This window comes from Berghia stephanieae, chromosome 12 (assembly GCF_034508935.2).
Source record: "Berghia stephanieae isolate SIO BIC M18660-M18661 chromosome 12, UCSD_Bste_1.3, whole genome shotgun sequence".
NCBI lineage: Eukaryota > Metazoa > Mollusca > Gastropoda > Nudibranchia > Aeolidiidae > Berghia > Berghia stephanieae.
The window spans coordinates 16,896,969-16,969,057 of NC_088371.1; the positions used below are offsets into that span (position 1 = coordinate 16,896,969).

A 72,089-nucleotide genomic window follows, 5' to 3' on the forward strand; every position below is an offset into this window, starting at 1 on the left:
AAGAGAGGTAACTCAATAATTGAGAAAACCAAGGAGCAACACACGACTTGTTTTCCTTCGTCCCGTATGTTGACAAGGGGAGAAATAAAAATCGTTGCTTAATTACATATTAATTAGACAAAACTCCTTGTGAGGCAATGTTCAGTTCCTTTATTCATTTTAATTTTTGTTTATTTATGTATTTATTTATCTCTTCATCTATATATCTTCTCCTCCACTGAAATGACTAAAGATAATCAAAACCTTCATAAAGTAATGATAGAACAAAATAAATAAAAATAGATAAATAAATAAAATAACTGAACATCGTGACCGTTATCATCATCGCTACTTTATGATGATGATGACGACGACGACAATGATGATGATAATAACGAATTATTTCCCTTAGTCCTGAATCATTTGTTTATGGGACAGGACTCCTCATATTTTAATACTGATGAGAAATACATATAGAAAACAAGAGAGATGCCAAATGAAAAACAGGCAGTTAAAAATAAGATGTCCGGCAGTCTCTCTCTCTCTCTCTCTCTCTCTCTCTCTCTCTCTCTCTCTCTCTCTCTCTCTATCTATCTATCTGTCACACACACACACACACACACACACACACACACATACACATACACACACGCGCCCGCACGCCTTCTGTCAAGTTCAGAAAGAGAGAGGGGATGGCAAGCAATGCACTAGCGTTGAGCTATTTGACCAAAGCACAATTAGAAACGAACATGGTGTGTGTCATTCTAAAATGAGATTCAAAGCTAAATGGGTACTACACATTAATGATACAGTTGAGTAGAAGAGATAGCAAGTGTGGCTATGTGGTCTAGTGGTATGACACTCGCTTTCGGACTGGAAGGTCCTGGGTTCGAGCCTCGCGCTCGGCGCATAGTTGAGTCCTTGGAAAAGCTCTTTTTTCACATTCTCTCATGAGAAATGAGTACCTGGCCATTAACAGCGTCCGAAAAATTGTAATATCGCCTAACAGGCGTCATGTCCCGTCCTACATGTTAAATGTTGCTGTTGACCAGGGACCCCTTGTAAAGCGCTTTGAGCACATTTAGTGGATATTGCGTAATATATAAAGCTCAATTATAGCAAGAGTGTTTTTAAGGGTCTTATGGTGCTTGCAACACATTTAGGCCACATCAGCGCCAGTGCAAATGAAAAAAGAATGGGATAGTCAAATTTTTTTTTTTTTTTAATTGCCATAATTTGCCCAAAAAACCCCCAAATTTGCCGAGAAATTTGCCAAAAAGACCAAAATTTGCCCAAAAATTTGCCGAGGAGAACTAAGCGTTTCAGTAAAAGTTAACACGCGATACAGAAAAAAATATATATAAAAGACAATTTATTACATTTAAGGAGGCTACATTTATTAATTTACACGATGTAAAGCGATTTATGCGCCCAAACTTTCAGACAATCACACACACACACACACACACACACACACACACACACACACACACACACACAAACGTACACTTTCAGTCAGACTCATTAAAGGCCTAGTTTTCTTTTACTACTCAAAAAAAGAGGCATCGATAAACTTATTGTAGTAAAGGAAAACTAGTCCTTTGGTGTTGTTTTCTGTGAGTCTACGCCTTCTGGAAGACAAGACAAGATTGTAATTAAAGAGAAAAACTTCGCTCAGCATCAGCTGAAGAGCATGGTGAGAAGGCATACCGGGACGCCAATGCAGCGAGAGCTGGAACATAATCTGCCACAGACTTCCAAAATAGGGTCAGATCTATAATTATAATTCTATCAGACTCTCTCACAGCACTGGGCCCCAGTTTCTCAATATACCTCGTGAACTCATGCTGAGGAATATCACAAAAATTGGGAATTGCAGTGTATGCAGATAATAGACCTTGATGAACTCAATAAAGGTCTATTATGCAGATACACTGCGAGGCATGAGAGCAATATTCTTCGGACTGAAAATCCTAATGTGCTTCAAAAACTCCAAGCAAAGCTGTAATATTTCTCAAGTTTCGCACTTTTTTTTTCGTTATTTTGTTTTCGCTTCTTTTTTTCCCCCAAAATTTGCCACGCAATTTGCCAATTTTCCCAAAATTTGCCACGATTTTGGTAAATTTGCCAAAATTTGCGGATGGCCCTAATATTTGCGGCCGCAAAAAATGCAGATGACTGTTTAAATAGCGAACAACAAATTCCAAAAGCAAACTATTATTAATCTACTTTGATCGAGATCACCTAAATGTCTCACACAGATAATATCATACTAATACCGTCACATGATCCCACTAAGAGGAACACACTCAAATCTTTACAAGATACGTTGAAAACAAAAATTAGTCTATCAATACATTACAGAGAGATGATTTACGATTTTACAATGAAAAAAAAAATAATTACCTCGTCTATAACTAACACTATACAAGTAGACATTTGACTGTTTTCCTCTCAGTCAAGATTATGATTATAATAATGATGATGTTGATGAAGGTGGCTAGAACTTCTCAGAATTAAAAAATGGTAGGCCTACTACAGGTCGAAAAGGCGAACATAAAAAAAAAAAACACCCAAAAATAGTTAAAAATCCTACGAAAAGGAAGAATGAAGCAATAAGGCAGTACAAAAGCCCGAAATGGTCAAAGGGATGTAATTCACTGATTAAAAGTAAACCACAAAAGCAAATCATGTGTTACTTCCCTTGGTTCGTGATCACTTCTGGAACAGGGACTAACCGTATCAATAATAAGAAGAAACAAAGGGAATAAAGAGGTCCTAGGAGCCAAACATTGTAATTTAGTTCAGATAAATAATCTTGACAACAGAGTATAAAGTTTAAAAAGACATAACAAAAACTTATCCTCATATTTGTGACCCATGGTCTCAAAACTGTGGGGGACCCTATGGCTCAGTTGGTAGAGCACTCACGTCACACGCAAAGGGACCAAAATCAACCCCGGGTGCAGAGGAGATTTTTTCTGACCCCATGTCCACCCAGAAGTAATTGGTAGCTAGGCATCTGCTTAGATCTAGCGGAAAGTACTTTCACAGCCCTTTACTGCATTTCAAACTTAGTTGACAGTAATTTGCCAGACCCTAGTTCATATTACAAATGCGATCACAGCCTGTGCCTAAGGAGCTGATCAACTTTGCCTTATCTATTATTTTTTCTTAAGTTTCCCAAGTAGCGTAGGAAGGATGCTATTATATGTTGAAATAAGATATTTTAGAGTCATAACTAGTGTCTCAACTCAAAAACTATAACAGCTAATTAAAAAATCCCCTTTTAAGGTGATAAATATACATCTATTAAACAGTGTTGCAAGATTACAACCAATTCTTGTAGTTACCTTTTGAGATCTTCTTAAAATAGTGAGACAAGTTAGTCAAAAATTACATTTTGAGAAAACAAAAAAATACATTTCATATACCTAAAAAGACTAGACACATATTTTGTGTATTAATCTACATATTTTACGTAACTTTAAAACAGTGCGAACCTTTTCAATAGATTGATATAAAGCTAACAGCAACTTGCCTAGGATGCAGTCACATATTTTAACCCACCCCCCTAAGAAAAATTTGCAAAATAGTGACTTCATTTTGAATCCCGTGCACCAATTGCATAAAAATGGCATGAATCTCTAGAAGTCTCTACTCCTCCCTTATAGATAGATAGAAACGGAAATAACGGTAACATTTAGTTTCAATTTAGGCGTTTCCAAAGATACCAAGCTTTGCTATTTTATAAGTTATAAGAGTGAAAAATATGGTTGCTAAGGGGTAAAGTTGGGGCACTTTATCAACTTTCAACATTCTATTCATATTTTACTTACCTTTACGATTTTCAAAGGTAATTTTAGGATTCCTTTTTGAGTTATGAAAGCTAAGAAATTGGATTCGACAGATATTTTTTCACAAGACACCCAAAACAAAACCAACCCCCCCCCCCCCCCCCACACACACACAAAAAAAAACCGATTTTCGTTTTTTGTTCTAAAACTAAAAATTTGAGCAGCACATTCCCTTAAAAGATCGTCATACAAGCGCTTAGAGCCTGATGTCTCAGAATTGCAGAGCCATATATAAGATTTCAGCATTATCATTATAAGCATTATTGACAAAGGTCTTTGCATGGCCATGGATGGCGATGAGATGATAAATTCAACTGGGGACAGTTTTGTTGTGGTTTTTTTAAATGGGTTTTTATTGCACATGTGATGTTTCTAGTTCAAATGAATAAAATCAAATCAAATTATGAAGAATTTAAAAAAAGGAGAGGAGAGAGAATGAAGAGAAAGGTGTGTGCACGTCGGTGTCCATCTTCAATTTACCGCCCCCCCCCCCCCCCCTCCCTCTCCCTCTCTTTCCTCCCCCTCCTAAATTGCTTTCATAAGAAAATGTTTGTAATCAATACTGAAAAAAGAAAAGTCTTCAATCATTCATGTAAAATTGCTTATCAAACAGAGTAAGATTTGGAGAAAAAGTGTACAATTTGAAAATGGAACCCTTCAGTCATCACAACCAGCCGTTGAAAATACTAATGAAAGAGTGAAAATGGAGAGGCTTCGTATGGGAACAAGACAATGGACGTTTTGGGTACAAATCCTTCGTCAGCACAACAATACAGAAAATAACATGGAAAACAGATAAAATAAAATGCAAAATAACTTGTATCGTCTGTACTCAATGAAGGGTTTGTACCCGAAACGTCCATTGTCTGTCTTGTTCCCATATGAAGCCTCTCCATTTTCACTCTTTCATTAGTATTTTCACAATCACAGGCTTCAGGCAGTCCCTACCATTTTCAAACAGCCGTTGAGTAACATTAGAAATATATAATTCTTGTATCAATTTTGTGTGGAAGAAAAATTTCAGAAACTTCAGGTAAACTAGAAAATAAATTTTGAACCAATGCAAACAAACGCCTTAAATCTATCAGACAACAATTAATTGTTAAAATACATATTTTGGGAAGCATGGGGAATGTCAAGAAACCTAATGAGAAACGGGGTTAAAACAACTACATAATAAAATGTTAAGATTTGAGTCTCATTAAAAAAAAACCCCAAAAAAAACGTACAATCTGAGAGAAAAGCATACAATAACAATGTTATAAAGGTGGAAAAAGCACACAAATAGGCTTTTTTTGGGCGTTCAGATGGCAGCCCTGCTTTATCTATTGTAGCCAATCAAACTCCTTTGAAAATACAGCAATGTCAATCAACCATTTCCGACATTATGACATTTTGATTCTCTTCAATGTTCTTTATGATGTTTTCAAGATTCCACTGTGACCTAACAAGAGTTCTGTCAACACCAAAATATCCGTAACGTAGACGCCGAACACCAGTGCAAACTGCTCGAGATTTTAATTGGACAGCCATATCATGAATCAATTTATTCAAAAAGTTACAGCGTTCATTGATGCTATGAATTTCCAATGTAAAATCTGGTGGTTGAAAATCAATACATTTAACCCCATAAACAATAGGGGGTGTACGTCTCTCCGCTGGTCGAATTATTCCAGCTGCAGCAAGTTCATATGCATCCTGACTATCGGGAGATATTCCACTGTATCTATACATCTCCCTACTGAATGCTGCTTGAGCCATGGCACAAATTTTATCAATTTTTGCTTGTGATACATGTCGAAAACTAGCTCTCTCTATGAACTTTCCTTTTGGAGAAAAATTTTGTGTACAATAGCCTAATCTGCCCTTCACATGATAAACCCTAAGAAGTTTTGATTCCCCAATCATTTCTAAACTTTGCCTGCCTAGGTTACCAATACTCAATAAAAGGACCCCAGATGAGTGTTTGGATAGATTATCAAGGTAAGATATTTTGAAATCCGAGGATAAATATCTTTGTCCATATATGAGCTTCAGTGCATTATCAGTTTGTTGCACGGTGTTCTCTGAATTTGAAACACCAGTTACTTGGCCGCGTGTCAACAACGGGGCATTCAAATTCAAAGGTGAAACTGAAAGCGACTGTTGTCCAGTGTTTAATGGCGGCGTGTGAGAAGTCAATCCTGATAAATTTGGAAGAGTAGTAGATTCAGTAGTTAGCGGTGTAGATTTTTTACGTAAACCAGTCACGTCGATAGACCCATTGATTGATAGACTTGATCCTAAGAACTTTTCATCGGCTCTGTCTCTGTCGAAATTGTAGCAAAGCATCGAGTTCAAATCACTGCTCAATTTACCTTGGAGTTTTTCAACAATTTTAAATGTGCATTCACCTTCGGGTTTAAAAACGCTGATAATTCCATTTAATAATCGATAATATGTCGGAGCTGGCTTGAACTTAATCATCTTTTTCTATTTATTATGTCGGGAAAAGAGAAAGATCTCTCTTTATACTGTGTGTTTTGATTTTTCAGCTCATCACTCACCACATCACTTGTTGTCTGTCTCTACTTTCGTTTTCCTTCGAAGTGTTTCAGTTCATAATTTTGTACATAAAAATATATAATATGTAAAGAACAAAAAAAAAAAAAAAAAAAAAAGAGAGAGAGAGAGAGGAGGAAAATAAGACATTTTATTTCATTAGAAATATAATCATGATGAACATCACATTCTTATAAACTTTAAGCATAGCTTGTTTTATAATTTATATATATTGAGCGTTTTCAGTCATTTTCTTACACAGGCAAGAAACTCATGGTAGAAACAACAAGATATGAAGTGAATAGAAAAGTGCCAGAAGACAATAGAGAATGAAAATTTTTCGCGTCGGTGGTGGGGTTTGAACCTGCGACCTTATTGGTACGACAACTCCGCCTGGCAGGTGAGAGCGTGGCTCTACCGTGTGAGCTATCAACGAACACAAAAATATTCGTTTCAAACTCAAAGTCATTACTAGATCCCTCTCTCACCCACTTCTTGAGACCGCCGATTCGTTCGTACACCACCATCGCGAATAATTTTGACCAGCAGTTAAGCTTTAATAGCCAATATTCTCAACACAAACATATAACATAGAAACGATTGAGACATTGAGTATGCTCCGGTGTATGGGGTGAATTTTTAATTCAGAAAAGTGAGTGGAGCAGGCACTTATGTTGGTAACAACAAGATATGAAGTGAATAGAAAAGTGCCAGAAGACAATAGAGAATGAAAATTTTTCGCGGCGGTGGTGGGGTTTGAACCTGCGACCTTATTGGTACGACAACTCCGCCTGGCAGGTGAGAGCGTGGCTCTACCGTGTGAGCTATCAACGAACACAAAAATATTCGTTTCAAACTCAAAGTCATTACTAGATCCCTCTCTCACCCACTTCTTGAGACCGCCGATTCGTTCGTACACCACCATCGCGAATAATTTTGACCAGCAGTTAAGCTTTAATAGCCAATATTCTCAACACAAACATATAACATAGAAACGATTGAGACATTGAGTATGCTCCGGTGTATGGGGTGAATTTTTAATTCAGAAAAGTGAGTGGAGCAGGCACTTATGTTGGTAACAACAAGATATGAAGTGAATAGAAAAGTGCCAGAAGACAATAGAGAATGAAAATTTTTCGCGGCGGTGGTGGGGTTTGAACCTGCGACCTTATTGGTACGACAACTCCGCCTGGCAGGTGAGAGCGTGGCTCTACCGTGTGAGCTATCAACGAACACAAAAATATTCGTTTCAAACTCAAAGTCATTACTAGATCCCTCTCTCACCCACTTCTTGAGACCGCCGATTCGTTCGTACACCACCATCGCGAATAATTTTGACCAGCAGTTAAGCTTTAATAGCCAATATTCTCAACACAAACTCATGGTAGAGAACTCTGCAATAACAAAACTTTGGTTAAATTATTCGAGTTGTTCTTCTTCCTATTTATTTGGCTACTTGACTACTTTGCTTATCGCTTACGAAAGGAGCAGTGACCGTGGTATTGGGGGTAAATAACCAGTATAAATAATTACTCCGTTCATTGATGCACTAGTGGCTCTTCAAACACACTGTAACAATACCGTGACTAATGTGATTTTAAATTCATGATTTGATGTGAGCTTGTTCAAGTTTACTTACTTGAATCAGGGACTGCTGCATCACTCTTCCTTCACTCATTAACTCCACCGCTACACTTACACTATCTGCTTTATTTTAATTTTTTTTTTTACTCTTGTACTATTTTTGGTTTTGAATATATCCAAGAAATCCGACGAAAAGCGGGATAGGTAAAGATTTCTCGATTTCTCAAACTGTAAGCAGCATAATTTGTCAACTTTGTGACTGAACGAACACTGCATTGTTATTCATTAGTATTGATTTACTTATATTATATAACTATAACTGAGGGAGGATTATCATCATAGTCTACGACTAAGAGTAAGTGACAAGACTATTGTTCTTTCCGAACCTACTAAATAGATAACTAAAAAAGAGATAATCAGAAAAGGACTTAACTCTCAGTTTTATTAACGGACACTACCAGAAATGTAGAGCTCAAATTCACCAAAGTAAAAAGGCCATTGAATTGGATTTTCAATTTTACCAAAATGAAAAGTACTTAGCCTAAATGATAGTGACAGCTTTATTTATTCACTCTCTTGCTTTATTATTATTATTTTTTATTTGTTTGTTTGTTTGTATCATTAGGTTCAATGCTTAAATGCTTAAGCTACACAAGTTCCAAAGAAGTCTAAATCTGAAATTATTGACAAGGCAGACTTACTTGGCTCTGGCTGGAAACCCAGACAACCACCGCTTTGATTCTGGATGCTTCTCCTTCCTGTGTGCTACAATGGCAGCAGCAAGTAGTTGCGTAGATCCCCCAGGAACAAACTGGGCTGACAAGCTCAAGTTCGATAATTTAGTTCTACGCTCTCTGCCTGTTGACAAAAGTTATGATAACTCCCAGAGACAGGTAAGAAATGAATCATTTAATTTAATTTAATTAGGGTAGTGACGTTTAATTTTGCTGGAGAGTAAATTCGTTGCAACCATCTACTCTTAAGAAATAAAGCCTGTAAAATATATATCTTTTCACATTTTGATTAGTCCATATCTGCAAAAAGACAAGACATTCATTACTTGCAGACAACCAATGAAATTCTCAATTAGTTATGAGTTGACAAAATAACATATCTTAATCCAGATGGTGTATGTATAAAATAGAATACAATATAAATCTGTGTTAATACTTCATAACCCCCCATGTGGTGTCTGGGGTCACTCAACAGAGAGGGTGCAAAACAGCTCAGTACCAAGTCAGCATGTCGTAAAAGGCAACTAATGGTGTGTGATTCCCCCATTTTGAGTCACCTGGTCCTCAAAGTGTTACAGATACACAGGCGGACAAATCAAATCTTTTTTTTTAGCTTGGGCGACTGAAGAGTTTCTGCAATGACAGAATTTATGGACAACAGACAAAGCCCAAAGGACTTTGCTGACCCGATGATGTCTTCGGCAAACAAGCAGCTTTGAATTATGTCATGGAATGTTCACACCATGTGTGAAGCAGGAAAAATCTCTCAAGTTGTGACAGAGATAAGAAGATACAGGCTGCCTATACTTTTGTGAAAGAAGTGGATATACAGAGAAGTGATAAGACATGGAACGAGATAAAATAGTTAGCTTAAGATAGAGTGGGTTTGAAACTGTCTGGGGCCTATACCCTGACCCAGGGTGAAAAAGGTAATGATGATGATGAACAACTGATTGTCATTAAATGTGTTGCCCAAATGGCAATTTGGCTGCTCACTGGACACCCATTTCTGAGGTCATGTTTGTTTTGCTGAATAATTTGGGATGATACTTGTCTACCGAGCTGAAGTTTATCCCAGTTTCTGTAGCATAAAAGGAACCATAGCAATTGCTTGCTATCCATTTGGGGTTGGAGAGGATACAAATCTATTGTGAAGGACCTGCTTTAAGATCTATCAGTCCCAGCTGCTGAATTACTTTTGGGTGGACAGTAGGTTCAGAGCAAATCTTTAACTTAAGCGGGTACCAACACTGGTCCCTTTGGTTTTTGGGACCCCCCCCCCCCCATCCAATTTTGGAATAATGGTTTTCTGAATGACCATGAACTCATAGTGCAGAAGTGTATCCTGTTCACTGGAATGGATTGTTGCCCGTGGCCTTTCGTGTATAGAAAGCAAGTTTATTGCTGTTTTCACTACCCAGCTAGCTAATCAGTAGCTGCTAGATGGTGAGCACCCGCCTCTCCTTGTTGTCAGGTAGGTGAATGAATGAGTACATTATTTATTGTCTGTAAAAATACTTATTATGCATACATCTTTTATACAAAACAATAACTAGATAATAAATAAGGTCTCTCTTGCTGTTTTATACATCCCTTTATACCTTTTGCCCTCTTCCATATGATTTTCTGTTGATATATTACTGTTAAACTCATTTATTTTTTTCTTTATGTATCTCTCTTGACCGGATCATGCACCTGTGTCGAGATCAGACTATGGCTAGTCTCATATCAGACACATGCTCTTTGAATGGACTTCTTTTTAGGGTGCCTAACTTTTAATCTATATTTATTTATCCATCGCATCATTTTTCCTATAACCTTACTTTAAAATGCTTCAGCAGGACAGCTAAAAGCAAAATTGCCATTGCTGACGAGAGAGTGGTGATAGATAAAAATATGATGTACAATAGAGCACATTTTAAAGCTTATTCGTCATTTGATCTAATGTATACATCGATTTTCTCTTTCTCTCTCTCCCTGTTTTATCAACCAGGTACCGGGTGCTTGTTTCTCTCTCGTCAAACCTACTCCAGTAGACAATCCGCAATTGGTGTGTGCAGCCCCAAATGCACTCCGCCTTCTTGGCATCACAGAGAAAGATGCAGACACAGCCGACTTTTTGGACTTCTTCAGTGGCAATAGAATTATGCCAGGATCAGAGACAGCGGCTCATTGCTACTGTGGTCACCAGTTTGGATATTTTTCTGGCCAGTTGGGAGATGGAGCTGCCATGTAAGAATGGAGGAAATCCCAGAAAATCATTAAAGCAAAAAAATTAAGAGAGCATGTTTTTTATGTGTAAATATTATTTTTAACGTAAAACAGTCAAATACTTACAATGGTTTTGTTGAACTGCATTGACCAAGTATAGTTTATCACTGGGTTTTGTAGTCTTTAGCTTCCCAATCCTATGCCTCATGGATTTGAAAAAAAAAAAAGTTGATATGGGTTTATTAAAGTTGTTTGCAAGTGCTACAAATAAAAGAAAGATAATTCAAATACAATTTCTCTATAATAGAACTGTGTGGATCTAATTTTATTTATTTTAGAGACGGGAGCAATGGCATATACAGAGTGTTTTTTAAAAATTATTATTGACACATTTCAGGTGTGAATAAGATCAAATGTTTTTCTGCCATAGGTGCAGAATTTATCCAAGTTTTGATTGATATAAGTTTGAACACTGTGCACCATTTGGTAGCTGAGCTATGACGTGATCAGAAGTAAAGGGTTTACACATGCTGTATGTAGGATTTTATTTTTCTTGTGGCTGGTTTCATAATTTTTCATTCTCTTTGAATGCTTTATTCTCAGCATAACCAAAAAATGTGTGCTTATTGTATGTTTATTTCAGTATTTTACTTGCTTTGAAGTATTTTAAATTATCAGGTGACCAGCACAAGTAGTTTGCAGAACCTTGCTTTTAAAGCCTGCCATTGATAAAGGCTTTTGAAATACTAATGATATTTGTCGAGTTTTACTAACCCCCCCCCCCCCCCCCCCCCCCATTAAAAAGAAAGAAGAAAGCAATGAAAAGCGCTTTTCAAAAACTCTATCCAAAATGTTCTTTATTTCAGTGTTCAGATTTATCGTCATAAAAACAGTACTAAAGAAACAGGAATATTAACAGCTTCCGAAAGAACAAAATACTAAACACAGAACGGTTCGGGGGTTCACAACCTTTCTTCAGTCAACAACAAAAAATACATTTCTTAAATATCAGATTGACCATGCTTTCATTAAAAAAATTTTTTTTTTTTTTGGTTTGCCAAAGAAGGGTTTTGAGCCCAAGATGTCCCATGTTTGGTATTTGTTCTATTTTATGCTGTAATATTCATTTTTGTTTATTGCTTTATACAGTCCACTACTTTTAGAAGGTTATTATCACCTGGATTTATCGATCATAATTTTTCAGATACCTAGGGGAAATCATCAACAAGGATGGGGAGAGGTGGGAGATCCAATTGAAAGGTGCTGGCAAGACACCATATTCTCGCAGTGCAGATGGCAGGAAGGTTCTTCGTAGCACCATCAGGGAGTTCCTCTGTAGTGAGGTATATATTAAATATATATATATAATATAATATATATATAATATATATAATATATAAACAATTAACTGCTCCAAACTGCATGATTTTGAAGTCAGTGGGGGTTTTTTATTCTCAAAATACCGATCATTTAAAATTGCCAACATTTGATTCATAATTAAACTAGGAACATATTTCCAGCACAGTTTAAAAGTGCTATTTTTCTCCTTTCTAAAAATATCATATTTGTTTGATTAGCGTTGCTGGAAATATAGGTTACATCGATTCGCTTCAGACACCTTTCATCTGGCTGTTGGTAGACCAAGTTTATATAATCATTCTTGCAATATCTATCCATCACTGCCTTACTTCTTATAAAAGGAAGTACACTCTTGCACAGTTTCCTCGAACTCATTCGAATGTTCCAATTTTTTTTTCCTTTTTATTCTTTGTCATCATTCCATTCCTTCCTCGAACTAATTCTTACCTTGAACACGGTTTCCTCGAACTAATTTCACTCAGCCAACGTAAAAAAAATAAATGAATAAATAAATACATAAAAATGATAATCAACCCTTTCTCTTCCAATCCAGGCTATCCACAATTTGGGCATTCCCACCACCCGTGCAGGATCATGTATTACATCCCAATCCACAGTTGTCAGGGACATTTTCTATGACGGTCACCCCATCTTGGAGAAGTGTACCATAGTGTTGAGAATCGCACCCACCTTTATCAGGTACTATTTTTGTTGTTGCTATTTTGTTATTATTATTATTATTATTATTATTATTATTATTATTATTATTATTATATTATTATTATTATTATTATTATTATTATTATTATTATTATTATTTTATTATTATTATTATTATGGTTTTTGTTGTTATTATTATTATTTTTATTATTGTTATTACAGAGGCTCCTACCCTTCCGCTTTTCGCAGAATCATTCCACTTAAATGGTCCACATTCCGCGATTCCACTTTCAAGGCAAAAATTCCTCTTTTCAATGAAGAAAAATAATTTTAAAATGTTAGCTATGGTTTATTTTGTCAATCAATAGACATTTTGTGTGTCTGACTATTCCCTTCATAGTCTGTGCAGTTGATGTCAGATAATATTATATTTTAGGGAGGGGGTGGGGGGAGTGAATGGCCGAAGTATTATTATTATTGTTGGCTCCACAATGAATGTAATGCCCAAAAGGCCAACTGTGTTTGTGAAGGGCTTGGAGCTTTTGATAGAAATAAACAAGTGCAATTTATTATTATTATTATTATCATTATTATTATTATTATTATTATTATTATTATTATTATTTATATATTTATTATTATTATTATTATTTATTATTATTATTATTATTATTATATTATTATTATATTTTTTATTATTATTATCATCATTATGATCATCGTTGTCATTATTTTATTATTGTTATTATTATTATTTATTATTATTATTATTATTATTATTATTATTATTATTATTATTATTATAGACGATATTGCCTAGTCCTCAGCTTCTTTTTATGGTCAAAATCAACATTTGAATCAAAGACCAAACTAAAATGACTTTTAGAATTGCTTGACCATTTTAATCATTCCCTGTCTAGATTTGGACCTCTCACATTTTTACCATCTAAGTAAACGATATAAACGGGTTCTCATTTTTTTTCTTTCTTTGATTAGAATCATTTGAATCAAAGACCAAATGGAAACGACGATTGGCTCTAGAGTTAATTAACTTACAATATATAGATAGTGTGCGCTTGCCTAAGAAGCTCACAACATTGCCATCCGGAAGTATAACGGACCAACACACAAAACTATGTGTAATATTGAACGTTGGTTAATACAGTTTAGTGAGAATAAGTCACTAACACGGATTGCAAAAAAACAATAACAAGGGCATTAGTGACGTCATCTTTGTTCTATCTATACATCTTTTCAACCAGATTTGGATCATTTGAGATCACCAAGTCAACAAACAGAGAGACGGGCAGGCAGGGCCCTAGTGTAGGAAACACAGAAATTCTCAAGACTTTGCTGGATTACACAATACAGACATTCTACCCAGAGGTTTGTCGCAGCTCCACTACCTTAAAAATAATTATAAATATCTGTCATCTGCATTTTTTGCGACCGCAAATGGCAATTTGTGGCTGCAAATATCAGGGCGTTCCGCAAATTTTGGCAAATTTCCCAAAATTGGCAAATCGTGGCAAATTTTGGGAAAATTGTCAAATCGCGTGGCAAGTTTTGGGAAAAAAAGAAACGAAAACAAAATAATGAAAAAAAAAAAGTGCGAAACTTGAGAAATGTTTCAGCTTTGCCTGGGCCCAAACCAAGGGAAGCTACTCTACGGATATGATCCAATAAAATCTTTGTACAACGCTATTGTGTAAATTAATAAATGTAGCCTCCTTAAATGTAATAAATTGTCTTTTATATATTTTTTTTCTGTATCGCGTGTTAATTTTTACTGAAACGCTTATTTCTCCTTGGCAAATTTTGGTCTTTTTGGCAAATTTCTTGACAAATTTGGGGTCTTTTTTTGGCAAATTTTAGGTCCCAATTTGGAAAAAATTGCAGATGACAGAAATATACTTGCACATTTATGTATTATTAGGCTAGCTTAACTTGCAATAGGACTTGTATTGATAACTAAATCATTCATTTCTTATGTTACCAAGTTTTCAATTTTTTAAAAAGCAACTAGATGATCTTAGGGGGGCGAAGTGGCCGAGTGGTTAAGGCATTGCACTGTGATCCGGAAGGTCCCAGGTTCGAGTCTCGCTTCAGGCACTTTCGTTTTTTTCTTTTTGCAAGATTATTAACCCCCAATTTGCTCACTTGGACAACATGGGTGATTCCTGTTCACATCAGACATCCTGTTTGATGGATTATCTTTATTGCTTCACAGAATGCCTAGACGATGGTATCTTATGATGCTGGGGCAGAAGGGTGTAATATATATATTTTTTTAATGATCTTAATATTCATAGCTTTGCCTGCGTGGCTTTCAAAGGTTGCACAAGTTTAGTCATTGGTAAAGGCTCTTTACTCACATTACAAGTAAAAGTGTTGCATGCTCTGAAATAACCTTTAAACAAACTGAGTTCAAACTATCTCCTTCTCTCTCTCTCTTTCTCTCTCTCTCTCTCTCTCTCTCTCTCTCTCTCTCTCTCCTCTCTCTCTCTCTCTCTCTCTCTCTCGTTCAACTTTCTCCTTCTCTTTCTCTCTCTCTCTCTCTCTCTCTCTCTCTCTCTCTCTCTCTCTCTCTCTCTCTCTCTCTCTCTGTCTCTCTCTCTCTTTCTCTCTCTGGGTGGGGTTCCTGACCTCCCATAGTGGGCAGGGAGGTACATATTGTGTCTTCTATCCCCCTATGTCTGTTTTCCAACATGCTTTCTGTCTTTTTCTTGCAATGAGATTACTTGGTTTTGTCCTGGCCCTGGCTGGATACCCTAGCTGGGAGGGAAACAGTCAAATGTATAGTTAGAGTTTTGGGAGATGATATTTTTTTCCTTGTAAATCATCTCCCTGTTATGCACTGTATTGTTTTGTTTAAATATTATATATGATTTTTAAACATTTGAGTGTATCCCTCTTCTTAGTTCGGACCTGGGCATGTGTGTGGATGAGACTTTTAGGTGATCTCAAACTAAGTACTTTGATAGTGTGCTCTTGGAATCTACATCTGTTTCCTATTTGAACAAATTCCCCTTTGTCTTACCTTTTCTTGGGTGCTTTAATTGTAATTCTAGAACTTTTGACTATCCCATTTTCTTCCTTTTTACTGGCGCTGATATGACCTTAATGTGTTGCAAGCGCCGTAAAACCCTTAAAAACAAAAACATCTCTCATCTCTCTCTCTCTCTCTCTCTCTCTCTCTCTCTCTCTCTCTCTCTCTCATTCAAACTATCTCTCTCTCTCTCTCTCTCTCTCTCTCTCTCTCTCTCTCTCTCTCTCTCTCTCTCTCTCTCTCTCTCTCTCTCTCGATTTATCAATACATCTCTCTTTCTGTCTTCAAAGACAAATCTCTTCACTATTTTGATTTGGGGTGGTGGCAAGTCAACTTCAGACTTCATTAACTTTAATTGAACAGTTAAGTTATTTTATTTGTGTCAGGCTAAATGTTAGTCTTCGAACTTCAGAATGTCACCGCATTAAGTGTTTCTTATTTGAGTTTTTGGAAAGGAGATGCCGTTGATACGAAATTTGAAAGAACAAAGGTAAAAACTTGAGGCATTTATGCCGCTGTCAAAGCAGCAGTCCAGGGCTGAGTTGTCTACTAGAAACTAAGGAATAATTCTTTGTTTTAGGCCTTGAATTTTAAAAAATTCGCCTCGAAAATTCATTGAATTTCACAATGGTACCCTGTTTATATGTAGATGTTTAATGTGTGTCCTTTTGCATGCAGGGTTAAAGATCACAAATTGTTCTTAATTTCAAGATAGTTGTGGTATAAAACCATGTCAATTAAAAAAACAAAACAAAAAAAAAAACTGTCTCTTTCTGTTCTTATTATTTCTGCGCTCTTACATGCACAATGTATTCATTAACCAAAAAGCACTGTTCAATAGAAAAATATTGTTTGATGCATGTCTTCCACTTTATATCTATGGACTTCTATAAAATATGTCTTTGAATCATTCCATTTTTCTAACATCTGTACAAGATAATTATGTTATATTGTTGATGCTCTTTCAGATATGGTCATCCCACCAAGAATATGTCTTTGAATAATTCCATTTTTTTAACACCTTTATTAGTTGAAAAATCTGAACTAAGCTTTATTTATATTTGAAATTCCGTGCTTCGAATTATTAGTGCATTTTACTGATGCTCTTTCAGATATGGTCATCCCACCAAGACGACAGAGAAACGATGTATGTTGAGTTTTACAAGGAGATTGTAAGAAGAACAGCACGCATGGTGGCACAGTGGCAATGTGTGGGATGGTGTCATGGGTATGTGGTGTGGATGCTGCAGTCACTTGATATCATATTGTTTGATATTTTTAAAAAATTTGTTCAAATTTGAGCTTTTATATAGTGCAATATCCACTAAATGTGCTCAAAAGCACATTTAACTTTTAGGACAAGACATGACGCCAGGTAGGCAATATTAAATTTATTTTTTTTCGACAGAGCATCTGTTAACGAGTCCATGTTAACATGATACTGAGAATGTGATAAAGGCCTTCAAGGATCAACTTAGCGAGCGAGGCTCGAACTCAGGACCTTCAATCAAAGCGAGTGTCATATCACAGACATAGCGAAATGTTATCTTAACTAATGGATAGATTTCGCATTGCGTCTGTTTGGAACGCTGACACAGAAATTAGAAACTTTGTACTTGTCTTTTTTAAACATTTGCTTAAAACTTATCTAGTGATAGAGAACAAGATACCTGTTGCATGTAGATGTGTGGTCTAGCCAAAGCAATTGTAATTTAAGGGCGGAGTCTGATGCCTCAGAGTTACAGTGCATTAATTTTCTCAACAAAATCCAGGCAAATAGGGTGTAACTAAGGTTAATACATACAAATATAACAAGTCAAACATTAAGGTGGATTTTTTTTTTCGAAAAGGGTCGGACTTCTGACTTGAGAGAATGTGAGTAAAGAGCCTTTTCCAAGGACTCAACTACTCAACTATGCACCGAGTGAGGCTCGAACCCAGGACCTTCCGATCCGAAAGCAAGTGTCATATCACAAGACCACATAGCCGCACAATGATTAATCTCAACTAAACTGGATAAAGATCTTTTCGCATTTTTAGCCGTCTGTTTGGAACGCTGACCACAGAGAATTAGTGAAAAAGCTTTGTCATCTTTGTCTATTTTTAAACATTTGCTTAAACTTATCTAGATGATATGAGAAACAAGATAGGCGTCTGGTTTGCATTGTATGTGTGTGTGTGGGTTCTAGCCAAAGCAATTTGTAATTTAAGGGCCTGGAGTCTGATGCTCAGAGTAACAGTGCTATGTAAGTTTTCTCAAAACAAAACTCACCCAGGCCAAAATAGGGTGTGAACTAAAGGTATAAATACATATACAAATATAACAAGTCAAAACAGTTTAAGATGGATTTTTTTTTTTTCTAGAAAAGGTGGGTTCGGAGCCTTTCTTGACTTGAGAGAATGTGAGTAAAGAGCCTTTTCCAAGGACTCAACTACTCAACTATGCACCGAGTGAGGCTCGAACCCGGACTTCCGATCCGAAAGCAAGTGTCATATCACAAGACCACATAGCCGCAACAATGATTAATCTCAACTAAACTGGATTAAGATCTTTTCGCATTTTTAGCCGTCTGTTTGGAACGCTGAACACAGAGAATTAGTGAAAAGCTTTGTCATCTTTGTCCTATTTTAAACATTTGCTTACACATTTATCTAGATGATATTGAGAAGCAAGATAGGCGTCTGGTTTGCATGTATGCGTGTGTGTGTGTTCTAGCCAAAGCAATTTGTAATTTAAGGGCCTGGAGTCTGATGTTCAGAGTAACAGTGCTATGTAAGTTTTCTCAAAACAAACTCACCCAGGCCAAAATAGGGTGTGAAACTAGAGGTAATAAGATGGATTTATTTTTCTGAAAAGGTGGGTTCGGAGCCTTTCTTTAAAGTCTCACTTACTTGACTGACAGAGGAAAATAGAAACGATGTATGTTGAATTTTACAAGGAGATTGTAAGAAGAACAGCACACATTGTAAGAAGAACAGCACACATGGTGGCACAGTGGCAATGTGTGGGATGGTGCCATGGGTATGTGGTGTGGATGCTGCAGTCACTTAATATATTGGTCAATGTTTTTAAAAAAATAAAAAATTTTAATTTGAGCTTTTATATAGCGCAATATCCACTGAACGTGCTCAACGCGCTTTACCAGGGGTCCCTGTCCAACAGCAACATTTGAAATTTAGGACAAGACATGACGCCAGTTAGGCAATATTATAATATTTTTTTCGGACAGAATCAATGCTGTTAACGGCTAGGTAATTATTTTACACCTGAGTACGGTGAGAGAATGTGAGTAAAGAGCCTTTTCCAAGGACTCAACTATGCACCGAGTGAGGCGCGAACTCAGGACCTTCCAATTCGAAAGCGAGTGTCATATCACAAGACCACATAGCCGCACAATGTTTAATCTTAATAAACTGGATAAAGATCTTTTCGCAATTTTGGCCGTCTGTTTGGAATGCTTGACCACAGAGAATTAGTGAAAAAGCTTTGTGATCTTTGTCTATTTTTAAACATTTGCTTAAAACTTATCTAGATGATATGAGAAACAAGATAGGCGTCTGGTTTGCATTGTATGCGTGTGTGTTTGTGTGTGTGTGTGTGTTCTAGCCAAAGCAATTTGTAATTTAAGGGCTTGGAGTCTGATGTCTCAGAGTTACAGTGCTATGTAAGTTTTCTCAAACAAAACTCACCCAGGCCAAAATAGGGTGTGAACTAAAGGTATAAGATGGATTTATTTTTTTCTTGAAAAGGTGGGTTCGGAGCCTTTCTTTAAAGTCTCACTTACTTGACTGACAGAGGAAAATAGAAACGATGTATGTTGAATTTTACAAGGAGATTGTAAGAAGAACAGCACACATGGTGGCACAGTGGCAATGTGTGGGATGGTGCCATGGGTATGTGGTGTGGATGCTGCAGTCACTTAATATATTGGTCAATGTTTTTAAAAAAATAAAAAATTTTAATTTGAGCTTTTATATAGCGCAATATCCACTGAACATGCTCAACGCGCTTTACAAGGGGTCCCTGTCCAACAGCAACATTTAAAATTTAGGACAAGACATGACGCCAGTTAGGCAATATTATAATATTTTTTTCGGACAGAGTCAATGCTGTTAACGGCTAGGTAATTATTTTACACCTGAGTACGGTGAGAGAATGTGAGTAAAGAGCCTTTTCCAAGGACTCAACTATGCACAGAGCGAGGCTCGAACCCAGGACCTTCCGATCTGAAAGCAAGTGTCATATCACAAGACCACATAGCCGCACAACAATGTTTAACTGGATTAAGATCTTTTCGCATTTTTAGCCGCCTGTTCGGAACGCTTGACCACAGAGAATTAGTGAAAAAGCTTTGTCATCTTTGTCTATTTTTTAACACGCTTAAAACTTATCTAGATGATATGTGAACCAAGATAGGCATCTGGTTTGCATTGTATGTGTGTTTGTGTGTGTGTGTTTAAGGTTGTGCATGTTCCAGCCAAAGCAATTTGTAATTTAAGGGCCTTGGAGTCTGATGTCTCAGAGTTACGGAGCTATATAAGTGTCACAGTAAAGGTTGTTCACAATTATCTTATTAAATTTTATTTTATTAAGAACTGAATTCATCTCACTCCAGTTATATTTCGGTAGGCTTAGATAAACTTTACCTTCTAATATTAGATCGTCTTTCCTTTTATAGCCTTCCCTCGAATTAATTTCTAATTAGTGAATACTTTTCGTTCTACATTCTGTCACGTAGCCACTTATTATAAAAGCTGATAGGTCTAACATTCGACACTCACTTTCTCTCCACAATCTATGCCGGACGGCCAGTCGCTCTATTCCTTCTATATACTGTAATATTTTTATCTTTTGGGACTTTGTAGATATTATATCTACACCATTAAGACGCCGGAGCTTTTAACTTTGATTGTATAATCTTCAAGGATCAAACCCGAGCCCGCTGTCAAAGGATTACATATTAACCCATTACCAATTGCCTGGAAGTGGAATTTTACGAGTCCGATCCTGTTATCAGAGGAATAGATCATCCAAGCCCATCAACTGTCTGGAAACGTAAACTTACGAACCTGACATATTATCATAGGTTACGTAAAATATTCATATCTCTATTTGTAACTGCCACGATCACTGTTTATCTCTTTTAATTAAATTTCATCATTATTTTTATTTCATTGTAAACAAATCGTTAATTGTTTTTCATTTATAGTAACTAGTAAATTCTGGGGCCTCATTCTACATATATCTTTATGCATAGTCGAGTAGCTCTTTGCTCACTGAGACCATGACAATATGTTTTCAGCATTATTATCATTTTTATGTGTTTATCCTAAGAGTTATAATACTTCATTCATCCATAGGGAAATTGGTTTTATTATGTGTGAATTCCAAGAATGAATTAGTAAACTTTTATAGAAAGATATAATTTTAAAAAATAAGTAAATAAAAGTAATAGTAAAAGTCTTTAATAGTAATATTAATACATAAAAATATATGATATATTTTGTATAATGCAAAATATATAATATAATATTTTTACATATATAACAAGAGAGAGAGAGAGTGTGTGTGTGTGTGTGTTTTGTATAAATATATATGTATATCTATCAACTATGTAAGGCGATATGATAATTTTAGAAAGAAAATGACAGTTATTGAAAAACCTCACATCACAGATTTGAATTAAAAACTCTGATGCCAATGGGAATAAAAAGACAACTGATGTCGCTCAAACTGTTTGCGAAGAGATAACATCCGGCAGCTTCTCTGAATTATTATTAAGTTTTAGATGTTTCATATTTCGATTTTATAAATAGTTTTTATAATGGTTAGATATGATGACAAAAATGACTCAATCTTTAAAACTACGATAATTCATTGAGTTCAGACGAGATGCTAAAACTTAAGTGAAAATTATGATTTGATTTAAGTCGATATCAGAGATACCAGGTGTACTGTAAATAAAGCAGAATTGTATGCTTTCTAGGATGTTTTTTACACTTGTACACAAACCAATGATATTTTACGTATTTCCATACGGGTTGAAATGGAAAATTAGCCTTAGTCTGGCATGGCAGTTTTTGCATCGCTTGCAGCCGCAAAAAGTTTCAAAATATCACTGATTTTTATTGCGGCGGCAAAATCTGCAATTTTTTTTTGCAAATTTTCAAGATTTTTGTAAAGAAAGAAAAACAATAATAATTTTTTAAAAAGGCGAATTTTTTTTCTTTTAATTTGATAGCTCGTGTAGAATATGAAAGATACTTAATCAAGAGTAGTTTCTTTTTTACTATCCTATTTTCTTTCTTTTTCCTGGTGCTGATATGACCTTACATTTGTTGCAAGAGCCGTGAAACCCTTAAAAACAAGCAAATACCTTTCTCTTTCATGAACTAATTGTGGGTTTTTAGGAAAATTAATCGCAAATTTTTGAAAATTTTGATGGTTTTAGCTTGCAAAATGTGTGATCTTTTTGGTTGCAAAAAACGACCATGTCAACTTAGTAAAAATATTGAGATCTGGTTGGCGGGAAATATTGGTTGCAGTATGGGAAAAATGTATCTCGCCTAATATTCAGTGTTTATTTATGTTATGCTTTAGCTGTAGTTCTGAATACGTTTTCCAATAAGATAATTGCCTTTTCTCTTTTTTTTATTATTGTCAATTTTGAGTGTATGCATTATTGCGCACTTGGATTATGCACTTTTTTTTTTCTTTCTCAATCTTCCTTTTTTGACCTGATTGTACACTTTTTCCCCTCTTGAGGTTGGCATCTCTGAGATATGCTTTTATTGTGAATAAATTAACTGCAAACAACTTCTATTTCATAAGTCTGATCATTTTGAATTTGAATTCTATAACAGCATCTGATATAATGTAATACGATTTAATATCTGATCTGTAATACCAGATAGAGGCAGGGGTCACATATGAGATGAGTTTGAAATGAGAAGACGAAAGAATGATAGCCAAAATGTGACCCAAAAAATGTGGTCATACACAGGCATCAGCCTGGGATGTATACAACTGTATACAACCGTCCATCCAACTATCAATCGATCCATCCATCTATCCATCCATCCAACCATCTATCCGTCCATCCATCCATCCATCCACTTATCTATCCACCCATCCATTCATCTATCCATCCATCCATTTTCTAAGCCAAATCATATATCTTTCCTCCCAGGGTTTTGAACACAGACAACATGAGTATAGTAGGTGTCACCATAGACTACGGACCCTTTGGTTTTATGGATAAGTACGACCCAGACTTCATCTGTAATGCATCAGGTAAGCGATGACAGGCAAAAGTTGATTCAATCTGTGATTTTTTGGGGTTTTTTTTTCAAATCTTGAGCTTTAATTGGTGTAATTTCATCTAAATGTCCTCAATGCATTTTACGAAGGGTCTCAAAACAAATATGACAGAGAGAATGAGGGAGAGAAAGTTAAGATGGTTTAGACATAAGAAAATCGACTACCCAGGCACCAGCCAGGAAAAAAAAATGGGGGGCCACCAGAGGAGATATGGTATGCTACGACCTCAAAGAGAAGGGTCTTTTGTAGGAAGACCCCAAAGAAGCTGCTCATGACAGATGAGTATGAAGATTTGTGTTGGCCTGATGAGTCTTGCAACTCAGGACATTCTAAGATCTAAAGTCTCAAGGCATGAGCAACAATGGTGTGATTACAATATTTTTGTGACAGAGACAATACTGCTACCTACCAGGTACTCATTTTACATCTGAGTAGAGTGAGAGAATTTGAGTAAAAAGCCTTTTCCAAGGACTCAACCTTTTACCGCCCAGAACAAGACTCGAACCAGAGACCTACAGGTCCAAAGGCGAGTGTCATATCAGTAAACCGCAAAGCTTTACTTACAGGACAGTCTCCCAATGTCTGTTTAAGATATTCGACATGCTTAACATTTTTTTTTACCTCAACAATTAAGAATGGATACTTCAATTCAACTTAACGAGACAGAGCTTACCGTTTAAAATTATTTTTTTTCAGAAGTTAAAATGTGGCATATGCTCAACTTAGGAAACATCAAGCCTCTGTCAATCTCTTATTGTTGTTATTATTATTATTATTATTATTATTATTATTATTATTATTATTATTATTATTATTATTATTACTATCATTATCGCTGTTATTATTATCATTATTATTATTATTATTATTATTATTATTATTATTATTATTATTATTATTATTATTATTATTATTATTATTATTATTATTATTGTTATAATAATAATAATAATAATAAATAATAACAATAATAAAATTGCATTATTATTATAATTATTTATTAAATTATTATTATTATATATATTATTTATTATTTTATTATTATTATTAATATTATTAGATGATACTTCAATTAATTACATTAGTTAGTTTATTATTTTTTTAATTAAAATTTTATATAATTAGAAAATATTTTATTATATTTTATTATTATTATTATTATTATTATTATTATTATTATTATTATTATTATTATAATATATATTAATCATATGTTTATTATTATATTATTATTATTATTATATATTATATTATATTATTATTATTATTATTATTATTATTATTATTATTATTATTATTATCATTATCATTGTTGTTATTATTATTATTATTATTATTATTATTATTATTATTATTATTATTATTATTATTATTATTATTGTTATTGTTTAATTATTTAATGCCCAGATGATGGAGGTAGATACACATATCGCAAACAGCCTGAAATATGCAAATGGAATTGCATGAAATTGGGGGATGCCATCAAAGAGCTGGTGCCAACATCCAAGACACGACCTCACCTGGAGCTCTTTGATCAAGAATTTGATGCCTGTTATATTGCAGGGATGAGGAACAAGGTAGAGATGTGTTCTTATACAATCTTTCAAAATTTTTGTCTCCATTTTTTTCTCGTTCAAAACAAACAATCTCAACTTTTAAATCATGCAAAAAACACTAAATGTTCTCAAAGCGATGTAAAAGAGGGTCCCAATCCAAAAGCAATTCGGATGTAACTTGACGTTAAGACATTCCTACAATTTTCTTCTCAAAAGAGACAAGGCAGAAAGATTGTGAGTAAAGAGCTTGTTATACAATTCAGATCCCCTTTTTTCAGATTGATAAAAAAATGTTTTGGGATTAATATATGTCATCAGTTGACAATTATTTGTCAGGAAGGCTATTGTGCGTGCATCATTGAAAAAATATCTGACAGTAGAATTGAGATTTAAATAATTCAACTACTGAATTGGCTCATCCAACTTTGATTGGCCAATTATTTCATAAATGGCTGCCTGTTGAATTGAGTCTCACCGTAAGTTTGGTCCATAATTGAGCAATTGCATTAACACTAGTTAATGTAATGTTTAGTTTGGTGTTGGGAGATGATTCAATTGTTCTGCCCAGTTTGTAACATTCAAGCTTAGATGTCAAAACTCCGGTTTCATTAGATAAAATTTAGGTCTGGAGTCAATCTCCAATGAGACCTTATGGTTTAAGGAAAGCCTCCACTACTACATCTTCATCTTTGCTACTACCAGTACTACAGCTAACCCCGTACCATCATCAACATCACTAACATCAAATCTACTGTTCATATAATTTTGTTGTTATATTCAAACATTTTTAGACATCTCTGCTCAATCAAGAATTGCATTTGAGTTCAAAGGTGCTCTGGAATCACAAACTGACCTGGTTCAATCTGCGGTACATTGAACTTTTTTTTAGGTCCCTTTCCTCAGCAATATTAGGTTGCTGGATATAATATATGATCCCTTGTGTGATCATACAATACACTTAAGAAATCCTCCAGAGTCATAAAACTCATAGAACCAGAGTTTATCTTTAACATTAAACAGACAATATCTAATCTAGCTGTCCTAAGATAAAATGCTAGTCTATCGCAAAGGTACTTTCAACCAAATATAAAAGACCCAGCTACCCAATTACAGCTGGATGAACAAGAGAGCATAAAAAAAAAAATCTCTTCTTCACCTGGGATTGATCCCAGTCCTTTTGCGTGTGTGAAATGAGTGCTCTAGCAACTGCATTATCAGGACACCCTTACAGTAAAGAAACACCTCAATATTACAAATTACAGTATAGAATATTATTGCTGCTGCTGTGAAAAATGGACTTAGTTAGGACTGCAGGCGGGTTTTATGGAAAAAAATTATGAAAGCTGACTTTTTAATTTAAAAATTTGTTTCAGTTCGGTCTCCAAAAAGAGTTGCCAGATGATAGGTAAGTATTGCAGTTATTATTTCATAAAATGTATGTATTTTATATAATGTATCTGCATTTATGACACACACCAAAAAGGAAAAATAGATTTACGATAGATAAATTGAATTCTAAGCTGCTAGGAGATGTGTATTGTAAATGTGACATAGCTGCTTTGCCTGACGTCCGTGCTCAATGTACATAAGTAGTATCAAATAGCTTTGATTTATCCATCTCAAATTTTACATCCTCGCTACTTCAAGTCAAGATTTTAAGAATTTTTTCCTAATCCCAGGCCATCCTATCTAATGACCCTCTTAATTAGTATCAATTTTATTAAGAATTCAAGTCAAGTCTACAACTATAATGGCAAACAGAAGGTTGACAACCCCATCGTTGAAAAGAAAGATCAAACTGATCGATGCAGTTGAAAAGTCTGGCATGCGACAGAAAATCATGCAGGGGAAATTGGCATACCAGCCAATTCAGTCTAGACGATTTACAAAGTTTAACCACCACAGGGACCTCTACTTCTCTGGTCAATTTGATGCGACCAAGCAACGTCAGCAGAAAGCGTGACTTGAAGGGCCATATTTATTCTAGATTAGCTTGCTTGCTCTGTTCACATGCATTTTTGCTCATTTGGTTATACTCCGGTTAAGTTGATTTTCGGTTAAGTCGATTTTTTTTCCTGTTTCCCTGAGCGTCGTCTTATCCTGAGTGTGTACTAGGTTATTCATAATATTATGTGAGTCAGCATGACAGGGAAACTTAATTCTGAAACATACTTTATACAGTCTGAATGCTGTTCGAAATTAGTAAGATATGCAATTTTTATTTATTTCAGTTTATTTTCTCTGTCTCACCAGCACCCTTATCAAAGAATTTTTAAACACCATGAAAGATACCGGTGCAGATTTCACAAACTGTTTTCGACACCTCAGTGACCTTCCCTTGCCAAGCTCTCCTGCCTATGAAGAGGGAAAAGAGAAGTTTCTCAACTACCTCATGTCTCAGAGTTCCACCTTGGAGGAAATGAAAGCTTCCAATAAGCCTCGTATGGATAGACGGTTAGTAATGGAAGCACTGTAAAAAAAAAAATTATAAACAAAAATGAATATAACAGCTTCAAAAAAGAGCACAATACAAAACACAGAATGTTTCAGACTCAAAACGTTTTTCCAGCTAACAACAAAAAACAATAAAAACACGAATACATTATTTAAAAACCATATCGACAGCAGAGAAATATTTGGCACTGTGTAGTCATTTTTCATTGCAGACCTGCCAATCAGTATGAAATTATATATTTGTGTGCATCCCTGACATAATCAGTCACATGGTGAAAATTGTTGTTTTGCGATTTTTTTCTCCATTTTTTGAAAGCCCAATGTCTTCAGAGCATTTTAATCTTTATTCAAAGCAAATCGGGTGATTTTTCGTGAAGGTATGGTCATATGCATGGGCTAGGATGCGAAACCCTAATTTTTAGAAAATCGCGTCCAAAGTTGACAAGAGTTGAAATTAAGTATAATAATTACCTTCATAAAAAAAAATTAAAATAAAATACTCAGGAGTAGAGTTCAATTAAAATATTTCATCAATATGTAGAAAAATGTTTGCTTTAACGATTTTTGATGAGAACTCAATTTTCCATAAAAATTGACCTCTCGACTAAAATTGGCAATATCTCCGTTCAAAGCTTTTCACCATGCGACTGACAATCTCAAGGATGCCCACATTTTAACACTTTCCCTCACCACTGATTTTTTCACGTTTCGCATATGCCATTTTCAGGATATCGATCAAAATCTGAGTTGACATACAAAATAACTCTGTCAAAGCATATTAAAAACAGTTGCAAATGGCATAGAGGGGAAGTAGATACACTACTTTACTCCCTCACATGATTTTGTCATGATTTGTCAATTCATTATTTCTTGTGCAATTTATTTCGCAAGCTGCAAATTAGGGTTAGGGTGCTGTAGAAAAACTGTGTGTTATTATCGTCATCATCATTATTATTATTATCATTATTATTATTATTGTTATTAATTATTATTATTATTATTATTATTATTATTATTATTATTATTATTATTATTATTATTTATTATTATTATTATTATTATTATTATTATTATTATTATTATCATCATTTCTTATAGTTCCAAACATTTTAATTTTACATTCCTAACCATTTTTTAAATCTCAAAATCTATTTTTGGCATCTGGTTCAACCCGACGTAATCCGTTTTGGATGACATGGGTCTTAAGACTCTGAAGGCCCACAAATGACTACCGTTTTTCTTACCCACTACTCCTGGGTGGGGTTTTCTGACCTCCCATAGTGGACAGGGAGTTGCTTATTCGCTTGTTGTGTCTTCTGTCCTCTATCTGTTTACCCACATGCTTTCTGTCTTTGTCTTGGAATTATATTTTTATATACTTGGTTTTGTCCTGACCCTGACCAGATACCCTGGCAGGGAGGGAAGCAATTAAATGTATAGTTTAGAGTTTTTAGAGATGATATTTTTTGTTCTGTAAATCATCTCTTTATTATGCACTGTATTATTTTTTGTTTCACATATATATATAATGATTTGTAAACATTTTAGTGTGTTCCTCTTTGTGGGGGCCTGTGCTTCTGTCTGACTTTTCGGTGGTCTCAAACTAACTACACTGGTAGTATGCTGTTGGAATCTACATATGTTTCCTTTTTGAACCAATTCCCCTTTGTCTTACTTTTCTTGGGTGCTTCAATTGTAATTCTAGAACTCATTTTTACAATCCCATTTTCTTCCTTTTTACTGGTGCTGATATGACCTAAATGTGTCACAAGCGCTGTAAAATCCTTTTTTTTAAATAAAAACAAAAAAACGTTTCCACTACTCACAAAGTTCTATTCATGTTTAGTGATAGCGGATCCTATTGATTTGCAGACAGCTGGGCATGTTATTGCAGATAGCCCAGACCAACCCAGAGCTGTTGGAGGCCTTAGGCAAGGGAGCTAACATGCTCATGTCCGAGTTGAAACGCATGGAAGTCATGGAAGAATTAGAGGTATGATCAGGTTTTATACAGTAGACCTCCACCACATCGACTGGCTTGTATCCGGCTATGTGGTCTAGTGGTATGACACTCGCTTTCGGATTGGAAGGTCCTGAGTTCGAGCCTCGCTCGGTGCATAGTTGAGTCCTTGGAAAAGGCTCTTTACTCACATTTTCTCACCGTACTCTGGTGTAAATGAGTACCTACCTGGCCGTTAACAGCGTTGTCTCTGTCGGAAAATCATTGTAACATTGCCTTACAGGCGTCATGTCTCGTTCTACATGTTACATGTTGCTATTGGTCAAAAGCGCTTTGGGCACATGAAGTGGATATTGCTATATATAAAACCTCAAGTTTATCCAACAAAATCTCAGATTGTAAAGCGTTTTGAGCACATTAAGTGGATATTACTCTATATAAAACCTCAAGTTTATTCAACAAAATCTCAGAATCAATAGGGAACTAGACAATTCTGTTTTATTTGGGTTTTGTGAGGTTTTTGCTTTTATTTTTGTTTATTTATTTATTTTGCATATATCGACATTAGTTCCGATAGACTACGATCCCATCCACAGGAAGGTAAGAATTTGTTATTGTCTATTGAAACACCACAGAAACCAGGACATACCATGAGTGCATTGCCATTGTGGATAAGAAAGAATACTTTTTAAAATTTTCTTTGTATATATATCAATTATGGCATTTTACATTGAAGGAAATTCTGGATGACAATTAGGACGGCCAGTACCGATAGGAAAGACCACTTTTTATTTACTTTGCATTTATTGATAATGTCATTTTACACAACGTTTTGGATAAAAATGAGAATTTATTTCCAGTTCCTGCGTGCTCTGTTTACTCAAATTGTACTTTTTGTGTTTTCTTTCTGCTTTCTTTGGCTGGCACTGTCACACAGTTTCGGATATTTATCTTGCACCACTTGTCTCTTTGCCAATTTTTCTCTTGTGTCCAAACTCAAGTCTTTCAGAATGCTGAGGTAACATTCTCTCATTACTCTCAACATAATTTCCCTTCTAACCAGCAAGACGGCTTTGGTATCGATTCATAATTGTAACCTTACTCTGGTATTATATAGTTCAGGCCTGGCAAGCAAGAAGAATTTGATTGCTGATCTTCTTCTTCTAGGTTCCATGCCTGGTCCAGGCTTCGGATACTGCATGAATTATCTCTCTCCATTCCTCCCTGTCTCTTGCTTTTTCAAACAGCTCTTGGATTGTTAGGTTGGTGAAGCCCTTCAGTTGGTCTATGAGTGTTTTTCTTTGTCTCCCCCGGGCACGTTTACCAGGTATTTTTCCACAACTTGCCAGGTATTCATTTTTATCTTTCCTTACTATGTGTCCGAAAAAGGATAGTTGTCGATCCGCTATTAAGGGCATTAGTTTCCTTTGTTGGTATGTTTGTTTTAGCACTTCTTCGTTCGTTTTGTGTGCAGTATACGATATTCTCTGCATCCTTCTCAAGCACCACATTTCAAAAGCTTCAATGTTCTTTGCTGATATCCAAGTCTAAAAGATAGAATTTACGTTTGATTGAGAGTAGAATGAATGATGTTTCTTCAACTGCAAACTAAACCAAATTATTTTTGTAATTCTGATCACTGTGACATATAAGTCAATTTAAATTCTATATTGCCGGTTCACCCTGAAACTATAATTATAATAGTTTAAGTTTAAGGCTGGGGATTGCGTGGGATGGGGTGGGAAGAGAGAGGGAGAGAGAGAGAGAGTTATCTCAATTAAATCTTACATGCCTACCAGAAGTCAATCAGACAATGGTCCGTGTCCATGACCGTAACATGTTAAGTCAAGACAAATCGTCAGAAGAATGGAACAGGTCACACATCAGTGGTCACAAAAGTTGGAACTTTAAAAAATAATTATGATACAAAATCCCATTTTCTAAAAGTTGAAAATTTTGTCAATAGTTTTTAAAAAAAACAAAGAATGATTAAGAGTTTTTACAATTATTTAAAATGAATGATATTGCCGATCCTCACTATAAAATCCATGCCCAACAGGACTTCAGTCACCTAGCTTCGGACAGTTGATTACGAAAAGTGGAATAAAAGGCAATAAAAATCAATTAACTTCTACTGTTGCTTATGTGTGTGTATTAGATTATCCACACGTGAAACGAAAGAAAGTTCTACAAACTACACCTGTGTAGTTAAAAAACTCTCTCTTTGTTCTGATTAAAACCAGATCTCTTCACTCTCAAATCCCTTGTCAGCACGTGGGTGAGGGAAGAGGAGGGGGGGGGGGGTGTGACTTTCTGGCTTTCTTTGTTGGTTAAAAGGTCACAAACACGAAGTGATGGACCAAGCTAGAGTATTAACCAATCAAAATCAAGAGCTTTTTTTGCACTAAATATGGAAATAGAAAGAGGCAGAAACCCATTCATAGACACAATGAGCTTGGGTACCCAATTTAGGGCATGTGCAGTGGTCAAGACTCACCAGCTCACCCACAATTTATGGACTTGTTTCCAGCGATCAGCCTCCTTAATTGATCCAACTCCATCGTGGAAGATATCCTACAAGTACATATCCAACGCAATGGGTTACATCTTGATGCCTGCAATCCATCTCTGACTTAAAGCTTTGTTGTCAATGAAGAAAAAAATAGATCTCATTTGTCTGTCTGCCTTTCAGATTTCCTTGGAAAGAGAGTTCCATTGTCAAAATGTTGGATAACCTTTTTCGATCAAAGGTGTGATGAGCATATTAGTGTTGTCCTTTTATTATTATTATTATTATTATTATTATTATTATTATTATTATTATTATTATTATTATTATTATTATTATTATTATTATTATTATTATTATTATTATTATTATTGTGTTGATCATTGTTACAGAAAAAGAATTGTTGGGGGAAGGTGAATTTTCACTTTTATTTATTTCAATTTTTAATGGTCAAGTGCTTCTCCATGGGATTAATCAGATTTCCCGCTGTTTTCGTTGTTCTGGATGACTGAGAAATTGTGAAATCCAAAAGAGCATAACTTTTGCCAATGTCGTAAGTTGAAATAATTAATATTACAATAGTGGAAGGCAGATTTAAACACAAGTTTATTCATGCTTCGGAATCGATCATGCAAACTTACTATGGTCAGATTTTTAATACATAGCACGCCTCACCCTCCTAACAACTGTGCCTGATTCTGGCATTTTTTTATTTTTTAAAATGATTTAGTGATGTTTACACGTGCAGTATGACTGATTGATAGTATTTAGGTGTTGTTTCTGACATATATTTATAACCAGAGTACAGTATTAAGGGCAAGCGTTTGTCACTGGTTCTTTACGTTAGTTTACTATTATAAGGACAACTTTGTTGTAAACATTATTTTTCAAGGCTTGATTGATGTTTTCTATGAATAAACGAAAATAACAAATTACACCAACTCATGCGCACACAAGCCACAACACTTAGATGACAGTCTCATCTCATGTGTTTTTGTCCTTGTGATTATTTATTTGTCACCAATCAAGAGACTTGATTAGACAAAATGCATTCACTCAATAAAGACTTATTTTAACGAACCACTTAGGATGAATCGTTTTTTGTGAATTCTAATTTTGGAATTTAAATCTATTACTAGTATTTGAGATTGTGTAAAGATAAAGAAATCATCATCATCATCATTGTCTTTTTCACCCTGGGTCAGGGTATAGGCCACAGACAAACAAATTCCATCCTTCTCTATCCTGATCTAACTTTCATATCTCGTTCCATGTCTTATCACTTCTCTGAATATCAGCTTCTTTAATTCTTTTCCATGTTCCTCGTGGCCTTCCCCTTGATCTTCTGCCCTGAGGGTTCCAGTCCAATACTTTCTTTGAAATACATTTAAAAAAAAAAAGATTTAGGTCTTTAAAGCCTTTGTGAGCACGTGTATACCCTGGTTTCTGTTGTATGAAATAAACAGTAATGAATACTCGCCTCCAACTCCATTGGTTAACAAGCCATTTTGCTCAGTCAAACAGGGCTTTTTGCAAAGTTGGTGGATGTTGTGTGTGTCATCAAAGAGTTGTCAACCAATGGCAGTTGATGATCATATGTAGCAACAAAAGCCCCATTGAGTAGGTAAAATGGCATGCATTTTATTGAAAAGGATGCTGGTCTGCTACAGAGTATTTACCCTCAGACCTAAACAAAATCTTACTTTCACTCAATCGCTGATGTATGGGTGGGTGGGGGGGGGGGGGGATGTGCTGAAAATCAATAAATGTGTGTTGAAAAAGAATCAAGACAAAATGGCAATTTCAGGAAAGAAAAATAAAGGTTTCAGTTTTCACAATATTGACACATTTGTTTAAGTTAACTACGCATGCATGGCAAATACCTATAATCAGATTTGTTAACTCTTTTGAATTTATCAGAATATATTTCCTAATATCTGTTCTTATTTTTTTTTACATTTCCAAATTTTATAATTTCAGAATTAAAAACCACCATCAGCATCATAATCATCATCATCACCATCATCATCATCATCATCATCATCATCATCATCATCACAGATTTCTACTAGATCTTTGCTCAATTTTGTATATCCTATTCCTTATCTTCTTATCTATCATTTTGGTTACTTTAATGCAAACTGATGGGGGGTTCTGATAGCTCAGTTGGTAGAGCACTCGCTTCACATGCAAAGGGACTGAGATCGATCCCGGGTGCAGTCGACGATTTTTCTGACCCCCCTGTCCACTCAACAGTGAATGGGTAGTTAGGCCTGTTTGATCAATTGTTATTGTCCATTTCACGCTACAGAAACTGGGATAAACCCCGGCTCCACGAGTCTAATGGCTCTGAAGGACTACTTTTTAAACTGAGTTTTCAATGAATCCAACCCAAGAGACTCGTGTTTTTACCCCCTTTTTTTTTTTGCCTTTCATTTTTTTAGAAAACCAGTGCTGACTCTGTCCAATCCAAAAACAGAGAGAAATGGGCAAGTTGGTTGGAAATTTACGAGAAGAGACTGAAGGTGGAGGAGGAAGGAGAAGTGGACGACAGACGTAAACTTGAGGAGGAGAGAAGGAGAAAAATGAACTCTGTTAACCCAAGGTTTGGTTATGGTTGTGATTAGAACTATTATTGTTGTTGTGAAGTTTGTTGTTGTTAAGTCTGCGGGGGAAAGGGGGGGGGGGGGGGGGAGTATAATTTTGTTTGACAAAAGGTATGATTTACAAGATAAAGATCTGAACAAGTGTGTATGAAAGGTGCCAGACAAAGCAAGAAAGAAAAATACAAGAAAAACAACCATCCCAAAAAAATCAGTCTACCTGGACTGGGGATCGAACCTCAGACCTTCTGTGATTACTGGTCAGATGTGCTACCATTACACCAATGTAATGTGTAATGGTAGCGAGTCTGACCGGTAATCAGAAGGTCTGAGATTTGATCTCCAGTTGAGGTAGACTGACTTTTTGGGATGTTTTCTTTCTTGTATTTTTCCTACTTGCTTTGTCTGGCACCTTTCATACACACTTGTTCAGATTTTTATATTACAACGGTGCCTGCTCCATAGTTTCTTAGTATGATTTGCAACAGCCAATGTCACAATAGTGAAAGGCAGATTTAAACACAAGTTTATTCATGCTTCAGAATGGGGAAGATTTTGATGGTAGAATAGATCACCACCTAAATTTTACAAAATGTTTAAAATGCAGTTCTGAAGAAATGAGCTTTAAACTCCCTTTTTTAAATCTGCAAGAAAACAAAACAAAAACGTGGCTTAAATTTTACTAAGGCAAGGAAGAGCAATGATCTTCACTACCTTTTTTTAAAGAAAGGATACTGAAAACATGGTTACATTTTTTAATTTCATCTTTCAACAGATATATCCTTCGGAATTACATCGCCCAAAATGCTATAGAGGCCGCAACCAAAGGGGATTACTCTGAAGTGAGAAGAGTTTTACGTCTTCTAGAATCACCATATGATGAAGGTCCGATTGATGACCAAGTATCTGTAAAAAGTAAAGGTAAGGTTTAAATTTTCAATAGAAAACATAACGTTTATTTATCTTATCACAAGTTGCACACCATAATGAGCTTAAAGGGAGATTTCACCATCAGAAATTGGTGAGTTAATATATATTTGCAAACCTTCTTCTTCTTCTTTTTCTTCTTCTTCTTCTTCTTCTTCTTCTTCTTCTTCTTCTTCTTCTTCTTCTTCTTCTTCTTTTTCTTCTTCTTCTTCTTTTATTTCTTCTTCTTCTTTTATTTCTTCTTCATTTTGTAGAAACCCCGAGTTTGAGGACCGATTTACATTTGATTTAAAACTATATTAAGGAAAAAAGAAATAGATCCTAGCATATTGAAATCTAGTCGTTATATCACATCTTTAATTTGTCATTACAGAAGCCTGTCAAAAAGAGGAAGCTGCCAGTCAACCATCAACTTCCTGTAACCAGGAAATGTTTGTTTACGACAACAAACCACCATTGACTGCCCAGGAGCTTCGTGTCACCTGATCTTCGTAAATTGGGTGATGAGATTGATTTGCTTGAGAAACAGAAGGACAATTCAAATACATTTGTGACATGGCATTGGAATAGATGAACATTGCTTGGAACATTATACAGACCGGCCATTTATACAGGTTAAATATATATGATTTGTTTGGGTTCTTTTTGGTGTGTGTGTGTGTGTGTAAAAAGGGGGGGGGGGGGGGGGGTGTCGTTTAATTTTTTTAAAGTCAAATTTGACCAAATTTCGATTTTTACCTCCAGACTTTTGAAATAGAATTTTTAAGGAAAATTAGTGAAGAGAATGTGACTAAATTGATTTTCATTACATCGATTCTAAATTATATCAAAGTATCAAGAATATAAATAAGGTTGTAAATCTGGCATTTTGGATTGGTACGAATTTTTATTCTTAGACATTGGATTTTTTTCCACAGAAAATATACATATTTTTTGTTTGTTTGTTGGATGTGGCAGGTCTGATTATAAGGTTTCAAATGTACTAAGTACTGGGTCTTTTGATATAAAGTGATTAATACAATAATGAGCCAATTAAATGGAGAGAAAGATAAAGGTTGTAAATGTGACTCATATTCATATATAAACATATAAATATATATATATATGTATATATATATATATTAGATTTACCGACTTGAAAAAGGCCAAAGGCCGAAATGTCGTTTGTTGTGTTGTTCCCTTATATATGAGTCACATTTACTCCCTTTATCTTTCTCTCCAATTCAAATTCAATTATGTTGACACATTTTTAATTGACCTAAAGATGTTCCATTGTGAAGCTATTCACTGTTCGGGTGAATGTATTCAGAGATGATAAAACTCTGTAATTTGGTTGTTCTGTTTCTCACGACATTCTCTCATCACCTGTTTTTTTTATGAGATGAGGGTGGAGTTGGGGAAATAATTGTTAACACGTTGCATGGTGTGTAATAGTTATCTGAAAATATACAAGGAAAAACCAAATGTTGATGCTTGAAACTCAAAGAAATAGAAAACAATGGCCAAATGGAATGGAATGGAAGCATTGATTTAATTAACGAAAACAGATAATGTGAATGTTTCACAAAGGTTCCCCCTTTGTCAATAAAACACGAGGAATGAAACACTAAAAATGTTTCACTCATCGTATTTTGTTGACAAAGGGGGAAACCAGAAATATCCACATTATCTGTCTTTGTTGATTAAATTTGAACCTTCCACTCCATTTGGCGGGTGGTTGGATGGGAGCATCACCCTTGAATCGTATACCTATGATGTTCGCATGGGTGTACGATCCGATAGTGATGTCGTTTCTTCTTCTCTTTACTAGCCTATCCTGCTTCTTTGGTTTGTGATTGTATTTTTGACAGGGGATATTTTTTTTCCTGTAAATCCTCTGCCTGTTTGTTCTTGGTTATTTATAATTTAGCTTATGATATCTTTAGGTTATGATTTTGATTTACATTTGTACTATTTTTGTTAGATTGCTTGTTTTTTTGTTTCAGCGGTCTCTCATATAACCTCAATTGTGTTGGAAGAGACCTAAAGCAACAAACAAAAAAACAAAAAAAACCACTCCATTTGACCATTATTATTATGTAAATAAACAATGATGATGTGGTGGGGTGATCGATGTGGTGGGGTGATCGATGTGGTGGGGTGATCGATGTGGTGGGGTGATCGACGTGGTGGGGTGATCGTGCGTGGTGGGGTGATCGATGTGGTGGGGTGATCGATGTGGTGGGGTGATCGATGTGGTGGGGTGATCGATGTGGTGGGGTGATCGATGTGGTGGGGTGATCGATGTGGTGGGGTGATCGATGTGGTGGGGTGATCGATGTGGTGTGGGGTGATCGATGTGGTGTGGGGTGATCGATGTGGTGGGGTGATCGATGTGGTGGGGTGATCGATGTGGTGGGGTGATCGATGTGGTGGGGTGATCGATGTGGTGGGGTGATCGATGTGGTGGGGTGATCGTGCGTGGTGGGGTGATCGATGTGGTGGGGTGATCGTGTGTAGCATTAGAGGGGACAAAAATTGAACGATATTGAAAGCCATCTTTTAAGCAAGATATGAAATCTACAAATGGTGATTGATACAGTGCTTAATTTTAAAAAACAACAAAAAAACAGATAAATTTGAAAAGAAAAAACATCTTGTCTTGGGATTGAAAACATTTCTCTATTTGCTTTATACTACATGGGGGTCCTGATAGCTCAGTTGGTAGAGCATTCGCTTCACACGCAAAGGGACTGAGATCAATCCTGGGTGCAGTCGAGATTTTTTTCTGACCCCCCCTGTCCACCCAGCAGTGATTGGGTAGCTGGGTCTGTTAGATCTGATAGAAAGTACTTTGCGATAGACTAGCGTTCTATCTAAAGGGTAGCAAGCAATTGCTATTGTCCGTTTCACCCTATAGAAACCGGGATAAATTCCAGCTCTGTGTGCCTAAAGGCTCTGAAGGACTACTTTATGTTATTTAAATAAGTAGTCTTTCAAGATCATAACACAATAGCTGGAGATTATCTCACTTTTTTTTGTTGGGGTTATACAAACAGTAGCAGTTGCTTGCAGCCCTTTGGATAGGATGTTAGCCTATTACAAATTTCTTTGAGATAGATCTAACAGACCCAGTTACCTGATCACAGCTGAGAAAAATGATCAAATTCTCTCTAACATGGTTACCTTTGCCTGTGAGGCATTTGCTCTACTATTCAGCTATCAAGACCCCTTGTATCTATTCTTTTTAAAAAATGGTTGGGGCAAGGGGGGGGGGGGGGGGGGGTTAACATTGTTCCGTACCGTACAGCCTGTTAAATTTTTGCCAAGGAGCACAGAATTACTGCCGAATCTAAAAATGATACAATTTTTCACAAACTGATATAACGAGTAACCTGCAAACGCTTATTTAATTAAGGGTAATTCTACTAGACATATATTCTTGTAATTGATTAGAATTTTTAATTTTTGAAATAATAAACATAGAATAAATAAATTGAGATAATACAATAAATGTAATCAATAAGTCATTTATAAAATGTACGTAATAACACAATTGTTGAGGTAAATAATGATACCTCTTTTAGGATAATTAGCATTTATTAACTTGTAAAGAATTGTTATTTGCATTCTTAAGGTCTACTAGCATCCTATAGAAATAGGCTGCATTTCTAAGCCGATATATTTAATGTATTCCATTATCAGGCGTAAATGCTTAGACATTTTGTTTATCATTAATAGGCTCTGTAAAGATGTAATCTTTCCTTTTTAGATTTTAGAGTTGGCTCCTGTAGTTACGGTTAGATTATCTTTAATGACTAAATTGGCATTGCATTTCATACACCACTTTCCAAATTTTTGTCAAAAGGAAGACAAGTGAAAAGGATAATAAGTGCGTATGTGTGTGAATGCATACATATGTGCCTGATACGAATTTTTAATGTGTGTATGGATGTGATCAAGTACGTAACTGAAATAATAGAGTCAAGTGAGCAAGTTAGGAAATGAGATATGCAATAAATGTAAAATGGTGATGAAATTTTAATTATTTTTTTAAAACTTGTGTCTATTTTGAATTGAGTGCAAATACAGGGTGTCTCGAAAAAAATGTATACACATCAAAATAATTGGATTTAATCAAATGCATTTATTATTTTAAAATGCAGTGAAAAAAAAAAATATAATGATACTTATAAACATTTTTACATTTGTATTAGTTATAAATAATTAAATTTTATTAAATCCCACGGTTACAATTAATTATTCTTCATGTCTATACATTTTTTGGGACACCCTGTTTTTTAAACCATGTTTGTCTCTTCAATTCGTGACGTCATTATAAACCATGCTATGATTTCCTCTACTTTTCCACCCTCATCCCATGAATTACATCTCAATATCCAAAAAAAAAATTGTCAGGCCAATCACTTCTTTAAAGAGTAGAAGAAAAAAAAAAGTTAAGTAATGATTTAATTCTCCTTACAATGTGATTTTCAGATTCTTAATTGAAGATGATACATGATAAAGTACAGGTGATATTGATGTTATGCGTTTAATTGAAAAAAAAACTCCAGCTGGATATAGCATACCAAACACACAAAACTATGTGTAACTTTAAATGTTTTTAGTCTGATTATGTGTAACTTTAAATGTTTATAGTCTGATTAATACAATTTAGTGAGAACTACTCATAAAAATGGCTGGCTTAAAAATAATAAAAAAAGAGCTGAGTAATGTTAATTTCATTCTATCTATAAATATAAAGAGCGACTCCAGGTAGAATAAACAATTCCTCATTACAGTTGTTGTTCGTGATTTCAGGGAAATAATGAGAGAAAAAATATGTCACTGGCAGACATACGTCAGTTATTTCCATCAATTTGTTTCTAACGTGTTGTGCAGTTATATATGCGCTCCACTGTGGATATTAACTGTATTGTGTGTGTTTTTTGTTTGTTTCTGCCTTCCATGTGATCTGGTTGAATACAGTACAGTAAATCATATTCTCTTTTTAATACAATACAGAATCGTGTGTTTTAATAAATATTTAAAAATATGACAGGCTTCTTTCGCTGAGGAAACAAAAAAAAAAAAAAAAAAAAAGGATAGGGGTCTACAGTGGTGCCAACCTTACCTAAAAAATACGTATTTTTACGCATGTTCATTCATTGTACACATTTTTCTGAGGATTGTACGCATGATTAAATTTCTATTATTTAAGCATTTTTCGCATTCATACACTTTTTTGGTGTCCTTAAACACTAAATGTTTCTTGACCCATCAGAATTATATATATATGGATCTGGAAGTTGATAATATTTATCATCTATAAAGTGTTAGCTTATTCATTCTTTCAAATATTGATTATATTATTGCTGGTATATTCTAATTGCCCATTATCAGATTTAGTGCTAATTACATCGATTTTCTCAGAATTGTACGCATTTTTTCAAAATCTTACTCATTTTGGCTCTCCATTGTACACATTTACATGGGCCAGGGTTGGCAGCACTGGGTCTACCTGTCACATGTATGTGTACCATCATCTTTTATCTTGGTGCTGGTAGACATAAATGAATTTAAAGTATCTTTTAACCAGTAGAACTAAGTTACCTTGCAAATGCAATACCTCTAATCTTTTCTCTGATAAGATGTGATTGGCTGATTAATGACAGTCAAGTGTCAAAGGTCAAAGAGGCCAGCACTATGACTCGATTACAGTTTTTTTTAACTGGAATTGTAACAAATGATATAAAATATATATGTATTACCTGTTGTAATTGTAATATAATATTTTTATGATATTTTGAATGTTATGCTCATTTAATCAGATCTTATATGTCATTGAATGAACAATTCATCTATCTGTATAAAGTGAAAGAAAAAAACCGAAATTGCCTATTTTTTTCTTTAATTTAATAATGGACTTTTGTGAAATTAAAATCAATGTCAACAAAATAAAAATACTGTGTAAACATTTTATTTGTTTCAACGAGAAAAGTAGCTTTACATGCTCCAGTAATTGCTGTAGATTTGCGCAGTTTTTCGATTCACTAGAAATGCAATTTGACATGTCTGTTTTAAATTAAGCGATTTATTAGCTAAAACCAACTTATGGAGAGAGCAGGTATTCAAAAATCCAACTGTGATTTTGGTGAGTGTTGAATTTGCTTTTTTTTTGGGTGGGGTTCCTGACCTCCCGTAGTGGGCAGGGAGGTACTTGTTCTGTCTTCTATCCCCCTGTATCTGCTTTCCAACTTGCTTTCTGTCTTTGTCTTGGAATGAGATTACTTGGTTTTGTCCTGGCCCTGGCTGGGGGGGGGGGGGGGGGGGGGGGAGGAGGCAGTCAAATGCATAGTTATTGTTTTGAGAGATGATATTTTTTTCCTTGTAAATCATCGCTCTGTCATGTATTGTTATTTTTTCCACTTGATTTCCATTGATTTTTCCACTGTGCATCGTCTCTTTGTATGTTATTAGGAGGGTATCGATATACAGTGCACTCTGGATACGTCAACGTTGCTTAGGTCGATTTTTTTTCTTGGTCCCTCCCCCTTCTTCCTATATAACATGAGTAAAAAATAAAAAAAGTACACATAAGTCGATGTTCTCATCACTCATGACCACAATAAAATTACAAATTTCCATTGGTTAAAAAAGCTACCAGTAAGAATTTTCAATCGTTAAGAATATCCACGAACGATTGGCGCACACCAATGTGATGTACGGTAGGTACTTTGCCTGACGTCCGTGCTCAATGTACATAAGCAGTTTCGAATAACTTTGATTTCTCCATCTCACTTTTTACATCGTCGCAACTTCAAGTTCAATATTTTTTATTATTTTTTAAAAGTTCTAATCCCAGGCCATCCTATGTTATGGTCCTCTTTATTAGTATCAATTTTATCAAGAATTTAAGTCAAGTCGACAACTACAATGGCAAACCTATCGCAGCTGATCGATGCATGTGAAAAGTCTGGCATGCGACAGAAAATCATCGCAGAAGAAATTGGCATACCAGCTATTTCTGTCTCGACGATTTACAAGGAGCATGACCTTGACCTAGAGGCTCCTACCCTTCCGATTTTTGCGGAATAATTCAACTTAATTGGTCTACATTCCGCATTCAAGGGAAACATTCCGCTTTCCAATCGTCGAAAATTATTTTATTTTTAAATCTCTAGTAAAAAAAAGTGAGCTATGGCTTATTTCATCAGCATCTCATATGGTCAATCAACACACATTTTGTTTGTCTGATAAGTCCATTCAAAGTGTGTGCAGCTGATGTCAGATAATATTATATTTTTGGGAGGGGGGTTGACCGAAGTATTATTATTGCGTTGACTCCATTGTATGAGGTCAATGACCTAGGTAATATTATATGTTGGCTCCAATCGGTAATATTAATAAGTCGGTCAGATTCTTTCCCTATTTAATTTTAGCCCTGTGTATTTGTGTTATTGAGGGGAGGGGGTAGGAGGGTCCTGACAAGGTTAAATCCATCCATTCAATGCTTTGCTCTGAGACTGCCAGGACCTGTGTGTCCTCTATTAAAATTTGACCCCCTTTTTACTCTTTACATAATCTGCACATTTTATATTTTATCATTTGAGTACTTTTGGATTGTCTATTACATTTTCTGTTGCAAAGCATGTCATAGTCAATAACAGTAAGTTGATTCCGCTTTTTTATCTCAAATTCCGCCTTTTATGTATTCTGATTCCTCTTTAGGGCTATTGGAGGTAGGAGCCTCTGATGACCACGACAGGACCTCTACTTCTCAGGTCAATTGAACTCAACCAAGCAACGTCAGAGAAACGCGCGACATGAAGGGACATATTCTAGATTGGCTTGCTTTGTTCACATGCATTTTTGCTCATTTGGTTACATTCCGGTTAAGATTATTTTCGGTTAAGTCGATTGTTTTCACGGTTCCCCTGAGCATCGTCTTATCCGGAGTCCACTGTATTGTTAAATTTTCTTCAACTTTGAAGCTCAAGCTAGAAATGCTTAATCATTCATCGGATATGTAAAAATTTCCTCCAAACATCTTCTTGACGTCTTAAGTAAGTTGCTGTGCCTATTTTAGATTCATAAATGTCAAGGAAATTCCTAACCCTACAGGTTTCGCGTTTCTAGTGACTTTTTTGTGTGAAAATATTTAATCAAAATCCCACGTCAATGGTTTTATTTTACAAAGAGTGGCCCCATCTAAATTTCATAGCCTACAGGTTTCGAATTTCTAATGTCTATTTTGTTTGAAAATATTTGATCAAAATCCTATGTCAATGGTTTTATTTTACAAAGAAAGGCCCCAGCTATCATTTCAAGTAAATAGTTATATATCCTTATCCATGTTTTCTATTTAAAAATTATTTTTTGTTGTTGTATTGGAGCAATTCCACACCAAGCGGGTGTGGAATTACCGTGACATAGTTTACTATTGTTTTTCTTAGAAAAGCACATAATCCAAAAGTCTTAGAAGTGTGCAGCCTATTGTTTTTGTTTTTAAGGGTTTTATGGCGCTTGCAACACATTTAGGTTATATCAGCGCCAGTAAAAAGGAAGAAAATGGGATAGTAAAAAGTTCTAGAATTACAATAAACGCACAAAAGAAAAGGTAAGACAAAGGGGAATTGGTTCAAATAGGAAACAGATGTCTATTCCAAGAGCACACTATCAAAGTACTTAGTTTGAGATTACCCAAAAGTCTCATCCAGACACAAGCACATATCCCACTAAGAGGAACACACTCAAATTTTTACAAATCATATGTTAAAAATGAAAAGAGTAACAGTACATAACAGAGAGATGATTTACAAGGAAAAAAATATCATCTCCCAAAACTATAACTATAACTATACATTTGACTGTTTCCCTCTCAGCCAAGGTCTGGACAAAACCAAGCAATATCATTCCAAGACAAAGACAGAAAGCAATTGGAAAACAGATAAGAGGGGATAGAAGACACAGCAAGTACCTCCCTGCCCTCTATGGGAGGTAGGAACCTGTGCAGCCTATTAATCCTGTTTGAATAATAAGCCTTATTGTGAGCCCACATGTTTTATGCCCATGCTTTAGAGCTGGATTTTGAAGGGATTTCTGTTCATGTTTTTCTCCTTTTTCTATAGAGATTAGCTAATCATGGTGATGAATTACAAGAAAAGACGGTGTCATATGACCATATGGTGAAAGCGGTCGATTTCGTTACATCTGGAGGGATAGGCTGCAAATGTGCTGCCAAATTATACAACCTAAACTGGGGAACAGTCCATGACCATGTCAAGAAACGATAAAGTAGAAGAGAAGATACTGCTGACTCAAACTCAAATCGCGAGACTGCACCCCGGGATCGATCTCCGTCCATTTTATTGTGAATCGTGTGCTCTACCTACTGAGCTATTAGGACCCCCACTTAGACCTATTGCCAATATAATTGCTGACTAGGTGTGTATTCGACGACTCGCGCGAACTTCGCAACCCTCTCTCACTCATCATGAACATAGTACAGGGATGTAAATGCAAAGTTGAAAAAAATTCTGAAATTCTGCGAGCTCATTTCTATAGTCTAAACTCCAAGTGACACACCAGGAATGAGGTGATAAATGGCCTTGTGATTGTGACAACATTTTTAGGACTTTTGAGTGATAAGTTTCAGAATAAAATCTAAATTATTTTGTCTATGGATGGATTTTAATGATTTATGTCTCCTTTTTGTCAGGAGGAAATACCATTATTTGGTGTTGTTCATGCTTAAATCAGTGCCCATTTAGATTATCCTTATCTTTATGGATTAAACAGGGTTAAATTAGTTTGGGATACTGAAAAAAATCAGAATATTGGAATTCTTAACTTATTTTCACTGCACGTAATCCAACACCTAAACTTTTATATATCAAAATTATATTCAGGTCAAAATATTACCCCCAATGACGAAATGAATCTGACAATAATAAAAACTCGTACTCAAATTTCAACAGCCATATCATTACTATTACTAAGGCCAATTTTGAGATTGGAAAGATGGTCACCTCCCGATATTTATCATTTTCTCAGGCCCCAAACCCTTCTGCTAATAACAAAGGCAATAAGAAGTACATTACGATTAAAATACTACATTAGGTTTAGAATCGTGTTAAAAGCCCTTTACTTTATTGGTGTAGCTTTCAATGAGAACAAATTTGATTTTTTCCCCCACCACAGTCAAACGTTCGTGGCAGTCTCAACCAGAAATGAGACCCCATAGAAATTTCTCATAAAGACCAAGGCTAAGGGAAATGTATCTTCAGACTCATTATGACTGAAATGAATTGCAACACACAGGAATTACTTACAGAAACAGAAATACATTCCAATTGAGCCTTAGGAAGAAAGTGTAACAACAACTCAGAACTCAGTCATGAATACTCGATATATATCCACCATCTTCTACTTTCGATTCTGCAGCCCATGTTTCGCTTCCGGTAAACTAAAAATAACCTCCTTGTTTACACAACATATGTGAATCTAGTTCCGAATTAAAATTAGGAAAATTCGGAAATTCGAACGCTATCAATCCTTAGTACTTCCGAATTAAAATTCGGAAGCTGTCGTGGAAATAAGTTGAATGGTTAAATACACGTATAATCATAACTGACACAACAGTAGTGTAAATTAATTGTTTCAGTACATTGAAAATGGATATTCACTACAAATTCTCTATATGTACAGCAGTATCTCTTATCACAAGAGTTGTTGGTAGTGAGGTATTAAGAAATATTTAAATTGTTTGGGGAAGCTAGAAAATGTCTGAAAAATAGGAAATCCTAATAATTCTGAAAGATTTACATCCCTGATAGTAGTGTGGCGCCCGGGATAGCGGCAGCTATTCGGGCACCGGGTTGGATCTTCATTTGTCACACCGGGACCAGCAGCTCATGTGGCTCGTTACCCGGGATGGTCTCGTGATGGTCCGGTCAACCGGGATTTACACCTTTGCCCTCCTTGTGCCTCAAGCCCCCTCACCAGCGACAAGGTAGAAGATCCACGAGTCGGCATTTTATACGGAATAAAATCTGAATCTGATCTTTTCGAGGAACGAAATAAAACATTTTTCTTTTTTATTGGTTCTGTTCTTTGACGTTACGAATTTTACTTTTACTATTATTTTTGTTATTTAAATATTAGCAGATAAAGCAAAATCGTACTGTCGGTAATCCGACAATAGTTGGAAGATTTACAGGCCGCAATCTTGGTTTGTAAACATTTGAGTGTATACCCCCTAAGAATAGACTCCATTGTTACTTAGCATGTACTCCAGTGTTGCGACTCTTCTAGGTCATGGTCATTTCAGCGCCAACGAAAAAGAAGATGGGATTGTTTTCTAAAAATCCAGATTTGCAATATATGCAGCTGCGAATAGGTTAGACAAAGGAGACCTAAGATTCCAAAAGCAAGTTTGTTTTTGTTTCAGGGTTTATGGCGCTTGCAACACATTTAGGTCATGTCAGCGCCAGTAAAAACGAATACATACCCAAGAAAAAAAAGTAAGACAAAGGGGAATTGTAATTATAATTCAAATAGGGAACAGACGTAGATTGTTTTGTTTTGAAGGGTTTTACGGCGCTTGCAACACATTTAGGTTATATCAGCGCCAGTAAAAAGGAAGAAAATGGTATAGTAAAAAGTTCTAGAATTACAATTAAAGCATCCTAGAAAAAGTAAGACAAAGGGGAACTGGGAACAAATAGGGATCAGATATAGATTCCAAGAGCATACCACCAATGTACTTAGAGATCACCAATAAGTCTCATCCGGACACAAGCACGGCCCCCACTAAGAGGAATACACTCAAATGCTTACATTACAAATTATAACAAATATAATAATACATAAGAGATGATTTACAAGGGAAAAAATATCTAAAACAATAACTATGCATTTGACTGTTTCCCTCCCAGCTAGGGCCAGGACAAAACCAAGCAATCCCATTCCAAGACAAAGACAGAATGCAAGTTGGAAAACAGATATAGGGGGATAGAAGACGCAATAAGTACCTCCGTGCCCACTATGGGAGGTAGGAACCCCACCCAGACAGATGTAGATTCCAAGAGCACATAAATGTGGGTACTTAATTTGAGATCACCTAAATGTCTCATCCTGACACAAGCACAAGTCCCAATAAGAGGAACACACTCAAATGATTACAAATCATATATAATGTAAAATTAATACAATGCATAACAGATGATATACAAAAAAACAAAATCTCCCAAAACTGTCGAGGACAAAACCAAGTAATCTCATTCCAAGTCCAAGACAAAGAGAGAAATCATATTGGGGAAATAGATAAAGGGGGATAGAAGACGAGGTAAATGTCTCCCTGCCCACTATGGGCAAGAGCTAGCAATCAATGTGCTTTGAGATCGCTTTTACTTCTACATCCCATCCAGCATCCAGGCACAAGCACAGGGTCCCACCAAGAGGAATACACTCAAATGCTTACAAAACATAAGCAACCTGAAAGAATACACAGCAAGCAACCTGCCCATGAAGGAAAAGAAAAGGCACCACGGTCTTATGACAGGCACATAACAGCAAGAGTGACCTCTACCCATCATGGGAGGTCAAAAGTCCCAAATCCCATAAAGTAAAGGCAACAATAGATGTGTATCCCAGCAACAATCTACAGATGGTCACTCGGGAGTCTCAGAGATGTTAAGCACGGGATGAACAAGAGGTAGAGAACCATCAGTTTTGGGCGGTAAAATCTTCAAGCACTATAAACTCCTCAGAGTGCTTCAGAAAAGATAATCCGCCTAAAAACTCACTGATTCAATATCCTATGGCCCCAAGGCAGGATGACAAATTTGGACAAAATACCGAAGTATGGCAGTTGTACCTAAGTCTAAATGCAGCATCTTAGATGCATCACTTTACCTCAGATCAGTGTATGAGGACCCAGGGAGAAAGCCCCCCCCCCCCCCCAAACAGACAAAATTTTTTTAAAAAGAAGAAAAAACGTGTATACAGAACCGAGATTTTATTCCGAACAGAAAACATTTGTTCTATTTGTTACCAGAGATAACTATACTATAAAAAATATGATAACTGAAGTGAACGGCTAAGCTTAGTGATTGAATAAATATTCCAAGAATAACATTCAGATGACTAGCACACAGATCTCTAGCATGAAAAATTTCATGAACGCACTGAGCTTGAATGAAAGTGAAATGATGAAATGGCCGATTGATTTAGTCAACCTCCTCAATGGTGGGTCCACTTCCGCCTGAGCCAGCACCTGGGGCACCACCAGCACCTCCGGCACCAAAGTCAGGCATGCCTCCAGGCATACCACCTGGCATTCCTCCGGCACCACCGCCCATACCCTGATACAACTTGGTAATGATGGGGTTGCACACACCCTCAATCTCTTTCTGTTTGGCTTCAAACTCATCTTGTTCAGCTGTCTGGTTGCCATCCAACCAGGTAATAATCTGAATGAGATTAATTTAAAAAAGGGAAAAACATTACAATCCCATACAATACGTAGTTAAAATGAAATCAAAACTGAAGAGAAAAAAAAAAATAATTTAAACTCGAGAGCATAAAGGCAATTAATTTTCCCCATATGTCCCAGTAAACTCAAACCAGTCATGGTTGGTTGAAATAGTCCAACAAGCATTTGCAATGATATAAACAAGTGATTACTGTCATATTTTGAGCACGCTAGATAAGACCCAATAAGACTTTCAGTTCCAAAAAAAAAACAAAGCAAACCAATACAAGATAACATACAAGCACCCAAAGAAATGCACATCAAATAATATAAAACATTCAAGACTAAATAAAAGCCTAAATCTATCTTGAATCTTAAGAACCTAACTGTACAAAAGAATGTAGCATACCTCAGAGCACTTATCGGTGATGATTTTCTTGTCATCAGCACTGATCTTGTCCTTAAGTTTCTCATCTTCCACAGTTGATTTCATGTGGAAAGCATAGCTCTCCAGAGAGTTCTTGGCAGCAATGCGGTTCTTCTGTTTCTCATCTTCATTCTTGAATGTTTCTGCCTCATTGACCATGCGTTCAATCTCCTCCTTTGACAAACGTCCTGCAAAAATGAAAAAGGTCACATTAGCATGGAGAAAAAAACAAACAATAGATTGGCAACCAAAAAACATTCAATCAAAAACAAAAAATTACTGACCTTTTACACACATACTGAGGGTTTATAATGAAAATTGGAACCTTGTAATATTATAATTGTCCCCTGCATGTGGACCCCCCTCAGTAATAGCAGCATAGCCACTAAGAGAGAGTGATGTGAAATACAGGGATGAGTTCAACATCCAGCGAGAGCTGCTGGGAGAACTCAATGGTATACAACGTTGTGGAAGAGGACCAAATGTCACATGACTGACACCACTAGGTGATGGGTCACCTACTCCTACTCGCCACACAGACAGCCAAACTTAGAGGTACCACTACAGTACACACATAAGTCTGAATGTCAACGTTGAAAAAAGTCATCCTGAAAACAGGATACAAAAGAAAAAGAAAATTGGACAAGGTTGTGTTCAGCTGAAAAGGTAAAATATTGACTAATATAGACATCACTAGGTCCAGTGCTAATTTACATAAATATAAGAATATTCACCGGACAATTTCTTCAACATAATCATCAGTAACTGAAAACCGGCCAGTGCATCCCTGATTCAAAAAAAAAAAAAAATTCCCATAAATGATCTTTCATGGTAAAATATAGCGGGTTGTGACTAAATCTGTCAAAATGACCCCTTCCTCTATAAAAATTTGATAGTGACAATTTCCCAGTACATTTTCGAGAATCACATCCAGGAATAATTACACTAGGACAAAAAAAAAAAAAATCGCAAAAATAGCTAGTATGCATAGTGTACTCAGAATCGCAATCTACACAGTCTTTACAGACTCAGAAGCGCAGCGAAGCAATCTTCATCATGATACACTTATTTTTATTTCTACTTTCATTTAATGATCTGATAATTGCCACAAGATGAAATGAAAAACAAAAACAAAAAAAAAAAACATGAAAATATGTGTACTCAGATGGATCAATCATCAAGGTCTGCAATAGACTTAGAGTGAGCTGGGACCAACTGTCATCACAATACACTTTCAATCAAGAAAAAAAAAAAAAGGACCAGAATTCGGCCTTCCATTGATGTAATCAGGTGTTAAATACACATTTACATAGCGGATAGGATAAAATTACTTCCTAAAATATGCAAATAGCCTGTAAAGGGACAATGTCAAAAAGCAGCAGAAAAAAACAATGTGTGATTTCAAGGTCTGTCAGATTTAAATCAAAAAGCCATACAGAATAAAGTGTATTCAGACAGGTCAATCGGCAATGTCTTCCACTGAAGACTAAGAGAGCTGGGTTTAAGCAACAGCTGTCATCAATATACACAATGACAGCAATTTAAGTAGAAACCTTGAAAAGAGTTTCTTCAAAATAAAAAAAATGTCCCCTGCATGTGGACCCCCCTCTGTAATAGCAGCATAGCCACTAAGAGAGAGTGATGTGAAATACAGGGATGAGTTCAACATCCAGCGAGAGCTGCTGGGAGAACTCAATGGTATACAACGTTGTGGAAGAGGACCAAATGTCACATGACTGATATCACTAGGTGATGGGTCATCTACTCCTACTCGCCACACAGACAGCCAAACTTAGAGGTACCATTACAGTACACAAAAAGTCTGAATGCCAACGTTGAAATAACCAGAGTTCCAGGAGGAAAATCACGACAAAATGCAAAAGATTTTAAAAATTAGCACACATGCCACCCAATTCAGGGATAAGGTGGGATGATTACGTTTTTGATGAGACCCTGGATCATGATATAGTGTCCTGCGATAAGACCTTTTGTTTGGCAAATCGTTCCCAGATTTACTCACCTCCATAACACGAGTGATTCCAGACTGAGGACAACGACTGATTACCAACATTCCCTCATGGAATACTAAGACTAGGCCATGCATTACAGATGGAAAATAGAATAAAAATACCTAAATGTCACAGTGCACAATTGTTTCGAGCTTAGACAACTTATGGGAGTGTGAGAAGCAAACCGGTCTGATACGGTTAGACACTTTCCTGAACATTCAAAGCTACACTAATACAACAAGCGGTCTAATATAGAGAACCTGAAGAAAAATATAAAAGTTAAGAATCTATGTTCCCTGCATGTGGACCCCCCTCTGTAATAGCAGCATAGCCACTAAGAGAGAGTGATGTGAAATACAGGGATGAGTTCATCATCCAGCGAGAGCTGCTGGGGGATCTCAAATGTTATACAACGTTGTGGAAGAGGACCAAATGTCACATGACTGACATCACTAGGTGATGGGTCATCTACTCCTACTCGCCACACAGACAGCCAGACTTAGAGGTACCATTACAGTACACACGAAGTCTGAATGCCAACGTTGAAAAATTGAGTAAACAAACGGGTGAGAGATGAAACCTACCTTTGTCATTAGTGATGGTAATCTTGTTTTCTTTGCCAGTGCTTTTGTCAACAGCAGAGACATTCAAGATACCATTGGCATCTACATCAAAGGTGACATCGATTTGAGGAACGCCTCTTGGTGCTGGTGGGATGCCTGACAATTCAAATTTACCAAGAATGTTGTTGTCTTTGGTCATTGCACGTTCACCCTCGTATACCTGATGATTGCAAGAAAATGAATATTGAATTGATGAAGGGCAAAGGGTTGTCTTAATTTTAATAAACTGGTAATTACCACAAGATGAAATGAAAAACAAAACAAAAAAAACATGAAAATATGTGTACTCAGATGGATCAATCATCAAGGTCTGCAATAGACTTAGAGTGAGCTGGGACCAACTGTCATCACAATACACTTTCAATTAAGTAAAATATTAGATAAGGACCAGAATTCTGTCTTTCATAGTTATCTGGTGTTGAACACACATTTACATAGCAACATCTAGATAAATATCAGCACCAGTAAAAAGGAAGACCGCTAAGGGTGGTCAAGCCCCAAAATGAGCTATGGAGGAAGCAACTCACCTGAATGAGTACACCAGGTTGGTTATCAGAATATGTGGTGAAGACTTGGGACTGTTTGGTGGGGATTGTGCTGTTTCTCTTGATGAGAGTTGTCATGACACCACCAGCAGTTTCGATACCCAGGGAAAGTGGAGCCACATCCAACAAGAGCAAGTCCTGGACCTCTTCCGACTTGTCTCCATGAAGAATAGCAGCCTGGACACAAGCACCATAAGCAACAGCTTCATCGGGATTGATGCTCTTGCACAAATCCTTGCCACCAAAGAAGTCTTGAAGAAGTTTTTGAATTCTATAAAATGAGAAGAAAATTACTTACGGACCAAATAGAAAAAAATCTAAACTCATTGGACAGAAATTGGACAATATGGGTGATTCCTGTTGATATTAGACATATCTATTGATGGATTAACTGTATTCCTTCATGGAATACCTAGACGACATCTAATGATAATGTAGTGGAAGGGCGAAATTTTTCTTTTCTTTTGAATAGATCAGCCAAATTTTCAAAGATGGAAAATCTCCCCAGGCCAATTAGTAACAAAAATAAATGACATAAATTTCAACATAAAATAGAAAACTGGTTATTAAAAAGGAAAGCAAATCTTAAATTTAACAAGGCATAACCCTAGCTAGAAAAGAAAAACTAAAGGAGGGGTGTTAAATATACCCAAAACAAATAAATTTGACAGAATACACAAAAACAAACCTTGGAATACGGGTAGATCCTCCAACTAAGACAATTTCATGAATCTCTCCCTTGGACAATTTGCCATCACGCAGAGACTTTTCAACAGGCTCCAAAGTACCACGGAATAGATCAGCATTCATCTCCTCGAAACGGGCACGGGTAATGCTGGTATAGAAATCTGTGCCTTCAAACAAGGAATCAATCTCAATGCTAGCCTGTTTAAAGGAAGAAAATTTAAAAAATTTTTTTTAGGTAGAGGCCAGAGCGAGAAATCAGGTTGACACCAGCCATGCTCATCAGATCATAATTCTGAAATTCTGAAAAGTGGCATCCCGGTGTGGTAAAAGTTTTCTAAATAAAGTGAAATATTTATAAGACATATCACAGTTGCAAGATTTTGCATTTAAACAATGGTAAAAATAATTATGCCAGCCTTGTCATGACAAGTCAAGTTTGAAAAACATTACATTACCATTACAATACGAATGCAATACGCCATCAAAAACAATTTTTTTTAAAATACCCAATTCTCACCTGGGCAGAAGCAGATAGAGTTCTCTTTGCTCTTTCACAAGCAGTTCTAAGACGCCTCAGGGCACGCTTGTTTCCGGTGATGTCTTTCTTGTGTTTGGTCTTGAAGACATCAACAAAGTGTTTGACCATTCTGTTATCAAAATCTTCACCTCCAAGATGAGTGTCTCCAGCTGTGGCCTTGACCTCAAAGATTCCGTCTTCAATCGTAAGAATGGACACGTCAAAGGTACCGCCACCCAAATCAAAGATCAGAACATTTCGTTCACCTGTGGCCTTTTTGTCCAAACCATAAGCAATGGCAGCAGCTGTGGGTTCATTGATGATTCTGAGAACATTAAGTCCAGCGATAGTGCCAGCATCTTTGGTGGCCTGGCGTTGCGAGTCATTGAAATAAGCGGGGACTGTGACAACAGCATCTGTGACAGTCTGAAAAGAAAATTTCAAGAAATTGTTAAAGATCAATAGCATAGCTGCCAACCCACCAAGCTTATTAAGAGGGAGTTTTGGTCAGAAAATCAGGGAGATTCAGAAAAAATCAGGGAGATACATAAATGTATAAATCTACATTTCAAAAGAAAAAAAGACAATCTCCATCCATGAATGTCTCTGGCAACTACTAATAAACTAAACATACTTGATATCAAGATATACTATGACTTGAAACAGTTTTAGAATGGCCAACAATTGAGTTTAAAAGTTTTAAAAAATGATTTTAGTAGTATTTACAAAGCTATTTGCATACTGCACGATAATGCGGGAGATCGGTGTGACCGGCGGGAGACGAACTAAAAATGCGGGAGTCTCCCGCAATTTCCGGTAGGATTGGCAGCTATGCAATAGCGATGTAATATAATACAAAGAGAAAAAAAAATTAAAGCACAGTCAACAAGCATAAAATAAGCACCTCTAATTGAATCAATGTTTAATAAGCTCAGCGAGCTCCAACAAACTTAGTGCAAATCCATTTACAGTAGCAAAAAAGCATTTCAAAGTTTTCAATGACTCTGAAAAGTTAATGGAAAAATCAGAATCAGAAGAAAAAAATATTTAAAAATCCCATTGTTACTTTCAAGGTCTAAGTTTAATACTTGAAAATAAGACACCATATAATATTGAGCATAATCCCATGGTGATTATAAATTATGTCTCTCCATTAACGTCATTGGTCAGTCTTTAACATTCACAAGCATAATAAATATTTGATTCCCTTATCAAGAAAATCCCAATCAAGTCAGGAGAGTTAGCAAGTCAGCATTCACAACACATTGCAAAAAGAGCTTCACCTTTCCCAAATAAGCCTCAGCAGTTTCCTTCATTTTGGTCAGCACCATTGATGAGATTTCTTCAGGGAAAAATGTTTTGTCTTCACCTTTGTACTGGACTTTGATCTTTGGTTTGCCATCGTTGTTAACGACATTAAATGGCCACAATTTCATATCAGTTGCAACAACTTGCTCATCAAATTTTCGTCCAATCAATCTCTTGGCATCTGAAAATCAAATTATCCAATTAAGAAACAATAAAAGATCCACTAACTCTTTATCAATACGGCTTAGGCACTTAATGTCGGGGGGGGGGGGGGGGGGGATGGATAAGCGGTATGCATCTCTCATCACTTTAAGCCATTCTTTTCTATAGTTGGCCATCTTCATTCCGTAAACATAGGGATGGATTGAAATATCCTAGAGACTAAAGACAAAATTCCAACGGTTTTAACAACGGATAATAATGACAGACTAATGCATCATGACCTAGCAATTTTAATAGTCAATGGAGCTGTGGTTGGAACTTACAATTCTTTTTATTCTACATCTGTGGGTATATTAGATGACGTAACAATGGAGAGAAAATGAGGAAAAAGAACAATCATAAGTCACTTATTACGTTTGTTTGCCGGCAGTGACTTTAACCTCGCTGACTCCTGGTCTGGCACTGTGTGGCGTGATGAATCACGGACGATATGTGGTAAAACGAACAGCCGTGTACTAAGACTAGGCCATGCATTACAGATGGAAAATAGAATTGCAGACTTAGATTCTATACAGTACAGTCATTTGAAACATTTCTATTTTAGTACCTTCGTGATTACTACATGGTTAAAAAAAACTCACCAAAAACAGTATTTTCAGGATTCATGGCCACCTGGTTCTTGGCTGCATCTCCAATGAGACGCTCTGTGTCGGTGAAGGCAACGTAGCTGGGTGTTGTTCTATTTCCTTGGTCATTAGCAATTATTTCAACTTTGCCATGCTGGAAAACACCTACACATGAGTAGGTAGTTCCGAGATCAATTCCAATAGCTGGAGCTTTAGCCATCTTCTTTGCTGTTAACTTCTATGTCTGAAAGTGAAAGAATAAGTATCAAGGTTATGGTTTGTCCTGGAAAATATATTATCGTATCAAAATGTTTGACTGGTGCGCTACTACCATCTTACTGCAGTATGACTGTCAATGCCAAGTCTCTACTTGAGTGTGCATTCATTCAATTTCAATCATGAATGTAAATTCAGTTTTGAAGCCCTCTACATCCATCATATTAAGTCAATACGCTGGCAGTAAAAATTTTGAGAACTGAAATGATAAAATCAAAAAAAGTTAACAAAACACGCGTTATCTTGCCGACATTGAGCGTCTTGCGTGAGAAATGAACTGAACACAATCCAATAAAATCGAACTGAAATTAAATTCATCCTCATCAAATAATCACTAAAAACAGTTTTAGAAATTAAAAGTTATTGCTTCGAACACCAAAAATACCTCGATAATAAACAGTTATTTTTGCATTTTAGAAAATCGGTCGACTGCCCCACCCCTCTGTGTTTCAGACGCCAATGTGGAAAAAATGGCGTTGCCTATACCATCTAATCTATGGTTTAGATAATGTTTTCCCTGATCGTTAAGTATTAACAAACAAGTAACAAATAAATTAAATTGTTTCAAAATCAATCAAATCTCCACACAACGGGATAACAAGGAAAGAAATCCCGCAATTGCCTTTGTTACAGCGTTCATCATCAGAATAAACTGACAAAGGCAAAAAATTCCAAAATTAATTAATTCCACATAAATTAGTATGTAGTTTGGATCAAATAACGCGAACGCTAAAAAATCCAGTCACAAGTTTTCAAGTATATCTACGCCTTTTAAAATGTTAACAATACTCACATGTAATAAGAAAAAAAATCTATGTCTAACTATGCTCGGAAACTGGCCGGTGTTTGGCTAGTTTCTAGAGTCGGTTCTGAGAAAGTAAAAGAACGGAAACTAAGCCGTGGGGTCTTTATGTAAAATGTGAATCAGGGTTGCCAGATTATTTTCAGACACTCTGCCAACTGGACTAAAAAATCTGCCAAATACCACAAAAATCTGAAAAACTCTACTATTTATAGTTACTTCTTTGAAAACTCATCAGTTTTGTTAAACAAAAAATTCGAAAGGCCGATGTCATAAATTTTTTTTTCATTTCCCAAGTTTAAAAAAAGCATTAATACATAAAAATTGCCATGGAAAACGTGGAAAATAAAATCCGCCAAATATCTGCCCAATTGCCAAACCGTTTTTTTTCTGCAAGACTTCAAATTCTGCCAAAAAAAAAAAGGACATTTGGCAGAAAATCTGCCAAATTGGCAACCCTGATGTGAATATGGTCACACACCGGAAGAACTGATGCTTCGAGACGAAGAAGGTTCGAGAAGCCTATAATGATTCGTTTGAACCAATCAAATTACTCGATTTAATGAATTGGTGACACAACCATGTTATTTTTAGATCATTGTATCCAAGCACGCCACTCTTGCGACACCTTACCTCACGTGCGTCGTCTGCTGGATTTTGTATTCAATCTTATAAATAGCTCTAACGGAAAAGATACTATATTAGATAATGACGGAGAAGAAAAAATGCATTTCTAACATTCAACTTGAATCAGTAGCTTTTTATATTTGACCAATGATGTCAAGTATGATTAAAACTTGAAATAGAAGATTTATTATCATCACGATCGTTGGTATGCCATCGTTTATGAATTTGTTTGTTTATTTATTTATTTATTTATTTATTCATTTATTTATTTATTTATTCATCTATTTTCCTATTTATTTCGGCCAGGATTGGGGGGGGGGGGGTGAAGTAAATTTGAATGAAATTTGTCAATTCTTGGAAAGCAATAACATACAGTTATCATTCTCCAGTATTGAGCCTATAATTTTAAAACCGAAACTGAAACAAATGAATAGTTTTTCTGGGCGTCATGCTATAGGGTAGAATCGGGTAAGTTCGCCGACGGGGAAATTCGCCGTGACCCTCCACCCCCAAGAAATAATGCTTGGTGAACATTTATCCTTACACCCCTCACGTTGGAATAGTCCATATTCAAAAGACAAGATGTGAATGCACGTGTTGCTTCAAGTTTGAAGGAAGCAAATGAGAAATCTTTAAGAGTTATAACACATCAAAATGTCATGTAGTAATCAAGATGTTGTGACATCCTTGACTTTTTGACTGTAACGGCAACCCTACATAATTGAAGGCCTTGGTCACAAAATCAGTGTTGTATTGACTTCGTGGCCATCCATATCCATTTTGTTTTCATTATCAGTGTATATTGTCATCAGAAAAAATATTTCTAAAAATTGTAATACATTTTTTCAAAAGTCTATAATTTAGGGTAAATTCACCGGTACTTTCGGGTAAATTCGCCTCACATCACTACCGTCATACAATAATTATTCCAAAGACGATTTTTGTGTGCAATAGACGCTGTGCGTTAGCACTTAAATCTAACTAAGTTAAGAAAAGTAAATAATAAATATGTAAGTGGTTATAATAACCAGAATCAGTCGACTCGGGTATGGATGGGCAGCAGGCTATGATCTTTTGGCTGGTATTGTAATGTGTCCCCAGGAAGGCACTATACATACATCATCACACTCGATTCAAGTGCCAATAAATATGTGTTGATATGCAGTATTAGATAATGTAGAGAGATTTGAGGACAAGAAGAGTTTAAGAAATGGAAATTGTTCCTCATATTGTCTTGTAGGGAGAAAAGCTAAGCACAAAATCTCGTGATGAAGTTACCCGCCGGTGGTGGCGAGTTCCCCGACGTGCGGCGAATGTACCCACAGACTACTAGGAGCAGACCGTACAACAGCCACTTTTTAGTGGCTAATCGCCGCCGTCGTATTTAAGATGTCAGCGGTTATCGGATGAATCGAGAATATAGAGAGACTGACGATATACGGGGTTTCCAGAAAACTGGCAGCGTAAAATTATATGAGAAAACAGTAAACATTGGCATTTCGGCGACAGAACAGATGTGTTGTTAGCAAAGATTACATAAAAATAAATAAACAAAATGCTGCGATGGTGTGATGAAAGTGTGAACTTCATGGTCGATCAACTTGGTCATCATCCATTCAACTATCAATCTATTATACTTCTTTTATTACTACTGCTACTACTACTACTATTACTACTCCTACTACTACTACTACTACTACTACTACTACTACTACTACTACTACTACTACTACTACTACTACTACTACTTCTACTACTACTCACGACTACTACTACTACTACTACTACTACTACTACTACTGCTGCTGCTGCTACTACTACTACTACTACTACTACTACTACTACTACTACTACTAGAACTTCTACTATCACTACTTCTATTACTACCATTACTATGACGACGACTACAACGATGAAAGAGAGATATATAGATAGAGAGAGAGAGATAGATAGATAGATAGATAGATAGATAGATAGATAGATAGATAGATAGATAGATAGATAGATAGATAGAGAAGAGAGAGAGAGACTGATCAGAGAGAGAGAGAGAGAGAGAGAGAGAGGGAGAGAGAGAGAGAGAGAGGAGAGAGGAGAGAGGAGAGAGGAGAGAGAGAGAGAGAGAGAGAGAGAGAGAGAGAAAGAGAAGGGGGGGGGGGTGTTCTTCTCTTGCCCTCTCACCATACATGACATAGACTTGTCTACGTTGTTAGATCAGAGGGACGGATGCCGCAATTTCGCATGTTCTTCACATTTCACACCTAGGTCTAGTATCTACTAATACTAGGTATGTGTCATCATCAGTTAGAGAGACTGATCAGAGAGAGAGAGAGAGAGAGAGAGAGAGAGAGAGAGAGAGAGAGAGAGAGAAGGGGGGGGGGGGGGGTTCTTCTCTTGCCCTCTCACCATACATGACATAGACTTGTCTACGTTGTTAGATCAAAGGGGCGGATGCCGCAATACTAGGTATGTGTCATCATCAGTTAGAGAGACTGATCAGCAAGTTCAAAGAGGTGAGTTTCATTATTTGTGTTTAATATGTGGAATGTCGGTTGATAGTTATGTAACATCCAAAAGAAATGTTGATCGTCTCCGCCTGATGACTAGAATTATGTCAATATTTTATCAAAAGGGACAATCTAAATACTACTACATTACTGCTACACTACTACTACTACTACTACTACTACTACTACTACTACTACTACTACTACTACTACTACTACTACTACTACTACTACTCTACTACTACTACTATACTACTACTACTACTACTACTACTACTACTACTACTACTACTACTACTACTACTACTACTACTACTACTACTACTACTACTACTACTACTACAACAACAATACTACTACTACTACTACTACTACTACTACTACTACTACTACTACTACTACTACTACTATTATTATTATTATTATTATTACAACTATTGCTGTTGTGCGCCTATGTGGTCTTGTGATATGACCGGGAAATTGCGAAATTGCGGCATCCGTCCCTCTGATCTAACAACGTAGACAAGTCTCTATTATTATTATTATTATTATTATTATTATTATTATTATTATTATTATTATTATTATTATTATTATTACAACTATTGCTGTTGTGCGCCTATGTGGTCTTGTGATATGACCGGGAGCTCCAGGGTTCGAGTCTCAATCTGAGCAGCGCATAGTTGAGTGCTTGGAAAAGGCTCTCTTTATTCACAGTCTCTCACAATTCTCAGGCGTTAAATAAATATGTACCTTGGCGGAAAACATGTAATAACGCCTAAAAGGCATCATGTCTCCTCCTACATGTTGAGTGTTTCTCTTGGGTATGGGCCAGTTTGTACAGCGCTTTGAGTACGTTTAGTAGATATTACAGTATCTAAATGTTTGAGTTTTATGTTACAGAAGTAGAAATATTGGTTGTAGAGTCATAGTAGTAATGGAAGTTGTAGAAGTAGTAGGTTCGTCATAGGTTTACCGATCAAAGTTCAACAGCATCAAAATGAACGAGTTAAAACCAAACGATTAATGTAAAACGAGTACCTGGTTGGAAACAGTGTTGTCTGGGTCGGATAAAAATGTCATGTTGCCCAACAGGCATCATGTCTCGATTTCCGTGTTGCTTTTAGCATAGGACCACTTTTAAGTGCATTAAGCACACTGTATGGATATTCCACTTTATCAATGTTCTAGTGGGTATATTTCTTTAGAATTTGTGAACGTTACTTTGTGCAAGGGTGGATGGGTTGGGGGAGGGGGGGGGGGATGTGTGGTTTGAAATCTAAAGAAGTGTACTCACGTAATTGGCATGTGCGATGGGCTTATGTGCGGCTATGTGGTCTTGTGGTATGGCACTCGCTTTCGGATCGGAAGTTCCTGGGTTCGAGTCTCGCTCGGCACATAGTTGAGTCCTTGGAAAAGGCTCTTTATTCACATTCTCTCACCGTACTCAGGTGGAAAATGAGTACCTGGCCGTTAACAGCGTTGTCTCTGTCTGAAAAAATTATAATATCGCCTAAAAGGCGTCGTGTCCCGTCCTACATGTTAAGTGTTGCTGTTGGCTGGGGACCCCCTGTAAAGCGCTTTGAGCACGTTTAGTGGATATTGCTCTAGATAAAAGCTCAATTTTTTAATATAAAAGAGGTCCGTTTGTAGACCTTCCTCTGATCTAAAGCAAAATTGTATATCACCCGATCACAGAAGTTGTCCATGGATCCTGTCATAGCATCGATATGGTTTGTAGCACACGTCACTGCATTGAGATTTGTGAATATCATTTTTTTTTAAACAACAACATGACAACAGCAATTAGACAGCCATATAATTATCTCTTCCTTTGAATATCAACGGTGATAATAGTCAAAATTTAATAGATTGAATAGAAGATCCAACCCCAATGCACCACATATGTGACCCGCCGTCTCAAAGCGGTATTATGTCGGGATACACTCGGTTAGGGAAATTGAATTCATTGCCACAAATATAAAACTTGGGTTTAATTTCTCTACGTCATACTGGAGTATAAATACTATTTCTTGCTTTACAAAAACTTTTAAGGTCCAATTTCTCATCATTCCATCTCTAAATTCACTTTTTGGGGTCTGAATCATCCCGACATAATACCGTTTTGAGACGGAGGGTCACATATTATCTACTCAAAAGACAATACATAACTACAAGTTGAACTGCTGTGTGTGCCGGGTTCATGGACTGAGATTCTTATAATTTATAGCATCATGGGGCTCAACTCGGTGAATGATTTGTGTACTATTCTTATTGATTCGTAATATCCATCCATTTAAGCAAACCGAATATCAATAAAATCTATATTTATTGTTATTTTCTTCATCCGTATGTTTTGATTACAACAAACCTGATATCCAATGATAAAACTGATATAATAATAATGGTATAGATTTATAGTGCGCCAAACATCCCTTCATCAGGAGGGCTCTGATGGTTTTGATTTCACCCAAGTCAGGCCTTAAGGTGTGGAAAACTAGATATGCCGACTTGGTCTAATTATTTTAGCAGTAAAGAGCGTTAGTTGTTTGTGTGTATGTGTGTGTGTGTGTGGGGGGGGGGGGGATGTGGATAAGCGTCGTTTTAAAACAGAAGAAAACAGTCTTTTATATAAAATGATAAGGCGGCATGTGGTGTTTTGGCGCATTGGGAGCTCTCATACATCCCACCCTCACTTCATTGTCGTACGTCACCTCGCCCTGCGTGGGCAACAAGAAAAATAGACCCGGCTGGATTGACCTTCTTCTTCTTCTTCTTCGTTCCTCTGATGGACATCTATGGCTGCAGTCCGATATCTGCTATGAAGTCTGTGGTCCGCTTTAGGTCCTCAGCCTCACCATAGAGCTTTGTGTTGAGTGTTGTAGGGGTGACCCAGTGGTTCGAACGTTGCACGTTGTATAATGGGCAATCCATAAGCACATGTAAAGTGGTTTCATGGTCGGTTCCACATGGGCAATAAGGGGTTGTTCCAATACCTAGCTTTGTAAACATATGTCCTCTTAGTCTATTGTGTCCTGTTCGGAGGCGGAATAGAGTGACTTGGCTACTTCGCTGAATGGCATGGATTGGATCCTGCTTGTTGTGTTCTAGGTGTGTGTCATTCCTTTCTTTGTCTATTTTTAGCTTTATTATTTTCTTTTGCTGATGGTAAGTGATTGACGACTTCGGTTGTTCCTTCTGGGCTCCTTCTTTGGCCAGTTGATCGGCAATTTCATTTCCATATATACCTACATGACTTGGAATCCACTGCAGCACAATTTTTCCTGTTTTATCAGATAAGCCCTCAAGGGCCTCCACAGTGTGTGCGGCTTCAGAGTCCTGGTAATTTTCAATAGACCGGAGAGCATCATCAGAGTCTGTCAAGTAAACCACATTTTTCCCGTATATTCTGTGATCTCTGGATAGTTCTTTTGTTGCATTGAGGATGGCTTTTTCTTCAGTTTTAGTACTTGTGCACATTGAACCCACTGATACAGATATTTTTGTTTCTGTTTTATCTGTCCAGTGTATGAGTGCACCAGCACCTCCATTCATGAGGGGGCCGGAAACTGAGCCATCTGTATAAACTCTTATCCAGTTGGTCATTGGGTATTTTTTATCGATCATCTTTAGGGTTTGAGCATTGTCATTATTGCTTCGAATGTTTTTCTTGTTGATGGTTATGGATTTTTGTTTCTTTTTCCACGGTGGTGGTTTGAGATTTGGGACATTGATTTGGGCAATATCTTCCTTTGGTGTCACTTTATATTCGCTCTCTAGTTTTTGTCCCAAGGCGATGAAGTTTTCCCTTTTGAGTCGATTCTCTTTCTTTTCCATTGTACTTGGATGCAGTGGTTGGGATTCCATGAATTTTATCTTTGAGAATTGTGTCACTATTTTTAAATTTCGTTGTTCTTTGAGAGGTTTTATTCCTGTGTGGGTTTCCATCTTGTGAATTGGTGTTGTTTTCATTGCTCCAGTGATCACGCGTAGGCATTGGTTTTGGACTTTTTCAACCTTTTGAAATTGAGCCTGTGAGCACGTTCCCCATGCCGATATGGCATAGTCTATTGCAGGTCTTACATATCCAAGATATGTCTTCTTCAGGACGTTTGAGTTTGCTCCCCATTGCGTTCCAGCAAGTTTTCGGAGAAGCTGCATTCTCTTGTACCCTTTCTGTTGACTTTCATCTATTTGATGTTTCCAAGTGAGTCGAGGGTCAAATTTCACTCCTAGATACTTAGGCATAAGGTCTTCTCTCAGAATCTTTCCATCTAAAGTTAATCGCATAGATTGCTTTTTGGTTGATAAGCTGAATGTTGTGTATGTGGTTTTATCAGCATTTACTCTCATACCCCAGTCTTTTGTCCATTTGCTCAAAGCATCAAGAGTCATCTGTATCCTGGCCTTTGCAGTACCAATATTTCTTTCAGTGCATATCAGTGCAAGGTCATCTGCATACATGGCTGCTTTTACTCCTCTGCATTTGGTTTCGCAGATGTCATTGATAAAAACGACAAAGAGGGTTGGTGAGAGAACCCCGCCTTGTGGTACTCCATTTGTCATGTTCGTTAGCTTGCTTTTAGAGTTTTGAGATTGGACTCTTGCTTTTCGATTTGTGAGGTAATCTTTAATCCATGCAAACATGTTGTGTGAAACGTTGGCTTTCTTAAGTTTGAGAAGTAGTCCTTTTGTCCAGACTTTGTCAAATGCCTTTTCCATATCCACCCAAACTGTGACTGTGTGTTTTTTTTCTTGGTAACCATTTTCGATCAGCTGCGAGATGTATGTTATCTGGTCCTCTGTGCAGCGTAATTGTCTGAAACCAGCCTGTTCATCTGATATCAACTTATTGCTTTCTAAATACCATTGGAGACGGCGATTAACAATTCTCTCCATCAGTTTACCCAAGCAGCTTGTCAAACTTATTGGTCGGTAGCTTTCGGGTTTATTTTTTGGCTTGCCATCCTTCTTAATTGGTATCATGGTTGCCTGTTTCCATTTGAGTGGAAGTTTACCCTGTTTCCAATTCTGGTTGAAATAACTGAAGAATATGCAAAAGACAGAAAGGCACCACCTCCGAGATGGAATTATAAAAAAGCAGACTGGACTCTGTTTTCAAAGTTGACTGATAGTTATACAAAAGAGATAAACTGTAAAACAAGGAATGTAGAAAAATCAGCCAAAGCTTTCACAAAATCAATCATGAAAGCTGCAAAAGAATCAATCCCCAGAGGATCAAGAAAGGACTACTGTCCAGGATGGACTGAAAAATTAGGAAGTCTCAACAGCCAAGTCACTGAACACAGAAAAAAAGCAGAGAGAGAGAGAGCCAAATGATGAGAATATGGAAATTTACAAAGAGGCTGAAAAAACTCTCAGGAAAGAAACAATAAAAGCAAAACAGGAAGCATGGCATGAAAAAGCCAGACAACTTGACTACGACAGAGACGGAAGAAAGTTATGGAACCTAACAAAGCTCTAAGTGGACAAGAAAACAGATATGCTGCACCATCAGTAGAAGATGATCAGGGGAGGATTCTCAACAAAAAACAAGCAGCAAACTGTTTTATGAAGCAGTACTCAAGTGTTGGGAGTATACAGATTAGAAAAGAACGAAAACGAGAAGTCCACAAAGAATTGAGAAAACACAAGGATACACCCAAAGAATCCACAGATGATGTCATGTTCAGTTCGATTAAAAAAGAAGAAGTAGAAATTGCCTTGAAATCTCTAAAAACGAACAAATCACCAGGTCCAGATGATGTTACTAATGACATGTTGAAACACCTAGGAACCCTCACAAAGAGGAAAATGAAACAACTGTTCAATGCTGGATTGACCAAAATGGTATTATTTATTGTGTGAGCTGATTCTAACCAACAGCAACACTTAACACGTTGGACAAGACATGACACCTGTGAGGCGATATTACAATTTTTAGGACAGAGACAACGCTGTTAACGACCTGGGACTCATTTTACACACGAGTATTGTGAGGGAATGTAAATAAAAAGTATTTTCCAGGGACTCAACTATGCGCCGCCCAGAGCGGTACTCGAATCCAGGACCCTCCGATTCGAAGGCGAGTGTCATACCACAAGACCACATAAGCCGTGTTCTTTTGCCTAAAATTTCGAAGTTCGTCATAGGTTACCGATCAAAGTTCAACAGTATCATCAAAATGAACGAGTTATTTCGTAGAGGCTAAAACCGAACGATTAATCAGATAGATAGCATTGCGTCATGACCTGATAAACGAAACAGTAGATAAAGAAAAGGTGGGGTGACCCTCGACTCAGTTCTCGCGATGCATCAACTCTTTCCGTACCAATCATTTTCAGTATTTTATATGGCAGGCTTACCTAGCAAAAAAATTGATTTTTAAAACTCAAACAACTTCTCTACAAAACAATTGTATGCTCTTATTGATTACGAACAAAGATCATTCTTCAAAGTTTGTAATGAACAAAATAAGTCTGAATAAGAAAAATGTATAGTGTGTCGTAACAAATGTGACGATTTTGTTGCTGGTGGTAAGGAGAGAGTTAATCAAGTCCTGTTCCAAAAAAAAAAGAGTCGGTGAATTAATTTATTTTATTCAGACACCTCCCTCCACTATGTGGCATGCCCAGTTTTGAGAGACGTGAATTAATTACGTTCACGAATGCACAAGAGCAGATAAAAGGCTGTAAGAGCCTAACATAAATCTGGACTTATATCATATCATATTATATATTGAGCTTTATATAGCGCAATATCCACTAAATGTGCTCAAAGCGCTTTACAAGGGGTCCCTGGTCAACAGCAACATTTAACACGTAGGACAGGACATGACGCCTGTTAGGCGATATTACAATTTTTCGGACAAAGACAACGCTGTTTACGGCCAGGTACTCATTTTACACCTGAGTACGGTGAGAGAATGTGAGTAAAGAGCCTTTTCCAAGGACTCAACTATGCGCCGAGCGCAAGGCTCGAACCCAGGACCTTCCGATCCGAAAGCGAGTGTCATACCACAAGACCACATAGCCGCACGAATATCATAATACCCTTTCAAATAGATCATTGGGATTCATTCGACGTGTACATAATATATGCAAAGAAGGACACGTCGGAATCAGTCAATATATTATCCGCACATTAGATTTTGCGTTCAAAAGGAACGTTCTGTTAACCGATACATCGTACTCATCAGTTGGTGTGCTGAATTTCATATCATAAAATGGCCTTTTTTCATACAACTTCGTCAACGTCAACACCATTCTATATGGCTACCGTTTGTGCGTGTTAAGGATAGATAAAACGTTCCAACACAATGAAGTTTTGCGGGGCTCATTAAAAAAAACAAACAACAGGAGCCACTCAATTTTACGACAGTCATAACACCGATGGCCACGAACAGTTTGCGATACCTAATACGAGAACACAGTTTTATCATTGACTTAGGTCAAGAGGTTGGTGCTACAACGAGAGAGAGAGAGAGAGAGAGAGAGAGAGAGAGAGAGAGAGAGAGAGAGAGAGAGAGAGAGAGAGAGAGAGAGAGAGAGAGAGAGAGAGAGAGAGAGAGAGAGAGAGGGGGGGAACCAAATAGTAATAAGAAAACAATATAAAACAGTGACTGGCGTTTTCCCGAACTCACAAACTTCTCTCACGCAGCGCAGTCGTTCAACTTTGTAATCTAAGAGAGATAATTCAGTTTTTATAGACACCTGTATTAGTCGTATATGAGTAACATTTCTTGATTCCTTCTTAAAATTCTTCGGGTGACAGGTACAACGAACAAATTAATAAATAATTATATATATATATATATATATATTATATATATATATATATATATATAATATATATATATATATATATATATATATATATAATATAATGTAAATTTTCACTCACATTTTTTGCCGAGACGACTCGTTTCTGTGTTTTTCCTTTCGTACCTACAAGTACCCACCAACACTCATAAATATAAATATAAATATATATATATATATATATATATAATATATATATATATATATATATATATATATATATATATATATGTAGTAATGGAGCGAATTATTATTTTAATATTTACCACAATGTTTGAGACAGTCAACATTAATACCGGAAGTTCTTGTTAATCAACTACAAACCGGAACCACTTCAACAAACAACAACAGTCAACAAACCAACTCAGTCCTGACGATGGCTTATTAGGCCTGAAACATTAATGTAGACTGTCTCAAACATTGTGGTAAAAAAATATTAAAATAATATATATATATATATATATATATATATATATATATATATATATATATATATATATATATAGGCCTAAATATATATATTTTAAATTTAAAAAACATTTTTTTTAGAGAAGAATAATGAAGAAAGAATGGAAAAGAAAAGCAACAAGAACTACACTTTAAGACTTTATACAGTCAATATTTTCACTAAATACAATCAAAGTGCTTTAAAGTTTTTGATCTTTAGGGAAGAGGGGTGTCGCCATTCCAATGAGTGTCTCTTCGACCCAGGTTCACCCCAAATAAAACACTACCTCTACAAAATGCCTGGGTTTTATAGTCTCTTTACTAATGCGTTTAAACGTGTTACTCGACGTTTTTTCTTCTGAAACAAGAAATTCAATGTCAGCTTTCTGTCGCTGACGGACATTCATGGGGGCAGTCATTTTGAACTGTCATGACTTTGTCAAAATTTGACAGAATTAAACATTTTAACTTTTGGTTCAAAGGGTACATATGTAAGTTCAATTGAGCCAAATATGACGTCACATGAAAAAGAAATGAACTCGGTAGGAGATTTGTCCCATAACGTTTTGACTAACCATCGTAGCTTTATTCATTGTTTCAATCGCAGAAGGTATGCAAGTAAATGTATATCTATCTACATCTTGTCTCTCAATATCGTGTATCAGATGGTAGGAGAATAAATTCATATTTTAATAGATGTGTATTGTCATTGAGAATTTCAAATGCTTTCCTCTCAACAGCTCTCATGTAGTGTTGATCAATGCTTTCCAGTTTGAAATTCATTATTTTACTCGATCTTACCCGATTCTTTATCTATTCTATATAGTTTTGATTTCTTTTTCACTCCACACCCACCCCATCAGATTGTTAAATTGAAAATTATTAGACTAAGTAGAATGGAATTATAGATTCGCAACATTGTCATTCTGCTAACATCAACATTTCTACATTTTCGAAGAATATACATACTTTAACAAAGTTTCATAGAGATGCAATCTGCATAAGGTTTAAAATTAAATGATTTGACAATGATCATTCCTAAATATTTGAATTGCTTGACTAGTTCAACTTTTTGATCATTCATTTTAATGGCATTTGGAGTTACCTGACTTTTTCTGAAATCAAAAATTTATTCTTTTGTTTTTGATACATTAAGTTCGAGGCAGTTTTTCTAACATCAATTCACAAAATGTTCAATTTGGTTTATATAATGATTTTCTGATTCTTGGCTATTCCTAAAATGACTGTATCGTCTGCATATTTAACAATAAGACATTCATCAAAAATAGATATACAATCATTTGTCTACAAAATATACAAAATTGGGAAGCTCACACTGTGGGCAACCAGTTGAAATGGACTTTGTTGTAGAGGAATATATTCCCATTTTAACGTACTGGGGTCTTTCCAATAGAAAATTATGGAATCATTGTATGAGATATCGTGGTAGCTTCATGGACGACAACTTTTAATGAGGATGGTTGTGTTCATTTAATTGAAAGCAGAAAAGTCAACGTATAATATTCGTGAGTAGGTTGCGGGTGATTTGTTTAGATGTTTTTTTTTCCATAGTATTCAGGCATCGATTACGCTACGGCCATGTTGATAATCAAATTGATGCTTGTCAAGTATCTCGTAATCACGTAGGTACTTTTTTTTGTTGTTGTAGAAGTTGACATTTCAAAATCTTTTCGAAACATTCATGACCATTAATGTTAATGCGACAGGACTGTATTAATTCAACTTTGTCGGGGGATGTTTTTTAGGCATTGATATGATAATCAAAGTTTTCCACAGAACTGGAACAATTTGTTTATAGACGGATAGCTGAAAACATTTTGTATAAGGAACAACAAGCTGTTGAAAACAGTTGGTAAGAATATTTCGGCCGAGACAACCCTGTTACCGACCAAGTACTCATTTTTAGTAAAGAGCCTTTATCCAAGGACTCCAACTTTGCACCACCGACAGTGGACTCAAACCAGAGAGAGACCTACAGGTCCGAAGATGAAACCTTAAAAAAAAAAATCTTGTGAAAATAAAAACGATGCTCACTCTTAGTTTTATACTAAGAAAGATGGCGGCATGTGTCGGCATAAGACGGAATATCAGCTGTTGTCATGCATGTGCTATTCTTTAAAAAAAATATTATGGTTGTGTATCTCCCCAATGGGTCTTGGAAAGCATCCCTAAGATCGGCCTTGACTGGGGAAAATGAAAACGGTGCTCGCCCTTAGTTTCATACTAAAAAGATGGCGGCAGGTGACGTAATACCAGTTGTTTTCACGTATGTCCTACTATTTTAAAAACATTATAATAGCTGTTTATCTCCCCACTGGGTCTTAGAAAGCATCCCTAAAATTAGCCTTGACTGGGGGTCGATGCACAGACTTGCTGCTATTTCATCACAGAAAATACCCGTTAGTTTAGACGATTGAATGTTGTATATACATAAGAGTGCGTGTTTCCGATGCGAACGATCTGCATTAGCCACTCCCACGCCTCGTTCTGAAAAAAGCCCGCGAAATTAAAGGGGAGGCAAGAGAAAATCAGCTGATCGTTAAAATAGTAACAGAAAAGTGGAGGTGCTCGGCAATGAATGCAAAAAAGACATTTAAAACGCCGTAAAAATGTTTAAAAATCACTTAATGTTATAATTACCATCCATAACAACCTGTCAAATTCACATATGTAAGATGTCAAGCCAAAATTAATAATAAAATAATAAAGAACACGATTGACCGGTGGTCCGTTGACTACACATGCATACGAGTACCAGAAATATTTTGTAAACAATGTAACACAATATAATGTGTAAGTTTCAAAGCAAATGCAACCACAAATAACATCAAAGAACAATGTGGGACTACTGTTTTAATTTCATAAAACCAAACGTATATTTTCTGCCCCGATATTGAACGTGTAGTTAGTATGTATCGTACAAACAACATTCGTTTAGACAGGTAGTCGGGATTCTAGCGCCAGTTTTATTTGGGCAACCATGATTGGGATTTCACTCAATGCACTTATTATTAATTATTATTATTATATAATAATAATAATAACAACAACAACAACAACAACAACAACAACAACAACAATAATAATAATAATAATAATAATAATAATAATAATAATAATAATAATAATAATAATAATAATATAATAATAATAATAATAATAATAATAAGCAGTTGAAAGGATATAGTCTTTGGTGTATAAGTGCATATGTACAATATTTCTTATAATAAATGCTTCAAAACAAAACAAAACTAAAAAAAATAAATAAAGAATAAATGAATAAAAATATCTATTTGGGCATTTACTTACATTAATAGTCTTGAAAATCACAATCACAATCCATGAAAATTAAATATCCCAAAATCCGAAGAAGACATGAATTTAATCCAAAATCCAACACAGGAATGTATTTTAATAGGAGACAGATATCCTATTAAAACCATAGCATTACTTGCAAACAACAATACCCCACTCTGCGTTTAACGGGCTTGTGGCCGTCACATTGTAAATTGTGGCCGCATTAGGGTAATCGGTGTCCTAAAGACTGACACACTGACATACAATCAATGAGAACTATAAAGAATCCATTCTAGAATTCAACTACAAACTGAAAAGCATGATAAATATCACTCTCTCAAATAATTTCCTTTGCTCAGGTTCACTCACACTCTCCTTTATTGCAAAACATTGATAAGTGAGATAAAGTTTGTATTTCAATTATAAACTTAATCACATAACCTAAATGATGGAGAATAAAAACAGCTAATTATAAAAAAAATTCACAGATCAAGTTATCTAATTGAACTCCGCATATTTAGCTTAATTACTCATTGACCATATATTTTTTTTAATGGCATTGTTTCATTTAAACAAGACCATGACGCTTATGCCTGGACCGGGTATTCACAAATTATGCTTTTGTGTTCCA

At 36.1% G+C, this 72,089-nt stretch overlaps 3 protein-coding genes across 5 annotated transcripts; 1 reads left to right on the plus strand and 2 right to left on the minus strand.

Annotated features, from left to right (window-relative positions):
* Positions 1-4,349: 4,349 nt before the first annotated feature.
* LOC144957726 (pseudouridylate synthase TRUB2, mitochondrial-like) lies at positions 4,350-6,401 on the minus strand. Its single transcript, XM_078889109.1, has one exon. The coding sequence runs from the start codon at positions 6,300-6,302 to the stop codon at positions 5,202-5,204; it is 1,101 nt and encodes a 366-aa protein (XP_078745235.1). The 5' UTR covers positions 6,303-6,401; the 3' UTR covers positions 4,350-5,201.
* Positions 6,402-7,830: 1,429 nt separating this feature from the next.
* On the plus strand, positions 7,831-36,410 carry LOC144958382 (protein adenylyltransferase SelO, mitochondrial-like). 3 transcript variants are annotated; one of them, XM_078890366.1, is made up of 15 exons: positions 7,831-7,885; positions 8,587-8,854; positions 10,689-10,927; positions 12,111-12,249; positions 12,819-12,964; positions 14,188-14,311; positions 17,087-17,202; positions 23,165-23,268; positions 24,703-24,872; positions 26,225-26,256; positions 27,105-27,305; positions 29,178-29,298; positions 34,219-34,379; positions 35,153-35,298; positions 35,678-36,410. In XM_078890366.1, the coding sequence occupies exons 2-15, from the start codon at positions 8,600-8,602 to the stop codon at positions 35,788-35,790; spliced, it is 2,067 nt and encodes a 688-aa protein (XP_078746492.1). In that variant the 5' UTR covers positions 7,831-7,885; positions 8,587-8,599; the 3' UTR covers positions 35,791-36,410. The 3 variants fall into 3 exon arrangements, with proteins under 3 accessions (XP_078746492.1, XP_078746493.1, XP_078746494.1); XM_078890367.1 differs by lacking the exon at positions 7,831-7,885 and adding an exon at positions 7,900-8,316; XM_078890368.1 differs by lacking the exon at positions 7,831-7,885 and adding an exon at positions 7,900-8,165.
* Positions 36,411-48,289: 11,879 nt separating this feature from the next.
* LOC144958383 (heat shock 70 kDa protein cognate 4-like) lies at positions 48,290-56,892 on the minus strand. The gene is made up of 9 exons (XM_078890369.1): positions 56,734-56,892; positions 55,680-55,908; positions 54,852-55,057; positions 53,569-53,994; positions 53,053-53,249; positions 52,347-52,635; positions 51,781-51,979; positions 49,170-49,375; positions 48,290-48,758 (listed from the first exon to the last, which is right to left on the minus strand). The coding sequence occupies exons 2-9, from the start codon at positions 55,882-55,884 to the stop codon at positions 48,516-48,518; spliced, it is 1,971 nt and encodes a 656-aa protein (XP_078746495.1). The 5' UTR covers positions 55,885-55,908; positions 56,734-56,892; the 3' UTR covers positions 48,290-48,515.
* Positions 56,893-72,089: the final 15,197 nt, after the last annotated feature.

What these genes read in the sequence shown, in the direction of transcription:
- LOC144957726 (XM_078889109.1), bottom strand. Translation starts at nt 6,302, where the DNA reads ATGATTAAGTTCAAGCCAGCTCCGACATATTATCGATTATTAAATGGA.
- LOC144958382 (XM_078890366.1), top strand. Translation starts at nt 8,600, where the DNA reads ATGCTTAAGCTACACAAGTTCCAAAGAAGTCTAAATCTGAAATTATTG. An exon ending in AAAGAGTTGCCAGATGATAG is followed by an intron (nt 26,257 to 27,104) that starts GTAAGTATTGCA and finishes CTGTCTCACCAG; the next exon opens with CACCCTTATCAAAGAATTTT. An exon ending in AAGCCTCGTATGGATAGACG is followed by an intron (nt 27,306 to 29,177) that starts GTTAGTAATGGA and finishes ATTGATTTGCAG; the next exon opens with ACAGCTGGGCATGTTATTGC.
- LOC144958383 (XM_078890369.1), bottom strand. Translation starts at nt 55,884, where the DNA reads ATGGCTAAAGCTCCAGCTATTGGAATTGATCTCGGAACTACCTACTCA. An exon ending in GGATCTACCCGTATTCCAAG is followed by an intron (nt 52,636 to 53,052) that starts GTTTGTTTTTGT and finishes CTCATTTTATAG; the next exon opens with AATTCAAAAACTTCTTCAAG. An exon ending in AACCTGGTGTACTCATTCAG is followed by an intron (nt 51,980 to 52,346) that starts GTGAGTTGCTTC and finishes TGCAATCATCAG; the next exon opens with GTATACGAGGGTGAACGTGC.